The sequence below is a fragment of the Zingiber officinale genome, chromosome 5B (assembly GCF_018446385.1).
Source record: "Zingiber officinale cultivar Zhangliang chromosome 5B, Zo_v1.1, whole genome shotgun sequence".
Classification (NCBI taxonomy): domain Eukaryota; kingdom Viridiplantae; phylum Streptophyta; class Magnoliopsida; order Zingiberales; family Zingiberaceae; genus Zingiber; species Zingiber officinale.
Genome location: NC_055995.1, coordinates 7,636,217 through 7,708,305, shown reverse-complemented (window position 1 = coordinate 7,708,305; position 72,089 = coordinate 7,636,217). Strand labels below are relative to the sequence as shown.

The following is a 72,089-nucleotide window of genomic DNA, read 5'->3' as shown; positions in this document are numbered from 1 at the left end:
TGCAGTTTTTACGTAGCAGAGTTACCTCAGGACAGCAGACAGAGTTTGCTTGTGATGATAGTGGAATTCTGTATTTCCGCGGCAGATTATGTGTCCCTGAGTCACATCCTGTCCAGGAGGACTTACTACGGGAAGCACATCGATCTAGATTTGCGATTCATCCAGGAGGTACTCGCATGTACAGGGATCTGAAACGATCATACTGGTGGAATGGTATGAAGAAGGATATTGCGGTATTTGTGGCGCAATGTTTAGTTTGTCAGCAGATTAAGGCAGAGCATCAGAGACCAGCTGGGTTACTGCAGAAGATAGAAATACCAGAATGGAAATGGGAGCATATCACGATGGACTTTGTGGTAGGACTACCCCGGACCCGGAAGGGTCATGATGCGATTTGGGTAATCGTTGATCGGTTAACCAAATCTGCGCACTTCTTACCGATCCGTCGGACGGATTCGTTGGATCGATTGGCAGAGTTGTACTGTAGAGAGATCACCAGATTACATGGTATACCTCTGAGTATTATATCAGATAGAGATCCACGATTTACCTCTCGATTTTGGCGGAGTCTCCAGCAGGCCATGGGTACGGAACTCCATTTTAGTACTGCATTTCACCCTCAGACGGATGGGCAGTCGGAACGGACTATTCAGACATTGGAGGATCTATTGAGATCTTGTGCCATGGACTTCGGCGGTAGCTGGGAGGATCACTTGCACTTGGTGGAGTTTGCATACAATAACAGTTACCACTCAGCGATTCAGATGGCACCATTCGAGGCATTATATGGCAGAGCATGTAGATCTCCTACTTTATGGGACGAGGTTGGAGAATCGTCAGTCTTGGGACCCCAGCGTATTCAGCGAGATGCAGAGTTGGTTGGCACCATCAGACGCAGAATGACAGAAGCCCAGGACCGACAGAAAAGCTACGCGGATCGGAGACGGAGACCTTTGGAGTTCTCTGTGGATGATCACATGTTCCTACGAGTGTCTCCTACCAAGGCGGTGAGGAGGTTTAGATTAAAAGGGAAGTTAGCTCCTCGTTACATCGGACCTTTTCAGATACTTGAGCGGATCGGGGAGGTAGCATATCGACTGGCGCTGCCACCTTCACTTGCTGGGGTGCATGATGTATTTCACGTGTCTATGTTGAGGAAATATGTGCCACACCCTACACATATTTTGACAGATGTCTTGATCACCCTTCAGCCAGATGTAACGTATGAGGAGGTTCCAGTGCGGATATTGGATCGCAAGGAACGTCAGCTGCGAAACAAGACAATTCGATTGGTCAAGGTTGGTTGGGAGCATCATTCAGATGACGAGGCAACCTGGGAGCTGGAGGATGAGATCCGAGCGCGGTACCCACAGTTGTTTGATGAAGGTATGTAAGTTATTTCATATAATGATTGACTTCGCTTGTTGTTTGTCGTTTATTGCATTTACGTCATAAATTTGGGGACCAAATTCTTATAAGAGGGGGAGAATGTGAGATACGGCAAAAGAAAATAACCTAAAATGATTCAAGGGAATTTTATGACATTTTTCTGGATTTATTTGGAGGATTTATGACAATGTTTAAAGGGATAATGGAAATCACCATTTGAGAGGCTTATTAGGGAGTTAATTAGGTAGAGTAATTAAACCCTACCTATATAAGTGAGAAGCTACAGTGCCCTAAAAACGCCGCCTCATTCTCCTGCGTGTCCACTCTGCCCGACGACTGCCGCTTCCTCTCGAGCTTGCCCTATCCGCCGACGATCTCAACTCCGACGCACGTCGTGCCCGATCGCCGGTACCGAGTCGCAAGAGGTGGGTCTCCGACTTCCTCTGTGCACTATCGGGCGGCTCACCGGTGGATTCTACCTTCGGAACCCCGCAGAGCATCCTCGGTTGGGGAAGGAGAGCGAGATCTGTGTATGTTAGGTGAGATCTCTCGTTCCAGAGCTCCAGAGTGGCGAGGGTTATGCTCCAGATAGCTAACTCGTTTTACCGAGCTCTAGATCTGAGCTGAGTTCGTCGGAGTGCTCTTCGTCAAAGGCAAAGGTTCTCGACATCAAGGTAATTGAGGTGAGGTTTGTTTGATTAGGGTTTTGCGATTAGCTATAGAAGTTGCGATTTGTTGCCAGATGAGAGGGTGAACGGATTTGTGGGATGGTTTTGGGCAGTGGCTTGCTGTGAGGGGCTCGGCCACAACTCTCAGCAGCTGTTCTTCACCCGGGAAACATCAGGTAAGTTATACACCACTCCAGAAGTTCGATTTGTAGATCTAGTGATGAATTCAGTGAGAATTGGGTGTATGTAGCACTGTAGGAGCCGGTTCTGTGGTATATTGGCAGCCGGCAGCACTGGTGCGCTTGTGCCAGCGATTTCCATCTCCGGCAGTAGCACTTTCCGGCAGTAGCACCTTCCGGCAGTGGCTATCAGTGAGGGAGATTACTGTAAGGTAAGTGTTAGATTTTGGGTACTTAGTTTAATTGAATAGGTGTGGGTGCATTGGTGTGTAAGAGACGTAATGCATGATTTGGGAATTCTAGTTGACATAGTTTCGGTTGGAAATTGTTTGATCTGAAGACATAAACTAGGGTTTGGTGTAGGTTGTATAAATCAGGGTGGTTTCGTCTGGATAAGGACTGGAACTCGGATTTTATATTCGCATGCTTTGTACACTAGTATAGTTATTCTGTTTCCTATGTATTTAGTTAGATTTTGTACGTTGACACAGGACTTTGATCGAGGCGGGTATTGTGACGAGGTTGACGTCGGATTCGGCCTACATTTGAGGCGGGTACTTCTTAACTTGCTCCTTTAGATATCGGTTTAGGTGCATGAGTTAGTTTCATATATGCAGTATTTATCTTGACTCCACTCATTTTATTTCTTGTGCTTGATACTTTATCCACTCAATTTTCGAGATGATCACTTTCTTATCTATACAGTCTCCCGTTGTTATTCTTGATACCTAGCAGATACTAGATGCCATGCTTACCTGTTTATGCTTACCTGTTTGATTACTATTTATTTATGCTTAGTATTGAGCATGCGGATTCATGTAGCATACCTGATTTCCTGTTATATATATATGATGACTGTTGCATTATTCGCATCATGTCATTGCATGCATAAGCGACTTTGGCTCCCTTGTGGTTGAGACAGTCGTTGGCACACACGGCCACTCATGGGTAGTGGTAGCTTGGAGCGTGCCGCATGTCTGTCGTGCCCCCATTCGCTCACTCATGGGTAGTGTCTGCTGAGTCGCGGGCAGCAGGGACCCCGTCGATGTAGCTATTGACTACTATGCAACTGTCCCCTCGGCCACTCGAGAGTAGTGGTAGCTGGAGTGTGTACAGTTTGTCATTGTCCCGGCCTCTCGTCCATACTGTGGTCATGGACTTGAGGGGTGGGCGGGAGTGACCATCCGTGCATACGCTACTTTTTGATATATCTGCTTATGCTGTTTATGCTTACTTATGCAGTTCTGTTATCACATACCTGTTATATATGCTTGGACACTTATTACTATTGCAGTATACTTTATATGTGACTCTGGTAGTTATAAGCAGTACTGTAGCAGTTTACTTTATCTCAGACCTTACACTGTTAGCCTAGGATATGGTTTCAGGTATGGATATATATATACTTTGTTTACCCTGTAGTATCTGCTATTTATCTTTCCGAGACTGTATCCTTTTGTATTCCTGTTCTTTATGATACTCATGCACTGTCTATCCTATTACCCGCTGAGTTTTATACTCACCACCCGCATTGGTAATTTCACCAGGTAGCTAATAGCGATGCTAGTACGCTTGGAGGAGGATCCCGACTGCCGGTCCTATGTCACTTTCGAGGAGGGTTTTACGGTTTTGGTTTTCATTTTATTGTGAGTTAAACCTTTGAATTTAGCATTGTAATAATTGAGCTGTGGACTTGTTATTTGTATTTGGTTGTTTTGCCGATGAGTCATGCCGGGCCGGCCCGCGGTGAGTTTTTGTTATTTTATCTTTGTTATTCTTATTTTCCGCTGTGTTTGACTTTACAACCGTGTGGGCTGCATATTATCTGCGTGGTTGTGATATATTTGTATATGTATTATCTGTGGTGTTGTATACCGGTTCTATTTGTCACTGCTACAGGGGAGGTGCTGTCTGATTTTCGTCGGACAACCTTACTCTCGGGGCGTGACCGAATATATGCTAGCTTACAAGGCAGTTAATTTGGTCCTTGTGGGTTGCATGGATTTTGACTTCCAATCGGATAGGGACAATAATAAGTCAACCTCGGGGTTTTGTGTTTACTTTAGGAGGTAAAGTCATAACTATGGAAAAGTGATAAGCATAGGTGTTTTTCTAGACTCCACCATAGAAGTTTAGTATATGGCAAGCCTCTGAGGTAGCCATAAAAGCTGAATTACTCAATAACCTCAAGATAGACTTAGATATGATTTCTGGTTTGTCCAAAGATTATTACAATTTATTGTAATAATATTGGTGCAGTAGCAAACTCGAAGAAACCATAAGTCTATAAAGGCAAGTAAACACAATAGAGCGCAAGTACCACCCAATACGAGAAATCGTATAAACGAGGAGAAGTTGTTGCTGCCTAGAATGCATCAGATGATGACCTATAAATCTTTTCACTAAGGTCCTTAAGGCGAGAGCTTTTGATGGACATGTTGAAGGGTTGGGAATCATATGTATGGCAGCAGATATGGCAGCTTAGTCTTTTAGTATAAGTGGGAGATTGTTAGAGTGTATACTAAAAGCCTAGCTTTTGGTATAAACATTTATCTAGAAATAAGAATCACATTGGTCAAATGTCTACATTTATGATAAATGAAGTTGTTCAATTAATTTATATTGTAGATAACATGGTGTGTGGTGTCACACATAGAGGATCATGTTATCAGTACCTTATAAATTATAAACAGTAGCTCACGACCATAATGGAAAGGAACAAACCATTGGAAGGTCGTAGTGTAATTAGGTATTAGTTTATCTTAACTATATAATTACACTAGTACACTTAGAGTGTATTGAGTAGGACCATTAGAGGTCGTTTCTTTTATACTGACTTTATAAAGAAACAAAGACCTCAGTTATTATGGAAGTGTGTGCTCTTAATCCTAATATAATAACAAGCACATATATTTGATATTTATTTCTTTAATTTATCAATGGGTGAGATTTAGTTCGATGAATCAATAAGCCCGATAAGTTAGGAAATGATATCACTTATAGTGTGTGTTGTTGATTATAGAAGGAAACTGTGTCCTAGTGATCTAGGTTGAGAATGCCCCCAAGAGGAGCTCATAAGGATTGTCATGTTAAACCCTGCAGGTGGACTTAGTTCGACATGACGATGAAGTTGAGTGGTACTACTCTTGGAGCTAGATATTAATTAAGTGAGTTGTTAGTAACTTACTTAATTAGTGGACATTTGTTATCTTAAACACAGGGAGACTAACACACTCATAATAAGAAGGAGCCCAAAATGTAATTTGGGATTGGTGCGGTAGTTCAATAATAGTTCTTTAGTGGAATGAATTATTATTGATGAAATTAAGTTGTGTGTTCGGGGCGAACACGGGATGCTTAATTTCATCGGAAGACCAAAACCAATTCCTCCTCTCGGTCCCTATCGTAGCCTCTAGTATATAGAGATTTATACCCACCGCATACCCACCTTCTTACCCATCCAATGGGGCCGGCCAAGTTAGCTTGGAACCCAAGCTAGGGCCGGCCAAGTCCAAGTTGATGAGCCATGTAGGTGGCCGGCCAAAGCATGGGTCCCAAGCTTAGGTGGCCGGCCACTAAAATATTAAAAAGGATTTTTATTAAAATTATTTCTTATGTGGATATCATGATTTTAAAAGAGAGTTTAAAAATTAAAAATTTTCTTTTATAAGCTTTCTACAAAAAATTAAGAGAAGAGATTAATCTCTTTCCTTATTTGTAGTTTAAAAGGATGATTTTAATTTTTTGGTAAAAACTTTCCTTATTTGTAAATCATCTACATGTTTAAAAGAGAGTTTAAAATTTGAAATCTTTCCTTATTTGTTGATTAAAGGAGGATTTTAAATTTTAAGAAAACTTTCCTTTTTAACCATGTTCATGATTTAAAAGAGAGTTTAAAATTAAATATTCTCTTTTATAAGTTTCTACAAAAGATTAAGAAAAGATTTGATATCTTTCCTTATTTGTAGATTAAAAGAGATTTTAATTTTTAGAGATAACTTTCTTTTTATCCACATGTTTAAAAGAAAGATTTTAATTTATTAAATTTCCTTTTTATAAACCAATCATGAAGGGATAAAATTGTTGGAGAAATTTTTATAAATTTCCGGAAGCAAATAAGGAAGTTTTAATTGGTGTTTAAAATTTTATTTGCTTGGAGAATTTATTTGTTGTGGCCGGCCATTAAAATTTGAAAAGAGAAAATTGTTTTAATTAAATAAATTTTCCTTTTCAATGGCAAAAGAATTAAGGAAGTTTTTATTAAATTTTCCTTATTTGCCAAGACCAAGGATTATAAAAGAGGGGGTATAGGAGGCTTCAAGACTAACGACTCTATTCTATTTTTCTTTCTCTTTTCCTTGGTGTTGTGGCCGGCCAACCTCTCTTCCTCTCTTCCTCTTGGTGGTGGCCGAACCTTCTCTATTGGCTTGGAGCTCTTGTGGTGGCCGGATACTACTTGGAGAAGAAGAAGAAGAAGGAGAGAAAGCTTGTATCCCTTGGAGCTTGGTTGGTGTTTTGTTCTTCGTCCTTGGTGAAGCTTCTTTGTGTTGGCCGAACCTAGCTAGGAGGAGAAGAAGGTGCTTGGTGGTTTCTCATCTCGGAAGATCGTTGCCCACACAATGTCCGAGGTTAGAAGAGGAATACGGTAGAAGATCAAGAGGTCTTTCTAGAAGGTATAACTAGTAATTTTTCTTTCCGCATCATGCTAGTTATTTATGGAAATAATACCAAATACAAGAGGCTTACGATTCTAGTATTTCGAATATGTGTTTTGAAGTTGTGTTCTTTTGTTTTATTTTTCCTTGTGATTTGATTGTTCTTTTCGGTTAACCTAGAGTTATTTTAGGAAATTAAATATTAGATTTCTATAAAAGGTTTTGTCTAGTCGGTGGTGGTTGCTCCCATATCCAAGAAGGCCATGTGCCTCGCCACGTCAGTACTGGGAACCAATTATGGAAATTAATATTTAATGGAATTAATAACTTAAGGTGATTTGGGTCGAACGTGTTAAGTTCCGCAGGAGATCCAAGTCAAAACCTAAAAGAACAAATAGATTAAGTTTTGGATCAAACGTGTTAAGTTCCGCAGGCGATCCAAAATTTAATTTAAAAGAACACATGGTAGCTAGGAAAAGGTTCAGACCTTTGTACAAAATTTTTGTATAGTGGAACCTCTAGGCTTTCCGAGTAGCAACCAACATATAGAAGTTGTGTATAAGTTCTGGTTGAATCTGCCTTATATTGAGCATTGAGGGCATCTCCAACCTCAATGAGGGCGCCTCCAGTAACAAAAATGATCTCAAAAACATCGATCTTGATAAGCTCCTATTACTGCGATTTCTATCTACGAAAGGGTGCCTCCAAGCATTCTGAGGTGTCTCCAATGCGCCTAGTGTTAGAGTGTATACTAAAAGTCTAGCTTTTTGTAAACATCTATTTTGAAATAAAAGAATTACATTGGTCATATGTCTACACTTATTTGCTAAGTGTAGTTGTTTAATTAATTTATATTGTAGATAACATGGTGAGTGGTGTCATTCACAGAATATCATGTTATCAGTTCTTTATAAATTATAAACAGTTGCTCACGACTAAGATGGAAAGGAACAAACCGTTGGAATAGTCGTAGTGTAATTAGGTATTAGTTTATCTTGACTAATAAATTACACTAGTACACTCTACGTGTATTGAGTAAGACCATTTAAGGTAAGTTCTTTTTATAATGACTTAATAAAAGAACAAGACCTTAGTTATTATGGAAATGTGTGCTCTTAATCCTAATATAATAACAAGCACATATATTTAGTATTTATTTCTTTGACTTGTCAAAGGGTGAGATTTAGCTCAATAAATTAAAAGGTCTGATAAGTTGGGAAATGATATTACTTATAGTGTGTGTTGTTGATTATAGAAGGAAACCGTGTCCTACTAATCTAGGTTGATAATGTTCCTAAGAGGAGCTCATAAGGATTGTCATGTTAAACCCTGCAGGTGGACTTAGTCCGACATGACGATAAGGTTGAGTGTTACTACTCTTGGACTGAGATATTAATTAAAATGAGTTGTCAGTAACTCAATTAATTAGTGGACATCTGACATCTTAAACACAGGAAGACTAACACACTCATAATAAGAAGGAGTCCAAAATATAATTTGGGATTAGTGCGGTAGTTCAATAATAATTCTTTAGTGCAATAAATTATTATTGATGAAATTAAGTTAGGTGTTCGAGGCGAACATGGGAAGCTTAATTTCATCGGGAGACCAAAACCAGTTCTTCCTCTCGGTCCCTATCGTAGCCTCTTGTATATAGAGAATTATACCCACCACATACCCACTTCTTACCCACCTTATACCCATCCTAATGAAGCCGACCAAGCAAGCTTGGAACCCAAGCTTGGGCCGGCCAAAGCAATTAGGATGAGTAAGATGGTGTGGCCGACCCTAGCTTGAACCCAAGCTTGGTGTGGCCGGTCACATCATATTAAAAGGATTTTATTTTTTAAAAAATTTTCTTATGTGGATTCCATGATTTTAAAAGAGAGTTTAAAATTTAAATCTTTCCTTTTTATAGCTTTCTACAAAAGATTAAGAAAAGATATGATATCTTTCCTTATTTGTAGATTGAAAGGAAGATTTTAATTTTGAGAAAATTTTTCTTTTTTGTAACCATGTTTATGATTTAAAAGAGAGTTTTAAAATTATAAATTTTTCCTTTTTTAAGTTTATACAAAAAATTAAGAAAAGATTAGATATCTTTCCTTATTTGTAGATTGAAAGAAGATTTTAATTTTAGAGATAACTTTCATTTTTGGAAATCATCCACATGTTTTAAAAGAGAGATTTTAATTTAAAGAAATTTCCTTTTATAACCAACCATGAAGGGATAAATTATTAGAAAAAAATTTATTAAAAATTTCCGGAAACAAATTAGGAAGTTTTAATTCTTGTATTAAAACTTTCCTTGTTTGGAGCTTTAAGGTGGCCGACCATATGATTTAAGAAAAGGAGTTTGATTTTAATTAATTAAATTTTTCTTTTCATGGCAAAGAAGTTAAAGAAGGTTTTATTTAAATTTTTTTTATTTTCCAAGACCAAGGATTATAAAAGAGAGAGTAGGGGTGCCTTTATGGCGAACAACTCTATTCTATTTTCCTCCCTCTCTTCCTTGGTGGTGGCAGACCCTATTGCTTCTAGCTCTTCTCCTTTTCTCTTCCTCCTTTGTGGCCGGCAGCATCAACACAAGAGGAGTCCTTGGTGGCCGGTTCTAGCTAGGAGAAGAAGGAGAGAAAGGAGCCTTTGTTTCTAGCATCCCTTGGAGCTTGGTGGTGGTGGTCGGACCTCTACATCTCTCGGAGAATTGGTGGTGGTTGAATCTAGCTTGGAGAAGAAGGAGCTTGGTGGTTCTCGTCTCGGAAGATCGTTACCCACACAACGTCCAAGATTAGAAGAGGAATATGGTAGAAGATCAAGAGGTTATTTGCTTACAAAGAAAGGTATAACTAGTAATTATTTTCCGCATCATACTAGTTTTTCTTTGTATGAATTCCAAACACAAGAGACATATGATTCTAGAGTTTCAAATTTGTGATTCAAGTTTGTGTTTTTTTTTCGAATTTGTGATTTGATTGTTCTTTTTGGTTAAATCTAATGTTATTTTAGGAAATTAAATATTGAATTTCTATAAAAGGCTTTGTCGAGGCAGTGGTGGATGATCCCATACCCAAGAAGGCCTAGTGCCTCGCTATGTTTGACCTAGGAGTCGATTTTAGAAATAAATATTTAATCAACTTTATAACATAGGTGGATTTGGATCAACAGTGTTAAGTTCCGCTTGCGATCCAAATCTAAACCATTAAGAACAGTTAAGTTAAATTTGGAATCAATAATGTTAAGTTTCGTTTGCGATTCCTAATTTAATTTCTAAAGAACACAATAGATTGGTTAGGAAATGTTCGACACTTGTACAAAATTTTTGTACAGTAAAACTGGTACGATCTTCCTAGGACCAACCAACACCTAGGAGGCGCCTCCAACGCCTCTATGGCGCATCCGCCCCACGAAGTCTTATCTGCTACTCTTATCTCGTCTAGGGCACCTCCGACTTGTCCAGGGCGCCTACATGCCCGAATTTGAGGTGTCTCAAAGATTGTTCATCCGAGGCTGTTTTTTGGTTCTTCGTCCTGCAAAATGCGTTAGTCCAAAAATACAGTGTAATCTATAAAATGAAGTTAACACAATAATAAAATAGAATTATTAATTAGATCCTGTCTGTCCAAGATCAGAATCTAGTCAAAGTCTCAATTTATGGATCCAAAATGGACATAAATTGGGCATGCACCTAAAGTCCCAAATTGAGGCTCGTCCTCAGTGGAACACTCTCCTCTAGTGACTTACCATGCAGAATCACTTGACTCTCTTTCGGCCCACCACGTCTTCCCGCCAGTTGTCCGGTTCACAGACCTAACTAGACTTTGGCTAGCTGTCAAGTTCCGCTGACTCAGTCAGACTTCCCGCCAAATATCATGTCAATCCTTGACCTATTTAGACTTCTACGCTAGCTATCAGGTCCTCTAGACCTTGTTAGATTTGACAATTAAATAACATTTAATTGATGATGTTAATTAAGAAAATGTCAGACTCGTCAAGTCCTGCACACTTGGTAGAAAGGTTAAATCACACCATACCTAACTTTAATCTATTTATCATTTATCAAAACTTAGGTTTGATCATTAGTATTAGTTGTACCAATAATCTCTCCTTTTTTGATGTAATGACAGATTGAGTTAAAGTTACAAAAAATGTACAAAAAGAAATAGTAATATTAAAATGATTTAAGAGAACTTAAATAATTTGGATTTGGATTTGTTTTTTATTCTCTTGATCTTGTTAAGGTTAAGTTTTTTAGAATTTCTTAGTTTTTTTTTACGTAAATTCTTACCTTATCCCTTTGGCATTCATCAAAAAATTATGTAAATAAGTACACCAAAAACATGAAACAGTAAACAAGCTAAGTAAATTTAACAAGCACTAAAAGTAGTCAGATTTATTTTAGGAAGATTTTTTTTCAAATAGGTTTTTCAAGACACTTTTTAAAGTAATGCAAAGTAATTTTTTAAAGTGCTTTTACAAAGTTTTTTCAAATAAATTTGCCAAAGTAAAATAATTTTTGAAATATTTTCAAAATAATTTTTAAAGCATGGAATTTTCAAAGTAAATTTTGTAAAATAATTTTTTAAAATGACTTTTAATTAATCTTGAAAGCAACATTTGAAAAAGATAATTTTTCAAAGTTAATTATGAGAAAATTTTACAACCTATTTTCTAAAATAAAATATTAAAAAAAGTATATAGGCATTTTCAAAGAGCCTTTTACAAAGTATTTTGTAAGAATTTTAAAATAGATTTTTCAAAGTAATTTTGAGAAAATTTTCAAACACAAGTTAAGAATTTTAAGAATATTTAAAAATATCTAAGTAAATAAATTTCAAAACACTTTTTAAAGTAATGGTTTTCAAAGTAGAAAGCAATTTTTAAAACAGTTTTAAAAAAAATTCAAAGTAATTTTAAGCAGTTTTGAAAACATATTCTCCTCCTTAGTCTGATATTACCTTCAAAAAATTATAGTCATCCAAAAATTAACCTTAAATATCTAATTTTTAGTTACTAACTAGCTATTAGAAGATAACAACGTTTATTTGGTTAATCAAGTTAAGTACAAGTATCTAGCTAGTTATCTACTAAAAAGGACTATTTAACTTGATCACTGTATTTTTATATTTTCACCCAAATTTATGTTGATGTACTAATATAAGTATCTGAAGTCCAGATAAAGTTCTAAGCATTTCACACCATTCTACATTTCTGAATACACAAGCAAAGTAATCCAAATGGCTGCTAAAATTATAGGATCATACTGTTTAAGGAAAACCCCAAGCTAAGTTCATAACAGATTTTGAAATGCTAGAAAAATAAGGAATTTAAGATAAAAGTAAAAAAAAAATAGAAGTGATCTCGGAAATTTAAAATTGCCTGCAAGTACAAATGAAATAAAAGATTAATTTCAAATCTATCATGCACATTCATAATTGTCGGCTTAAATTGTTAAATTTAAATTTAGAGAGCGATTTATAAAAATATCAGCTAGATTTGACTTGTACTCAATATAGGTAAGTTCAATGTCACCTTTAGTAACATGATTCCTGATAAATGATGTTTAATGTCAATATGTTTGGTTTTTAAATGATGCACTGGATTTTTGATTAAATTAATTGAGCTAATATTATCAATAAACATTTATATATTTTTATAATTTAAATTAAAGTCTTTTAAAATATGCATCATCAATAATAATCGTACTACACATTCCTTCATTTTTACTAAACTAACGTCAGGAATCCTTTTCTTATCCCAATCACTAACATTCTTCTTGCATACAGAAGCACTTGAGAGCTACTCGGATACCATGAAGAGTCTTTATTTGATCAATATTAGAACAACCTTTTTCAACGAGTCATCTTTTCTACTTTTGGACATAACGAGATGTATGCTTCTATATAAATATTTTTGATGTAAAATTTAACCAATGAAAATCTCGGTCTAATAAAGCTGTTTTATTATTTTTTGAAATATTTATGATAATTATTTTGTTATTCACTTTTGTGAATGTACACGTTAATATATGCCTTGAATGATGGCAGATGAAATCCGCAGACGAAATCTTCTTATCCATAATTTATGTATTAGATGATAATCTATTAAATTTAATTAGTTAATTAGGATAGACTCCAATTATTAAATAGATAAAGTTAATTAAAATCAACAATTTATATAGTAGATCAATACATAAATTACAGATAAAAGGATCCGTACTCCTCTTGAATCTGTCATTTTAGTTAGGACTGTAAATGAATTAAATATTTGTGAACAAATTTGATATTCGACTTGGTAAGAGTTTGTTTATGTTCGTTCAATATACATAAGATTAATTAAACAAACAAGCTTGAACAACTCGTTAAGTTAAACAAACAAGCTTGAACACATAAGTGTTCAGCTCGTTAACATTCATGAACAACGTTCGTGAACAATGTTCACAAACCATATTTATTACTAAAACTTTTTTCAATATGCCAAATAAATAATAAAATAAAATTAAAAAAAAATTATCAATCTTAATAATCAATCAAACAATTAAAAGTTTCAAATAATCAAACAAGCTTGAATTAAGAGCTTGATAACATCTAAACGAACCAAGCTCAAGCCAAGCTCGAACCAAGCTCAAGCCAAGCTTGAATTGAGAGCTTGATAACATCTAAATGAACCAAGCTCAAGCCAAGGTTCAAACAAACTCAAGCTCATAAAAAATAAACCAAGCCAAACTTGAACACTCATTTCAAAAACTTGGTTCATTTTAAACTCGGCTTGGCTCGGCTCGGTTATCTTATCAAACAAACTTAAACACCACAAAACTTAACTCAGCTCGATTTATTTACGACCCTAACTCTAGTTGTCCAATGCGATTATTCCCACGATCACATGTAACAGATAAATAGGAAAACTGTAATTAATCGAAGAGAATTTTGTCTTTTCCCGATATTCTTAATTTATGCATTAAAGTTACTTAAGAATATGTTCTATAATTTAATGAAAAAGATGGGATCAAATAACGATAAATCCTGTTATTCTTTGTGATAATTTATTACGGTAAATCTGGCTGGCCAGATTCTGGCCCATCAGAAAATAAATTTATTAATTAAAAATTTAATTAAATAATATTATTAAAAGTTAATTAAGATTTATATTTGAAATTAAATATAGAAATAGATGAGAAAGAATATAATTAACTTATAAAATATAATATTATTTAGATATATTTAATAATAATTTTAAAATTTTAAAAAAAAATATTCAGATTGTAACAATTTAGTATTAATAATTATGCTGGGCATCCAATTAGTTGGGCTCCTCCTGAGCATCTAATGCCGCCACCCACTTTGTCGTACGATGTCTTATCCACCGGCCATCGCTGTCCCCCTCAGTAAACAGAAATTTGATTTGGACAATCATTACTGAAGATCTTATCATTAATTAATGCAACAAACATGATACTGCTGCAATCGCCAAATTCAAGGGAAGGCGAAGGCGTCGTCAAGCCACGACGAGTAGTTTGGCTCCCGCTCGACGACGTTCTTCTCCTTCGTCTCCCTCCCGCCGGCCGAGGTGGGTTGCGCCGCCGGCTTCAGCAGAGTCCGAAGAGCACTCCGGACCCAGGCGACGCGCTTCCGGTGGCGGATCCGCCGCAGCACCACCTCCCTGTCTAGCGACCTCGGCTCGCCCGCCGCCGCCTTGAGGCAGAGGTAGCTGCTCACCGCCGTGGCTGGGAGAGCGAGCGCGCTCTCGCCGCCGTCGGGGGAGGGAGGAGGCTTGTGGGCGATTAAGGAAGGCATGAATAAGATTTACAGTGGTGATTAGTGGAATTAGAGAGTGCGCGATCGGTGCACCAGATGGGTGTTTATAGAAGCCTAGGGAACAAATCGGACCCTCTGTCAGTAGAGGTCAGATCTTCTAGTATAGAAAATTCTAGATCAAAAGAGGTTCTGTTCATTTATTAGTTGGATGAATTAGACTCAACCTGTTAAATATGTGGGATCTAATTTATCTAATCAATTAATGAATATGGGATCAGGAATGATCTAGAGATCCTGGACCAGAGGATTCCTGTCCCTTCTGGACAAGGACAATAGGGACAGGGATCCTCTGGTCCAAGATCTCTGGATCATCCCTAATCCCCTATTCATTCATTGGTTCACGATGGATCATGTAAACCCGTTAACCCGTATTCAAGATCCGATATTAAATTGTGGATCTTGTCGGCTACCAAACTAATTTCCACGTTAGATAATTTGATCTGAATTGATTTAAGAATATAAACTTATCCTCATAAATCAGCTTTTTTAAAACAACTATGCTTAGATTAAAAAAAAACTCTAACAAACTATTTAAATAAATTTAAGTATTTTAAAATAGTAAAATACAAAATTTTTAAACTAACCATTACTGGCATCATATGTTTTTTTAGCAAGAATAATTGACTTTGTTGAGTAGAAGAGTAGACTGATTTGTCAAATCTTATAACGTCTCGTTAAAATCCGAATGCGTTGAATATCAAATAAATCAAATTTGAACTCAATAAATTTACATATCAAACTTTATTATAAAATCGAATAAATTGAGTTGATATAAAATCGATTAATTCATTTATTAATTGATTAATAAGAAAATAATTAATTAGATAATATTGAATCTGGTTCTATGAAAATTTTTCATTAGGTGATAAGATAAATTAGAAAGTACTCCGTGATGAGCGGTCTAGAAGTCCAATATTCCTTGATTGTAAGTTCTATTTTAAGGAAAAATCTGTACAAATACGGCGTAGCTGAAAATCGAATCGTGGATACATGAGTACAATTGGGTACCCTTCCATGCACCATAGCCTTAGGAGCAAAAAAAAATGATTAACCAGGTTGGATAACATCGAGCTTGAGGTGATTGATCTGGTCCTACAGAAGTTTCCCATCGATCACCAAGATAAATCGAGAAGCATTTACGGCGAGCGACCTAGAAATCCAACATCCCTTAGTTACAAGTCTTATTTAGAGAAAAATTCCTACAAATATGTTATAGATGAAATCGAATCGTGAGTATCCGCTGCAACATGGCCCCAGGACCACTTATTAATGACGCATCTGAGTCGATTAATATTGGGCAATTAAATTTATCACCCACCGATCCACTTATGAAAATCATGATTTAGGGCTTTCATATTTTCAGATATACCTAGTGATTTCTACCTACAATGTTAAAAATGAATCCGATCTGATGACCTAACCTAAGTCGATTAGAAAAAATTCAAATTCTGATTGAACATTTTTCGATTTGGGTTGGGTTCGAGTTGGAATATTTTTGAATTAAAAATTTTCGAGTTGGGTCGAGTTGGATTCGGATTGACCCAAATATAAGGTTTAGTCGGATTGGAACATTTTAGTGTTTTATTAATATCAATGTTAGTATGATAATGATGGAGTATTGAGATAAAAGTAAAATATTATAAAAAAAAATAAAATCATTTTGAATCAGATTTTCGGGTTATCTGAGTCGGATTTGAGTTTAGGAATTTTGGATTGAATTTGGGTTCAGGTCTGATTTAAGTTGGGTTTTAAAAAAATTAACTCGATCTAAATTTAACAAGACCCGATCTGATCCATCTGAATTGACATCTTTATATCGATTCAATTTAAATGAATTTTAAATTTTAAAATTGAGATTGAATTAAATAAATCAAAATAATTGATATTAAAAAAACAAAATTTAAATTAACTAAATCAAACTTTTAAATTCCATCAATTTCATTCATTTATTTGATTGAATAATATTTTAGTCCTCCGTAACTATACCAAAGCAACAAGGGGTGTTTAAACTTTAAATCATAAACGCTTTATGGTATGTTTGGGAGGAGGTGAGGGAAAGGGAAATAAGGAGAAGGGAAACTTTGGACCTCGTTTGGGAAGGAGTGAGGAAAGGGAAGGAAAGGTAAGGAAGGGTCAACTTTAACCTTCGTTATCCATGGAAAGAGAGATTTTCTTACACCCCGAATTGGGGCGTAAGGAAGGGGAAGAGAAAACAAAATATTTTTTATTCCAATTTTATCCCTGTTCTTAATAGTTTAAGAAATATTTCAATTTTTAATTTTACTATGTCATTGAAGTTCAATTTCCTCGCCTTTTTCACAACTCGCTTGCTACCAGATTATTAGAGAAGAGGATCCAACACGTCTTTTAACTGAATTGAAGGGAGAAACTATTTTTGGCGTCAAAATTTAAGAGGATATCTATTATTTTTTAATTTTTTCATCAAAATTTAATAAATTTTTAAAGAATAGGAATTCTCATTATCACGTTATCTTTTAAATTACTTTATTTAAGATTTCTAAAATCATTATTTTCATTTAATTACTTGATTATCGGTAATTCATTATTTTGTCATGAATAGTATAAAAAATTAAGGAAGGCATTAAAAAAATAGCTAATTTAAATGATAATATAAAAAATTAATTTTATTATTAAAAATATCTAATTTATATTTCTAAAATAAATATTAATATTATGAAAATTTTCTAATTTAAAAAGTAAAGGTATTTTTTTGTATCTTTATCTATTTAACCTTCATTCCCCTTTCTTTCCTCCCAAACAAAGTAACACATGTTACGTTAATGAACCTTCCCTCCCTCCCAAACAATGAGAAGTTAAATACTTTACTTCCCCTCACTTCCCCTTCCTTCCCTTCCCTTCCCCTTCCGTTAATGAACTTTCCTCACTCCATCTAAACAGAAGGTTAATCTTAAAATATAATAATAAATAAAAAAAATTAATACAGGGTGTTGAATTTTTCTCAAACAAATGACACTCCTAAAAAGGTCAATTTAGATGAGACTTCGTGACTACTTTCTAATTTATTTTCATGATCAATAACAAATTTTTATGAGTTTATATTAGTCATTTATAGTGATGTTGTCCGAAAGATAATTCAGACGAATTACCATAGTAATGTAGTTGGAATGTTAACTAAATCGTTATGATCTGGAGGGGGTATGTTAAGTTATCTTTTATATTGATCAAGTCATCAGAAGTTCTCTTGTCAACGTTATCTACAGCCAGCGATCGGATTACCCCAGTCCCTGGTACCCCAGTCCCTGGTACCCCGATGCTCGAGACAGATCTAACGAATATATAAGGAACAAAACAAATAGTAGAGTAATTAAATGCATATAGAATAAGAATGGAGAATATACCTTGGCCCATGGGGCCTCCTCTGGTGGTTCGGTGAGTTGGTTATGACGCTGACCGAGTTGTCCTGACCTAAAAGAGTAAATGAATGCGAGCCGGACGAGAAGCTGGATCTGACGGCACGGAGCTGAACGCGACTTGGACCCAGAAGGCTGTATGTAGGCCAGGACCTAACAACGACACACAGGTTAGGATATGACATCCGCACGCAAGCCGGGATATGATATTGGTACGCAAGCCGAGATATGATATCAGCATGGAAGCCGGAATACGACAGTGGTTCGAAGGCCGGAGATAGATTAGATCGGAGCATAATGGTAGCAGTAACCCGGAGACCCGAACAACATCAGAGGCAGAAGACTCTGCAAATGACCCGGAAATGGCCTCCCATGAGGTAATATGGGAGACGATGATGTGGCGTCTTGGAGAAGGAAGCTAGGGGGCGGCTGTTAACGCCGACAAAGATGGAACTAGAGGTCGGACTTGGCTGCTAGTAATCCTGAGGGTGGCGGCCACTAGAAACAGTTGTGGACGCCAGCTAGCCAAGGGAGAGGGAGACTGCGTGCGCGGCAACGACTTGACCCACAATGAGGTGGAGAGGCCTGCTGGCGTCAACAGCGAGAGTGGCGTGAGGAGGAAGGAAATAGGTGACGGTGGTGCTCCCCGGTAGCGTCAGTGTGAAGAATGGTTGGTGGAGGTGGTGCTGGCCGCGAGGGGAGAGGGAGAGAGGAGAGGGGTGGTCCAGCCAAGGAGGCCACAAGAATCGACAGTAGGCAGCATCGGAGGCGGCGTTCTCGATAGTGGGGTGCCTTTCCTTGCGTGAGGCGGCAACACTAGGGGTGCCGCTGAAGGCAGTGTGGAGAGGAGAAAAGGGGAGGAAGAGTCGGCAGCATCGGCGTGGAGAGGAAGAAGAGGCATCGACACCGGCGTGAGAGCATGGCGACGAAAGGAGTGACACCTCAGAGCTTTTGTCGGTGTGAGGGGAGTAGGCTGTCGGGGTGACGTCGGAGGCAACGTGGTCCGCCCGCGGACGTGCTACCATGATGGCGACATCAAAAATTCCTAAAAGAAGCCCCCTTTGAACAGCGCCTTCCCCTCTTCTTAATACCCTAAACCGTGATTTGATAAAAAATACCCCTCCTTTTCCTCTTAATTCCTCCTGGGCCCTTAAGTTATATCCATATAACAAGTCTCTCCTTCAAGTCTAGTGGAAGGAGACGCAAGTCCGATTGACTAGACCAAGTCTCACGTAAAAGCAGAATCACTATTGAATGCGGAATCAGATCGTTGAGCTCGTTGTATAACTTCAAACGAGTAGCTATGAACGACGAGCGCCTCACAAAGCAACGAGAAAAACAAGTGTCGACCAAGTGGCGAAAAACAATGCTGAGCGGGCGATAGGACGAATGTCGCACAAGTTATTGAACAAATGTTGACCGAGCGATGAGAACAATGCCCTATGGGCAACGACGATGCTGAGCGAGCGATAAGTCAAACAATTGCCAATCAAGTGGCAAACAGGGAATGGAAATCCGAGCAGGCGACCGAGCGGATGCTTAAAGGGCGATCAATCAAATAAAGGTGTGCCAAGCTGAGAGACGTAAGGAATGTTGAGCTGATCAACGTAAGAAATAATGTCAAGTGTATGCCAAGTAAGCAATTGGTCGAATGCTGAGGGAGACTGAGTGATATCGAGAAGACGGTCGAGCGATGGTGAGCAGAGCGATCGGGCCATTATGCAAATGCCAAGCAAGAAGTAAAAACATGTGCCGATCGGGAGGTGAATGAGGGGCAAAGCGACGAGTGAGACGCGAGTGGCGAGCGGCAAGTGCCAGGCAGAGCAACGAGTGAGACGCAAACGATGAGTGCAAGGCGGAGTAGTGAGTGAGGCGCGAGCAATGAATGTAGACCAGGCGATGAGTTTCAAATAGAGCAGCAGGTGAGACCAACACCTGATTAGGGAGAGAACCCGACCGACTAGTCGTTGTACCCGACCGACTAGTCGTTGTACCCGACAGAGAGGTCACTGGCCACGAGAGCCTTGCTCGTTTATAACTCGCTGACCGAGAGAATTCAATCGAATGGTCGAATGGTACCCAGCGGATGCCAAGCGAACAGAAGAATGCAAAGTGTGCGTATAAACAGAACAAAGCGAAAGACTGAGTAGTGCCAAGCGAGAGATTGAAGAAATGCCGATCGAGTAGTTAGGAGAATGACGAGCAGGTGAAAAGACGATGGGTGTGACTGAGAAAATATCGATCGAACGATAGTAAATCGGGACCAAGTGATTGAAAAATATCGACCGGATAACCGTAAAATGTGACCAGGCTACCGAAAAATGTCAACTGGACAATAGGGAGAATGCTGAGCGGGTGGAAAGATGATGGACAAGCGATTCCGACCGGTCAGCTAAGAGAATGCTGACTAGGCATCCGAAAGAATGTTGATTGGGTGTGAATCCTGTGTGCTTTGTGAGCTGAGTTGGGAGTAGATCCCGAGAGATCGAAAGACACAATGTCACTGCACCGAGTGGGGCGTGAAGCCCATGAGATTGAAGGCGAATGTGAGTGGGGGCAAAGTCAGGGAGTCGAGTGGGGGCAAAGCCCGTGACTCCGTGAGCTGGGTGGGCGCGAAGCCCGTGAGCCTAGCGGAGAGTGGGGCGGCATACAGGCATGCAAGTCAAGATATGCCATCGCTACGTAGGCCATGATATGATATCAACATGTAGACCGGAACACGACGACAGCTCGAAGGCCGCAGATAGGTCAGATCGGAGCATAATGATAGTAATGGCCTGGGGCCCTGGAGGCCCGAACAACATCAGAAGCAGAAGATTGTTCAAATGCAGGCCCGGCTCAAGGCATAGGCCATTAAGGTCTATGCCTAGGGCCCCAATTTTATTGGGGCCCATTAAATTAACATCATTAATATTAATTAATTATAAATATATTGCTGATTCATTAATGACACTTTGTCAATTAATTCATTATCGATTCCACTTCCTATTTATACCTTGTACTTATCTTTATTTACTCATTAATTGTCTACCATAATTTTATATGAGATTTATTCTGCCTTAAATATAATTCATTTTTAAATTGACATATTTCTTTTTTTTTTTTATTATTATTCCGATTCCCATTTTATTTTACAATTAGTAATACTATTCTTATAAAACCTAATGAATTATTTTCTCCTCAATATTTCTTAAAAATCCTAATAGTTCTCTCATCAGTGCATTGTGCCATTTTCTTTTTTCATCAGTGATTTTACATGTTTCTCCTTCCTCGCAGAGAACGTCCTTCTCTTCCTTTGCCGATAATATTTTTTCCTCGCTCTTTCTTTTTATTTCTCGATAATAATATGAATTAGAGATTTTTTTATCATAAAATATAAAGTAAAATGTATTTGCAAAAATAAATTTTTTAAAATTAAAATTAATAAAGTCTATTTGACATTCTAACTAAAAAAATAAATAATTTAATAATTTTATTAATAAAAAATAAAATTATTATCAAAATACCCGACAGAAAACTAAATTTTATATCAAAAATTAGTTTTTTTTAAAAAAAAATTAATTCTTTTTAATAACTAATTTTAAAAATATTTTTTTAAAATTATTATTTTCGGTCCTAAATCTAAATAAAAAATGTTAAAGAAAATTAAAAATATATTAAAAAAATTTGTTTTTATTTTTTTTTTACTTAGGGTCTCAAGGAATCTTAAGACGGCCCTGTTCAAATGGCTCGGAAAAATGGCCTCCGATAAAATAATACAGGAGGCAATGATGTGGCATCCCAGAGGAAAAAGCTAGGGGCGATGGTTAACGCCGACGAAGATGGAATTGAAGGTTGGGCTTAGCTACTGGTGGTCTGAAAGACGGTGGCAGTTGAAAATGGCTGTGGATGTCAATATGTCAAAGGAGAGGGAGACTGCATGTGCGGCAATAACTTAACCCGCAATGAGACGGAGAGGTCGCGTCGACGGCGAGAGTGGCGTGAGAGGAAGGGAAGAGGCCTGCTGCTGGTTTGTTGAAGACTCTTGTAACATAATCGGGACGGTTTTTTAATGTTCCTTTTCCATTATACTTAAAAATAAAAGAAAATAATATAATATAATGCCCCTCGCCGGCCACACACACTACTCACTATTGACTCATAGTACACGTTCAAACTCTGAACCTGCACCTGCTCATCCGGTCCCCACTCCCAGATTCTCTCTGGTAGACGCGTCGTGTATTGGCCCACCGTTGTCCTTCACGCAAGTCCAAGTCGCCTTCGTGGCCCCACCTTCTCTCTCCCTCTCTCTTGGTTTACAAACCAGCAGCTGCTCCTCTGCTTATTTTTCTCTCTCTATAATTCTCGCGCGTGATCCCAAAGGTGCAGCCTTTTTCCCCCTCTCACCTCTTTATCCGCCAACGGGATTAAGGCTAGGGTTAGGGGTACGCTCTGCTCCGGTCATGCTCCGCCTTTCCTAGCGCCTCTCCAGATCGATTCCCTCCTTCCGGCTCTCGCAATGGCCTGCCGCCTCATCAAGGTGGCACCGCCCGCCGTCGATCCCGTCGACCACGTCGACTACTCCTTCGCTGTTGAGTATCAGGGTCCCCCCGTTCCCTATGACCTCCCGCGCGCCTTCCCCATCGACGTCGACCGCATCCCCCTCGCCTTTGTTGCCCCGCCCTCTGCCGCACTTCCTGACCTCCCCGTCGTCCACCCGCTTCCCTCCCCCTCCTCCTATTCCCCTATGAAGCTGCCCCAGCGGCTGCCGCTGCCGACAGAGCCTGCCATGCCTGCCGCTCCCTCCATCTCTGTCATTGACAATCGCGCCTCTATGGAAGGGCCCGACGCCGATGCCTCTGTTGAACCTGGAAGCTCCGGCGTGCTCGGCTCGTCCAGCTTGGTTGACCCCTCGACCGAGCTTTCCGAGGTTGTCGACAGCTCTGGCGCTATTGGGTTCTCTGACGAGTTTTGCGACGGGTTTGCTTCGGCTGATGACATGGCGCCGAATCGGCTCTCGACAGAGTCGACTATCAGCATGGAGTTTGGATTCCAGTCATCCGCCTCTGGAGATGAGCATGATGAGGCGGTCGCTGTGCAAGCGAAAAAGGCGTTGCTCGCGACCTTTCAGGAATCAGGCGAGTCCAGTTGTTCCATGTCTCCGGCAATAGTGGACTCTCCTCAAGAAAGGTCGGAGGAAATGGAGGTAAAGATAAAAAAGGGAGCTTGCTATAAGTGCTTGAAAGGAAGCCGTTTCACGGAAAAAGAATCTTGCTTGGTCTGCGACGCTAAGTATTGCAGTGGATGCGTGTTGAGAGCCATGGGATCCATGCCCGAAGGGAGGAAGTGCATTTCCTGCATTGGTTCTCCGATACTGGAATCGAATAGGGAAAGATTGGGGAAGAGCTCCCGCGTGTTGAAGAAGTTGCTCAGTTCCCGGGAAGTTCAGCAGCTGATGAAGATTGAAAAGAGCTGTGAGGAAAATCAGCTCAAGCCAGAAGATATTTGTGTCAATGGAAAGAAACTCAGCATGGACGAGATGGTCCTGTTGCAGAGCTGCCCTGTCCCTCCTCCAAAGTTGAAGCCGGGGTTCTACTGGTACGACAAAGTATCTGGTTATTGGGGCAAGGTAAGCTACCTTTTAAATTTTGTTCTAGATAGGTCTGTTTCTTTATGGAAATGTTCTGTTTTCATTAATATTTTTTATTCATTTTTTGTCGAATTTCAAGCATTATATTTGTAAAACATTAAATGTTTATATTTGAAAGTTGGTGAAAAACATTTTTTTTGATATTTTTGTTTCAATTTCTGTTTCTCTGGAAAACAGAACTGAAAATAGAAAACAGAGACTTCTACGAATCAAATGGATGGATTCCATTGTTCATTAACCTTGTCACGACTCACATTATTTGATCTAGATGATTGAAGGAAGCGTGGGCTTGGATGAAAAGGGAATTATAGCCTTGAACATACAAATCTAAATATTCAAACTAGGCATTTGTTATTATGTCCTAGTATGACTCGGTTATGATTGTCATATTATGCTTAAAATTTTCTTGCAAAGTCGCTCCAACAGAACATTTTATTTTTAGCAATAAAATGCACAAATAGTTATGTATGATAGAATAATGAAAATCACCTTTATAACTTGAAGCTCAACTAGCTTGATAGATCTCATGCTAACACCAACTGAATCAAAATTCCTTTATACAGTCTTGTGCATGATCCCAAAGCTGCCTCATTGTCTCTAGATTAATTTTATGTATCACTGCCTCATCCAGGTTGAGGCATAGCAACCCATTATAAATGGTTCACATTGCAATTCAATGAACTCAACTAAAGACAAAATGCAATTCAAAATTGGTAAACTATGCTAGTTGTCTATAATATAACTCGACAACATAATATAGTCATGCCTCATGGATGTGCAGCTTGCTTATATTGATGGTCACTTTTGGAATGAACTTGGTTCTTGATTATCACATATTTCTCATCAAGCCATGTAAGTCCTAATTACTTTGGTCATTGACTATAATCGCTTTCTGTTATATTTATCAGAGTTTTCTTTAATTCTCCTTACTCCTCACATATTTATCGTCAATCAATTCAACTAGTAAAAATATCCATCATTTGCTTCTCTATGTTGAGCTTCACTATTAATTAAGAATATGTATGATGATGGAACGAGACTTCAGGCGGATTAACTGAAACATTTCCAATAAAGCTAGGTTACACTAAGGATCAAACGATCAGCTCTAAGTCCCTATCTTTTTACATTAATCATGGACGAACTGGACACATTCAAGACACAGTACCGTGGTGCATGTTGTTTGCAGATGATATTGTTTTGGTAGATGAAACACGTGAAAGAGTAAATGCTAAACTAGAATCTTGACGGGAAATACTAGAAGTGAAAGATTTTAGGCTTAGTAAAGTAAAGACAGAATATATAGAATTTAAGTTTAGCAATATTTGACGTAATGAGACAATTATTAAAATAGGAGATGACGAGTTGTCTAGAACTGAGAGCTTTAAGTATTTATGATCATTTTTGCAAAATAATAGAGGGATTGAGAGAGATGTCTTATATAGAATATAAGTAGAATGGTTGAAATGAAGATTAGTGTATGGTGTTTTATGTGATAGTAAAGTATCTCTAAAACTTAAAGGAAAGTTCTATAAAACGGCGGTTAGACTTGTTATGTTATATGATGTTGAATGTTGCACTATGACTTGAGCATATAAACAGAAAATGAAAGTTGCAGAGATGATGATGTTAAGGTGGATGCATGGATATACAAGGATGGACTGAATGAGAAATGAGAGCATTAGAGAAATAGTCGGAGTTGCATCTGTTCAGGGAAAACTACGAGAGACATGTCTAAGATGATACAAATATGTACTTAGACGGCAAATAAATGCTTTAGTTAGGCTATGTGAAACTATGAAAAATACGCACATCAAATGAAAAAGAGGAAGATAAAAAAAAGACTTGATTAGGAATAATAAAACAAGATAAAATTTATTTAAATATATATGATGATATAGTAGGGGATAGAGCGCAATGACGTAGAAAGATCCATATAGTCGACCCCACGTAGTGGAATATGTTTGGTTTAGGGGTGCAAATAAATCAGCTGCTCGCGAGCGGCTCGGTCAAAACTTGACTCGAGCTCGAAGTTGACTTAGCTCGAGCCTGCTTGATTAGAAATTAAGCCGAGCTCGAGCCTAATTATTACTGGCTCGCGGCTCGTCGAGCCAAACGAGCAAGTAATAATATATATTTTTATAATACATAATATATAATATATTAATTAATTTATTAAAAAATAATAATATAAAAAAATCAAGCTCGAGCTCAACTCTACATGCTCGAGTCAGCTCGAGCTCGAGTCGAGCCATTATAAATCGAGTCGAGCTGAGCTCGAGCCTAGGCTGGCTTGAGCTTGGCTCGGCTCGGCTCATTTACCGCTGTAGTTTGGTTGTTGTTGTATTTGCTTATCTATGTTGGACCTAATTTATCAATGGAATGCCGAGGTTAATGCCCGTTGTTTTTTCCAAAAAAGTTACTTTATACTAAAGGCTTCAAGTACGTCGGCTTAATTGCTAACAAAGGGGGCCATTGTTGAATTAACCTGTGATCCCTGTCAAAACCAGCGTGATGCTCTGTCATCTAGGCTAGAAGGCAAAATTAATTTGATGAAAGCAGAATGTGTTTTGTTGCCCATGATTGTCCTTTTTCATCTTTGTTGCATCAACTATTTGGTTGCAGTATTGATATAGCTATTTTCAGGAAGGGCACAAACCAGACAACATCATTTCTCCACATTTAAATGTAGGCAGTGCTCTAATGCGAAATGCTAGCAATGGAAATACTGGAGTTCTTATAAATGGTCGGGAGATTACGAAAGTTGAGCTGAAGATGCTTAAGGTAAAGTATAAGACCATTTATGTTTTTCTAAATTTCCACAGATTTAGAAATAACAGTAATTTGCTTGCTCTGTAGTGGGCCGGTGTCCATTGTGCTGGGAGTCCTCATTTTTGGCTCAATGCTGATGGGACATACCTGGAGGAAGGGCAGAAGACTGTGAAAGGGATGCTTTGGAAAAAGGTAATCAATACTCATGCTTATTATGTAATACTCATGCTTATTATGTATTTTCTTGTATATCTTCCAGAAATTGATGTTCCGATTACTTTCTGGTTTGTAGACTCGTATGAAGCTTCTATGCCCTGTTCTTTCATTGCCATTTCCTAGTAAGGTTGCAAATGGTTCTGGGGAAGAGACTAATAACTTGTTGAATCAATCTATTCCTGACCACTTTGATACGAGAGCACTCCAGAAATTTCTGTTGGTTGGGCACCATGGATCGGGATCTAGTACCATTTTCAAACAGGTACTTTAAATGAGTACCATATGATTATAGCATGTATTAATTCTCACAGTAAAGCTCGTCATTTTTTTAGACAAATCCAGGAGTGGATACATTTATTTTTTCTGTGTTTAGGGGTGACAACTGCTGGAAATATGTCATAAATAAAATAAATAGCTTCAAAGTACACTACAATGCTGAGAACTTTCTTGTGTTTTTGTGACTACCTACATTTAGAGAATTTAGACAATTTCATGAAAATTCTCATGATTTTGTGATCTGCATTTTGAACTTTCTAAACTCTAAAGAAAATAATCTACATGGAGGATCTGCTGTGAGGTGGAACATAATGGTCATAAAAGTAAATCATCTTTTCTGAAGCATTGACCTAGGCTCTTAGTAATAAGTAAAAAGGGCTTTAGGCGTTTAGGAAACACTAATCAAAGTTTAAAAGTAACTTGATTGATTCTATCTATTAGCCTCTTGTGTATGATGGTACAATGGATGGATAAGGTTCTTGTTGACATTAGCATCGGTTTGATGTAGCTGTCTGTGATTAAGAGGGCGTGATAACCTCCCTTCTTGGAGAGATTAATGAGTGTAGCGTTGATATGACAGTACCCTCTTATGTCACTTGATTCTAGGTGGTCCATCGCCACAGGGTTACCCAAGTAGTTACTTTTGTGTGTCCTTCGTACTCTTTGAAGCGGTTGGCATGTTGGGAATTCTCAGGTGTTATGACAGTGCACTTGAAGTGGGTGACTTAGATGTTGCTCTTGAAGAGTCCATCAAGGCAGGCCTTTACTGACTCTTGTAGTGCCAACAAGTCATACTTGTGGGTGTGCGTAGCCTTATTGAGCTTCTACGCCATCTCCCATACCCATTGTTGGAATGGCAACACCTCCATTCCCTGCAAAGAGCCAATGCGATTTGTTGATTGATGGTAGAGTCACCTTGAATCTTGTCATCATGTGAATTCCAAGCATGTGACAATTTGGTAGAGTTATTTGAGAACTTATTCTTAGCTGCAATAACCAGTGACCTTGCTTTGATGTAGTTGATATGGACTTTAAGTCGCATGGGTAAAAGATGGCTCAGATGAGATAGGATGTAGAACTCTGGATCATATGAGGATAAGATAAAATTTTAAGCGGTGATTTGCATTTATTCTCTTATATTCCAAAATGCTTTGCATGCCACACAATCTTGTCCTGAAATGTCAATATCATTATCCTGATTTGACCATTTATAATTGATTGCCAGTAAAAAATATTCTATCTAGATATTGAAGTCTTAGCTGCCTTATGTAGAACCATAGAAAACTAGATCATGTCCCCTCGGGGCGGTGCGGTGCGGTGGTTAAGACATAGGGTGTTGCCACATGAGGTCTTGGGGCCGAAACTCGGCGTGTCCGAGCATGCCCTCCCCCATGCCTTGGCTACTTGCACTAATGGCTAGTAGTCATCCGTAATTTATTTCCTTTGTGTTGGCCTAGGGATGGATTGGCGGGGGTACTGGAGGCGAGCTAATCGCCTTTTGCCACATAGAAAACTAGATCACACCTAAATTCTGGCTATTAGTTTATGATGCCCTTCATGAGTTAAATCTTTTGGTTGGCCCATGGTATTTGATTGCTTGCCATCTGAAAATGATTATTACAAAACTAGTGGAATTTTGAAGTTGTAAAAGGAAATAATCCACACCATATTCCATTTATTAACCAGGCCAATTTGTATAATATAAGTGGAGGCAATTTACACTGGTTTCTAGTCATTAATTTTGGTTTTCCAATATTGTGATTTTCTTATTAAAATATGATGTAGTTCTTGGAAGATGCCAAATTGATTTTCTTAGTTATGTTTGCTATATTCTACATTTATGGATAACTTCTCATTTTCTTCCCTATTTTATCAGGCTAAGTTCCTTTACAAAAGTGTGCCTTTCTCTGAGGAAGAGCGACAAGATATCAAGCTTCTGATTCAAACCAACATATATAATTATCTGGGTCTACTGCTTGAGGGACGTGAACATTTTGAAGAAGAGATTTTGGCTGAGAGAATAGAACAATCGGATTGCTCAGGTACAGAAACAAGAATGATGTGCAGTAGGCTTTGTTTTTCATTCTAGTGTCTTATTCAACAAGTTCTTTTTCAACCCATGCTAATAATTTGAGACTTTATTTTGACAACCTATAAATATGGTAAAGGCACAAGAAATTCTCAATGCCTAGAAGGTATTTTTGTTCTACTCTGGTGTTAGTCGTCATGCATTTTAGAATATTGTAGTTAACTAAGTAATGAATTTAGCATCTTTGTCTAGGAAAAAGGCAAGGATCCTTTTACAAGTACTGATGTATAAAAAAAACACAAGTGTCATTTAACATCTTTCTTTTTATGAGATTATGTGATTATATGTTGTATGGTTTAAAGCCTTGGGACAGCGCCAATACTGATACTTAGTGGACTGATACACAGTGTGCTAGAATGTAAGAATACTTGCACATATCTATTTAGAGGGTTTTCATCCTTTCATCTACAATTTTATGTCTTATGATAGAAATGGATAATTATAAATCTAGACTGTGATCCTGCATGGTTTCTTGTTGAATTTTTGGGGCCGATGCAAATTTTTTGATAGATTTTAAGAATATTAATGGCCAATTGATCTTCCGGTAAGCCTTGTTTTTCCTGCAAAATAATGTTCTATTTCATTGTAGATATAAACTGAATAAAAATAAACTGAGTAATCATTTTATTTCTTTGATAGCGCCTTCATTACCTTATTGGTTGTGACTTGTGGCTAATGGAATGCTGTTGTTTTATGATTCTTCTGAACTGGAACAAAATGTTTTGATAGGATAAATGACAATGATTAGATTGTTTTTTTCTTTATATTTATCAACTTCTATATAAACATTTGTTGCCTTCATAATTGACAATTCTGCAATTTCTGCATAGATCAACAACATATAGGTTGTGTAGTTTATTAAAACTGGATGGTTTTAACAGAACAAAGTGAAAAGGCATTATTGTGTGAATGAATAGGAAGTATAGGGTGTAGGAAATGACTATTTTTCCATCTGAGGAAACAATCACAAATTGGCTTCCCTCTTTATTTCCATTCCCTCCTTTTCGCTCTTCACCTTCCATCTCTTAGGAAACACTGTTATGGTCTTATACACTGCCATGGAAGGATAATAAGTCCAAGAATGAAAAGAACAATGGCACATATCACTATAAAGACTTGACTGAGCTTGACAGAGGTTATTCAGCACAGAGCTCCTTTTGACTGCATCTTACATCTTTGCCCTCATCTAGTTCTAGTATTATTGAAGTAAAAGAACAATAAAGGAGTTGATAACCTTAAATAACACGAAAGTTGAGGAAGACGTGAGCATTTATGGATCACGTGTGAAGGATCTTGCAGTCAATTTTTTTGTCTGCCAATAAGTTATTATTTGGTAGACCCACATGCATGTGAGCACATGAATCTGTGTAATGCCTGATATTCATGCTTCACATTCCAATATGCAACATCAACATTTCAGCTTGCTTTAAATTTTACATATACCTACATATCTGAATTCATGGATCTTCCCAAGGTTTAAAATTTCAACCCGTGCCGAGGTTTTGGTCCCAAACCGGAATGATACCGTTTCGGTATCGTATCATGCCTGCCGATACGATTTCGGTATTTTTTATTTATATATAGTAATTATTAGATAAATATATTTATTGTTTATAATTTAAAAAATAAGTTGTATATTGATTTTATATAAATTCTCTATTATTAAACAACTTAATATTGTTAGAAAAAATAATTAAATATAGTTTGTTTAAGAAAATTGATATATCAATAAATCAAATTAAATAATCATAATTATATAAATTAATACAAAATACTATTTTATATATAATAATTATATAAATTGAATATTTATTTAATAATTTAAATAATATATTTCAAATAGTAAGAAAAAAAATTAGAATATCAATTAAACATTAAAATAGTAAAAAATACAAATTATTTTTTAAAAAATATCAGAATATAAATTTAATTTATTAGAATTTTATATATTTTTATTTTTTTTAGAAATTTTAAATAAAATTTAAAACATTATAAACAATTTCAGAATATTATTTAATAAAATTTATTATTTTTTTAAAAAATTATAATATAATTTTTATATTTTATTGGGATAATTTATTAGGGTTAATGAAAGCCTCTTTAAAATATCACACTTCCTTAGGAATTGTTTAATTTATTTAAATTGGAATATGAATTTTGCACAGTGAAATTCAGCACGATAGCCTCGGACGCCCGTGCCCGCCTCCAAAGCGACGCCACGAACGCCTCTAACGGCGCCAGAGGAGTCCAGCCTCCGGCGGCACTGGAAGTGTCCGACGACACTTCCGGCGGCTGCCAGAAGCGACGCGGCATGCATGCGATGCCTCCGGAGGTGGCGCTGGAGGCGTCACGCGATGCTTCCGGCTCGGCTAGAAATTTCGAGACACGCGCACGAGATGTGCCGGTTTCGCCTCCGTGGCGGAACGGTAAAAACCATTTGTGTCAGGCGGCATGGAACGATATTTCATTCACGGATCTTTCTATTATTGTTATTGGACATATTAAATGTACATGTGTAGGCCCATTTTTAGAGTGTCTACCTAGTTTCTGCCTCATAGAGATGACAAGAACATTGAAATTCATCCATCGCTTTTACAATTTTGATAAAAACAAAGTTGATATGCCAATTTTGATGTTCTTTGATATTAATCCAAGAAATATGCACTGTTTTTCTGTTGTACTGTAAGTCAGATTTTTAACATTGTGAACTGATTCGTAGTCCTTTTATATTAGCATTTGATTGTGAGAGAAAACGAGTTTTAAGTCTTTATTTGTTTGGAAATATGATATTTACAGCTATTGAAGGTGTCATTCAATTTGTTGAAAACAGGAGATATTGCATTAGGCAAAAAGAGAAATATGACAGAGTATTCCATCAACGCACGGCTGAAAGCATTTTCAGACTGGCTTCTTAAAGTTATGGCATCTGGCAATCTTGATGCTATTTTCCCAGCTTCTACACGGGAGTATGCCCCACTTGTAGAAGAGTTGTGGAATGATTCTGCAATTCAAGCTACGTATAGACGGATAAATGAGCTTCAATCACTGCCTAGTAATGCCAGTTACTTCCTGGAGCGGGTAATTTTATCTTTATTTTCCTTTCTGTTTTTCTGCAATTTGATTTCTGTGACCTTGGCTAAATTAATATCCCAACATTTAAACGTGATTTCAGCTATGAAATGACCTTTCCAATGTAGTACTATGGAAAATGATGTTATTCTCCATACAGACATAGTGTATCGGGGAGATTGTTGTGTCTTTTGCTATCTTTTAGAGCTTCTTTGGATTGAGGGAAAGGAAAGGATAGCAAAAAAGGGAGAGTTTCCAATTCTTGGATTGGGATAAGTAATTTGAATGAGCTGGAGAGAAACGGAAGGAGAAGAGTTTCTGTATTCACCCTACATTATATACATCCATCCAATCAAGTCGGGGGAATTTGGATATGAAACATTAATATTTTATTTCCTTTTCATTACCTTACTAATTTGTATCCAAACAAAAGGAACATGTTTCTGCTCCTTTCTCTTGCTGTGCCTTCCTCTCCACTTTTCTTTCTTACTAACTTTTTTTTTTCCATACTAACTTGAATCCAGACAATCCCTCAGACTCTGCTTTGGAAATGTCTAACTGAATTTCTTGAGCCTTGGTGGCTGTCTCGTAAACTTGCAACTGCTTTGTCAATGCCAATTGATTGCTGACCTTGGTGTGATCCAATATTGCGTGAACCTTCTGTTAGATTCAAAAGATGATTGTGAAAACTTTACAATTATAATCAAGGCACCATCAAGTTAAGTTTATCCCAGCTACTAAATGCAACAGTATATTACTAGATATTCAAATCTATTAAATAATTTTTATATAAGTTAAAGTTTTCCCTAGTCTCTCGATCTCACACCTTCCATTCTGAACTACTCCAGATAATCACTTTTGAACAGGACTTTACAATTTTCTTTATATATATATATATATATATATTCTATCCTTTCTAGTAGCCTCACAATCCATCTTAGTAGTGTTCTCATCTTTTCTGGCATCAATTTTTTACACGTGTTGTTTCCTAACAACCAAATGCTCTAATACTGTCATAATCTTATTTAACTTTAATTATTGCACAAGGGGCATTGCAATGATCAGACAAGACTCAGTATAGGCATGGCATATTCATTATTAATTTATGATTTGAAGTTTTATGCTGGGGTTGGGGAATTCATATTATATATTAGTTTATTGAGAAGATATGGGACCATGTTTGCACCATCAATGTAGTTCAAAGAGAATAGTTCATTCATATGTTGATAACCGACTATGCTATTAGTCTTACTGAGAGAACAAAGAAAAATACAAGAAATTTTATTAAGAGCATAGAATTAACTCTACAAAATGGAGAAATTATTTCTTTAGAGCAGCAACTAACTAGCCTAGGATGTGAATTCAACAAAAGTTTAATAGTAAGATATGAGTATTCTATTATCATTCCAACTGTCTTGAGTAAAGCAGAATCCCACATTGTGATTATCAAATTATAACGATCTGAATGCTAATATGAACACTAAAGATGTACATTTGTCCATGTCTTCTAAATAACAATAAAACCAAGAGAAACGAAGACACCTTATTGTGGTATGTTGGAAGTGATATTGGGAATAACAATTTTACCTTCATTGTCAAAATACTCAACTTATGTCTAATGGTGGTGCTGAAAAATCTACAGGTTGTTGATATGTCGAGAATTGAGTATGAACCTTCTGATATTGATATCCTCTATGCCGATGGAATAAGTTCTTCCAATGGATTGATGCATACAAACTTCCAGTTTCCACCATCAGCTTATTCTGGAAGAAGTATTGATGATGACGACCTGCAGGAAACCTTGTTAAGGTCAGTACCATTTACAGTGGCTGATACAAGTAATAACCAGGTAGCTGATACAAATATAACCATGTAAGACTCCAGATATAGGGCAAAAATCAAAAGGGCGTCCCTTATTCAAAAAATATCAAAACAATGCATCCTGAAAATACCATTATTTTGCTACAACGTAGAGCAAAATTGATTTAATTTGGTCAAAATTACAATACATGAAGCATTTGTTATATCAAAATATTTTTCTAACTTGGCTAAAATCACTCAAACTTATCAAAATCGCTTCATCTTGGTCAAAATCAGTTTAACACAATTGCAACAATTATGGCCCTTAGATGCTACAATTGGTACAATATGTCCATAACTGCTACAAGGACATAGCTGCTAGAAGTTGTAATAGCGATGAACATAATTGTTACAATAGTATTAGAGTGATTTTGATTAAATTGGAGCCATTTTGCTAAGTTTGGGCAATTTTGATCAAATTGTTAAACAATTTTTTGATATAATAGTATATAGTAATTTGATCCAATAAAAAAAAAATGAGCCGATTTTCTTTTAACACTTTGTAGCAACTATGATCATCGATATTATAACATTGTTGGAATAATAGTTTTTGCGGGATGAAAAATATGATGGGAGTATTGATGTGATAATTTTTGAAAAAAGGGTACCATTTTAATTTTTACACAAAAATAATTGCCATAGCACACGGTAAGATTTCCAGACCACCAAGTTTCTTTCATAGTGGCAGTATTCAAAAATGCTGAATGTTTTTTTATATATGATTAGTCCTTGCCATTTGTCAGGACTGTTTAGAACAATAATTGTCAGAATAAAAAAATGCAATGTTCATGACAATTCTCTTGTCATTCTTGACATGGTTTTGTTGTAATGCACGTCACATTTGCTGTAGGTATCAGCTCATCAGAATTAACACCAAAGGCCTGGGAGATAACTGCAAGTGGTTTGACATGTTTGAAGATGTTCGGATTGTCATTTTTCCTGTTGCTATAACAGACTATGATGAATACTACGAAGACACAAATGGCATGGTTAAGAATCGAATGATGGAGAGCAAAAGGCTCTTTGAGTGTATTGCCAGTCATCCATCCTTTGAAGATACATATTTTCTTCTGATCCTAAGTAAATTCGATTTACTCGAGCAGAAGATAGACATTGCACCTCTAACATTGTGTGAATGGTTTGATGACTATAATCCTATTAATAGCCGGTATCCATCCAAGAAGACTAGTCAAGGTGTTCAAATTGGCGCTACCAAAGCTCAGCAAGCTTTTCACTATGTTGCTACAAAATTCAAGAGGCTATTTTATTCCAATACTAGGCGTAAACTCTACGTCACACTGACTAACAGTTTGGATTCAAATTCTGTTGACGCGGCACTTCAGTATGCAAAAGAGATCGTCAAGTGGGAAGATGAAAGTATGGTGTATTGCATATTGGAATCCATTTATAGCACAGAGTTAAGCTCCCATTCTCACTGACACCAGCAGGAAATATAGCTGTAAATATATAGTCTTACATTTTTTTCATTGAAATTGATCTAAAATGCCTCCAGTTGTGTAATATTATCATTCGTAACAGTTCTACTCAATGAAATAGCTTTCTGGTGTCTGTCCATTTGCAAGGATGAATAGGCTATCAAGCTTTCTGCAAAGGAGTTTTTTGAATGCCAGTGCCAGGGAGTTATTTCTTCTGTTGAGAATTCATCAAATTTGTTTCATCATCTCTATATGTAAATTGGCACAAGACTATGGCACAGACTACATAAGTTTAGTATATTAAATTAAGATGATTGTATAATAAGCTCTTATGATGGATCAAGGATGCCAATAGGTTCTCTGCAGAGTTTATAAGACTTTGGAATCATGGCTCAATGACTACAACTAACTGATATCAAAATATAAAGTTTCACAACAGAGTAACAGCACACACAACCATACTCAAGACTCAAAAATAATCTCCAGACAAATTTTGTCAAAGACCAAATTTTACATGTACAAATGCCACTCTTCAATTCTTCACCACATTCCTTGTCGATTAGTTTAATTATCACACAAACTTTTCTTTCCAACTAAAACTTCATAAACTGGGACACTGAAAAGCTGCATTTGCCCATTTTATCTGCCTAATGTTATCTCAAGGTTAGGAGGTGCCCTCCCTCCATCAGCTGCAGCAGGAAAAGGATTGATGTTTGGTTGATCTTCCATCTGCAAGGAATTGCTAAGATCAGTGAGTTTAATTTCTTCCTTAAAAATTCTTTCATTTTATTTATTTTGAGTAGAATGAAAAATTGAAAATTTTGACAGCAACAGGTACCTGGCTGTCACTGTGCAGCAAATGATCCCCTCTGAAGTAAGGATATGATAATGCATTATTTAGTCTGATTGATGGGTTCCAAGCAGTCCTCTCCAAAGATGGACGCAACTCACTGCTGACAATAAATAACAAGACAAAGTTTACTCATTATGATAATGCTATCTATCTAAGGCACTCATTGAGTCATAATCAACCTTGAAGAGTTGGACAGTGGTGGTGGTGTTGTTGGTAAGGCATAGCAATGGCTGCTGATCTGATCATATTGACCCTGCAATAGTACTCCTCCCTCCACTTCTTCTGCTTCCACCTCTCTTCCACTCCACTGAGAAGCAGCATTGTTCATCCCCATTTCAGCACCTCGACCATTCCCTGAACCAAACATTTTTCTTAAGATATCAGGCATATAGAGGAGTGAGGAAACAGCAGTGGTTAGATCCATCCAAATATATACCTCCTTGTCCTTCTCTGTCAGTGCTCTTCACTGTTCTATACATCTGCAGTGTCAATCAGCAGCATGAAACTTGATCAACTATTTTGTAGTTAGTTAATACTCCAATATATACCTGAACCATTTTGTACCTGGAGATGGCTCTTGACGTGTGCTAGGGTTAGATCCTTAACGTTCATGAGTTCAAGAACCGATTTTGGTGTAGCTCCTGCAGCATTGGATTAATTTACGGGGGCAATTGAATCATCAGTTATTTGTAAGTGTGTGTGTGCTTACTCTCATGGCCGCCGAGGAGCTCGACTGCATGGACAAAGTGCGCGTGCAGGGTGGTGGTCCACCTCATTCTCGGAGCCCTGATACTCCTCTTCCTCCGGTGGCCGGCCGACTTCGACGCGCTCCGCTTGAACCCGCACGCTGCCTGCCGGTGGCAAAGACGGAGACGGTCACGGTCACGGTCGCCGTGGGGATCTAGCCCGAGGTGGAGACTCGGCTCACGGACGCCATGCCAAACCCGATTAAACGACAACTGCTGCTGCTGCTGCTGCTGCAGTATCAGTTCATGGCTCAACTCACTCTCGCTGCTGCCGCTGGAGTTGGACGCTACTTCTCCGGTTGCCGCCGCTGTCGTCGCGACGGCGGCGGAAGGGGGACAGATGTGAAGCGAAAGATCAGGGTAGACGGTCGCCATACGGCCTATCTCCCCCACCTCCACCTCCAGCTCAAGATGAAGATGAAAATGGAGATCAAGGTCAAAGTAGTGAGCTGATAAGTACCTTTCTGCAAGAATATAATGAGATAGAGTGTACAGAAGTGCAGGGAGGAGAGGGATAAATAGAGGTGTTGCAGTGATTAGGTCATGAGTGGGTTATGATTTCTATATGTGCTTAAATATATATATATATCTATATAGAAGCTAGAACAATACTATAATTAAGGAGGTCAATAAATGCTGCAAGATCGATGGGAGCAGGCAGAGATGGAGGAATTGCAGTGCCTCTGCTCAGGCATATTGACTGGACGATAGCTTATATATTTTAAGGAAACAGAGGAATAACACCTAGAGAGAGAGAGAGAGAGAGAGAGAGAGGAGGGATACTGTAACATCTCTTTACTCTTCCATGAGGGAAAATTAAAGGGGGAGGAAAACGTTAAGGGCACTGTCCCTGGCCCTGCTCATAAATGCAGTATGGAGCATGGACAAGGACAGCAAGATAGAGAGAGAAGATGTGAGAGAAAGGAATAGGAGAACTGTTCATTGGACTGAAACCTAATTTTGCCACTCAGGCACTAACTCAAGTCAAGGCCTGTGAGGTGCAATGCATATGAGTTGGGGCTAGAGGGGAAGCTGCCATGCAAGTGAACAGTTGAAAAGGAGGAGGAGAAGAAGAAGAAGTTAAACATGTGTTTGCATGACTCAGGCATTAACTCAAGTCAAGGCTTGTGAGGTGCATGAGTTGGAGCTAGAGAGGAAGCTGCCATGCAAGTGAACAGTTTGAAAAGGAGGAGGAGGAGAAGAAGTAAAAACATGTGTTTGCATGTTAAATTTATCAGTCAAACACTTTGATATCCTTGAGGAAAGGTTACCTATCTTCAAAATTGTATATTTTAGCAGATGAATCAAAAGAAAAGTGAGATTATCTATCTTCAAAATTAATAGGGTATAATTACAAATAAATGGCTCCCTCATAATGTGACTACTTACAGGGACATGGCTCCTACTGGTCATGTCTCATTTCTCCTTTGGACTTGTAGGCTTTGAAAGCTAAGTTGGTGCATATAAATTCAAGAAGATCTTTTCAATTTTAAAGGGGCATAACTTTTGACTTGAAAATCAGAACGAGACTTTATTTTTTTTCGCTTGTAATTCTGATTTATATTGTTATCGGGTGGAACACGTAATTGTTAAATTTCAAATTCGAAAAATAACATTTAAGACTTTTTATGAAGCTCCAAATATTTATTTTACTATTTTTTTTATATTTAAAATATTTTTGACAGTTTTGCCTATTATAGTTAGAGTTTGTAAACATATGCTTACTTTTTGGAATTATCCTCAATATTTTTTTTTGAGGATGATGGTTTCTCTTTATTTTTTTCGATTTATGTTCTTGTTTTCTTTACAAATCCTACTTCCCGTCAAATAAGATAATCGTTATTCCGTCTAGTACAAGTCTAGATGAACAGAACATGCAACAACATAATGGCAGATTGAAGTAGTAAGTTGGTGCAGCATTTTTAGTCTCATAAGTTGTACTTTTTTTCAATTTTGATTCTGTTATATTAAATTCACATTCTTAGTATATTAATTTATATTTTTTTTTCCAATTTTGATTATGTTATCTACCAATTTACATTTTTAGTACATTAACTTATATTTTTTTTCTAATTTTTGATCCTGTTATCTACAAATTCACATTTTTAGTCTTGTAACTTATATCTTTTTTACAATTTCAATCTTTTTTTTTTGCCTAGAATTTGAATTGACCACCAATAATTACCTAACTGGCGAAGGTGATATTGACATGAAAAATAAATTTGGACATTTTTGCTTATAGTGGAGAAGAATGAGGGATTACCATTCAAGATCCATGTGTGTATATATCTGCGCTGCTAGCTAGGCAATTACCGGTAATCAATTCGAATTTCAAGAAAAATAAAAAAGAATGAAATTGAAAAAAGAAATGCAAGTTATAGGACTAAAAATATAAATTTATAGATAATATGACTAAAATTGAAAAAATACAAGTTAATGTACAATATCAATTTGCAGATAACAAGATCAATTTTTTTTTAAAAAATACAAGTTAATGTATTAAAAATGTGAATTTATATATAACAAGATCAAAATTGAAAAAAAGTACAACTTCCAAACTAAAAATATAATTTTCCCCACAGTTATATATTGAACCTTAGACAACAATGATCAAATGATGCATCAAAATAGTTTTGCCAGAAGAATTTTCTTTGAGATAGAAATTGATTTTTATTCCTTCTAATTTTTAAACTTATTTTAGAATTATAAGAAAACTAAAAATATTTTTCAAATATATAAAAATTGATTCCTAAATTTGTTTGGAATTGATTCTTCAAATTGACTATAAAATTCTAGTTAATCACGAAACCTAAATGGAAATTGAAAAGAAAAAAACTAAGATATTTGGAAATTGTTCGTTAATATTTAATAATATTAAACTCTTGTATTCATTTTAAAATTTCTTTAGAGATTCGAAAATTATTTCTTAATTTTTTTGATTTTTTTTTGCCAAATTCACTGTCTTAAAATGAATTATAAAAATTAGTTAATTAGAAGGTTTAGAATCATTTCATTAATTATTTATAAATTCATTAAAAATTCAAGAAATTGGCGTTATATTGAGACGTGCTTTTCCCACCTCCCCTAATAATTTTCCCTCCCCGGTCTTTAAAATTTAATATACCCTTTTGTCAAATTTATTTATTTTTATCTGTTAGCGTTAAATAAATAAAAAAAAACCAAAGATTATTTTTTTGAATATTTTTTTATTATATATTTGTATTTTTTTAATAGTAGATTATATATATATGTGAAATTAATAAAAATAATATAAAATTTAAAATTAAATCAAAATAAAAACAAAATTGATTAAATATAAAATAAAATTTATATATAAAAAAAATTGATGAAAAAATCATAAATAAAATTGTTTAAAAAAAATTAAATTTAAAAAGAAAAAGAGGTATAAAGGTCATTTGAAAGGAGGGGTAGTAGGGGGAGAAGCAATTTGAGATGGATCCTTTGTTCCTAATTTTTTCTGTCTCCGTGTCTCACTCGTTGCCTCCAGCCCACCGTCGGCGACCTCTGACCGTCATCCCAATCATAACTATATCCTAGGAAGAAGGTGAATCCAGGGGGTTACCATTGGCACGATTGGCGTCGGAATCCGACTGAATCTGAACATGGACGCAGATCGATGGCGAAGGAAAATCTGCTCAGATCCGGCCGAATTTCGATGCTGATCATGCTGATGTCGACCCCCTACGTTCACCTTCCCCCTAGCATATAGTTTTGATCAGGACGACGACAGGAGGCCGCTGGCGATGGGTTGGGGTGACGAGTAGGACATGAGGATAGGTGATATTCAGGATAGAGGATTTACTCTCTTGTAATCTTTTATTTTTTTAATAGTAGATTTTAGGAATTATTATTTGTAAAAATTTTAAAAGTATAAAAATATAGATAAAAAATAAAAATTATAACAGATAAAAAAAAGTGATGAAAAATAAAAAGAAAAAATTAAAACTAAAGAAAAACAGTAAATAAAATTTTAAAAAATAGAAGTTGAGGAAATAATTTGTTATTTTAAAGAAGTGAGGTAAAAAGGTAATTTAAAAGGGAAGAGAGAGAGAGGAGGGTGTTGCACGGTGGGAAAAGTAATTTATGATTACGACATCCGTAGTCGTAAATTTCTTAAAAAATTTATACTTTGTCATATCATTATCACATCAAAAATTAAAAATCTTATTTCTTTTAAAAACCACTTTCTATTATCATAAAACCTCTTTCTTTTAAAAACTCCACTTCTTTTAAAATTTTCTCTCTATCATCTCTTCACTATTTTTTTTATAAACTTTATCCCAAAATTTTAATATAGATTTATAAAAAAAATTATAAACACAACCTATATAGTGAGGAAAAAATTTATATTAAAAGATTTATAACATAAATTACATTCTATAAACTTTCCACTACGCCCTTATATTTTAATAACATTCTATATAGTTGCTCAATAAAATTACTCACTCTGTTCTCTTTACTATAATATTGTCTAATACTATATATTTTAATTATATTTAAATATTTTATTATCATCGTTCTTCTCTCACGTGACCATTCGTTTGCCATTTCCTCCCTCTTCTTTCTTTCGAACCTGTGTGAGACTTGTACATCACCAGCAGTCAATCGATTGTAGATGAATCGAATGTGGGTTAATAGTATGATATATGATTAGAGACAGTTTATTTATATTCGTTTAATATATAAAAACTAATTAAATAAATAAATTTAAATAATTTATTAAACTAAATAAATTTAAACGTATATGTATTAAATTCGTTAATATTCGTGAATAATATTTATGAATATTATTTATTAATTATGTTTATTAATGAATTTTTTATCAATATATTAAATAAATAAAGAATTTTTCAAAATTAACAAATAATTTTAAATTATCAAATCCAATAATTAATTAAAAAATAAAAATTTTAAATAATAAAAAAAAGTTAATTGAAAATTTGATAATATCTAAATAAATCAAATTTAAGCTCATAAAATTATAAACTAAGTCTAAGTTTGAATAATTATTTTAATGATTTGATATATCTTATTCCAAAATTTAGCTCGACTGGTTTACAATCCAAAACTCAAATAAAAGATCGTAACATAATTTAATCTCTATATATTCACAACCAGGATTAGTTCATGCTTGATCCTGTTGAAAATTGAGAAGATGGTTAACTAGGAACGTGGCTCTATGGTTGACTGGATGAAGACTCTACGTTATCCTACAAAACCAAGAGCGTTAGTGCTTAACAGAGGAAGGGGTTCCCGACATTGACCCTCTGACGTTCAAGTCAGTCCTCAGTTTAGTAGAGAAGAATAGTAGATGATCCTGTCCGCGCACTGAGTCGATGGAAACTGGGGACGTGGCGCTCTCTGCTGCTCCCCGGTGATCTTCGCAGCGATGTAGCCTCCGATGAACCTGCAACAAAGTCGGGCCGGGAAGGGATTCCCGGCGACGACCCTCCGACGCTCAAGTCAGGCGAAGGCGAGAAGCAACAAAATAGAGACTGTGACTACAGTAGACGAGAAGAAAAATCATCTCTCCGTCGAAGTTCGGGGGTCTTTATATAGGACCCCGGAGAGGCGCGTGCATGCTTCCCAAGGCGTGCACGTTCCTCAAAGCATACCTTGGAATGACTGTGTCAGAAAAACATGTTTAACGTCATACCTCAATTGTCCGAGCATATCTCTGTCATGGCAGCGGAAACTTCCTCCGTCGATCCTTGGTACGACCCGCCCGTCGACCATGCTGCTTGTCGGCGGCAAACGTCTCGAGAATGATATCACTAGCTGCCCCTTTTGTCCTCTTCTAAGCCCTTTGTCTTTAACTGGGCAGGTTGAGCTGATCGATCGGCCTCCCGGGCGGCCGGGTATACACGCACCTCGGACCAGGTGAGATGACCGATCGGTCACATACTCGGATGGGGCACCGACTAGTTGTTCTGCCGTTCGGCCTAGCAGCTCAGCTACTCGGCATAACGGTTCCTCTATAAAGGAGCTTGTGAGCGTCGGAAGCTCAACCCGAGGTCGAGCTGTCTTCATGCCGGCCCGGGGTCTACCCAGGTCGGTCGGTCGGGAGATTCCTCCCTACTCGGCCGGACCTTTGACTCTCCCGTGCCATTGACCCCCTCCTCTGTGGGCCCCCGATCCTTACCACCGGATCAGTAGAAGTGAAGAGTAGCAGAGAGCGTGTAGAATAACGAAGCATCGCATACCTCTGCCTGTAGATAAAGATCCCTTTTTATAGTATGACTGTAGCGTCTGTACATGCATCCCAAAGTATATGCATGTTTTCCAAAACTTCCTAAGAAAAGACAAGTCGAAAAATGTCTTTGATACATTTTCCTTAAGTGAGCATGTAAATCCCTGTGATGTAACAGGCTAGAAGCTTGTAATATACGATTTGCTCACTAGACATTCTATGTTGTTAGTGGCACAAACTTCTAAAAAAGTATGGCACTATGGGCCCATGTTGAGCCAACCGGCCACCAGTCGGCCGATGGATCGCCAGCTCGACCTCACGAAATGTAATCAATTGTTCGTTTTTCGCCCGACCCTTAATTTAATCGAGAAGCCATATCGGTCCTTAGATTCGATCAGATAGGCGGTAGGCCGGGTAAAACCTTATCTCCTTGTTGGGAAGGATGACGGGTCGACCACCCTTTCTACTCAGTCGAAACAGTCGATCATGTTACTCAATATCTGAGTACTCGATATCTGAGTTGAGATAAGAGGTCTGTCCGGACCGGAGGCCCGAGCGGGCTCTCACGCCGGACCAGCCATGTGGCTAGCTTGGACACCCTTATATTGTTGATATCTTTGACTCCTTAATTTTAACTGTCACCTAAACCGGTCTTTTCCATTTTAACCCACTACTGGGATCCATCTTTATCGCTATATCGATGCTCACTCTTATTCTCAGTATATATCTATATCAGATTAAGCTAGCTAGCTAGTCCTTCTGTTCATGACTTCAGTTTAATTAGCTTGAGCTAGAGCTGCAAGTCGTCGAAGCATATACATCAGACGCATTAAACTTTTGTCTTGGGAATGCATGATTGTCTTCATCCCAATGAAATTCTTCCAGTGGAAGAGGAAGATGGAAACAAGGGGAGAGAGAGAGAAAGAACAGAGAGAGAGAAGAAGGAACATTTCGAGCAGAGCAGCAGCGATTAAACTACGAGGCGGCAATTGAATTGTTAAACAGCAATTGTTAATGGATTCCGAAGCCGCGGTCAGCGCCATACGCGGCGATCTCCTCGGGAATCTCAGCCTTTATTGCCTGCCTTTTGCTATCTTTATTCCACCCCACCGTCCTTTTCTTTGGATTAATCAATCAATGCATTTCATTCTATTCATACTTAATTTTGCCTCTCCTCGATCGATAAGCCATAGTTTTTAATTAACTAACTACTACTACTGCTCGTGCGTGGAGAGACGTGAGCATTTAATTGGTCAAAATCTCCACCAGACAGCTCGATCCAGGTACATGATCATCATCTACTTGTCCACTTTGATATATATATCATCTCTCTCTCTCGATCGATCGATCGACTTTAATTAACTTTGGAAAATTTGCAATGCCTGGCATGGAAGCTTTTGACCGGGCCGGCCAGCAGGCCACTTTTTTCCTTGCATGTTCAGTTCCATCTAGCTAGCTCTATGCATGCATCTTTTTGATCCTTCCTCTCCCAGTCTCTCTGACCATGAAGAAGCAACAGCAGCTAGTGTTTCTGCCTCTGCCACCTCTTTTCTCTACCAACAGGACTTTATTTGGTCAATTCCACCATCTCTTGTCCTCTCTCATCACCTTTTGCCCCTCAATTAATTATCAACTCATCATTTCTGCAAATTATATATATAAAATATATACACACACATAATGAAAAATAGATAGATCAGTTCTTCCATATATATTGTTTGAATGAATTGTCTGTTCTGCAAACTCAATCCTCGGAGCTGATCTAGATCATGAATTGTTGTATGTATCTGCATATATAATTATATTAATCACATAAGAATCTTTCCTCTTGGCTTTGACTGTAAAGGTTGCGTCAAACATGCATTACATATATTATCAGCTGTATCAGATCATTCGTGCTTTTCTTTTAAAAAAAAAATCTACCAAACAATTAATTAATCAATGCAAACTAATTTATATACGCAATTGACTTGTAGTAGCACTTCATGCACATATAAATAGAGAGAAAATCCATAGTTATTTGTTCCTGTCATGAGCCCCACACACTGCATGATCTGCTAATAATTAATTAATTGAAGAAGACCAAACCCATCGCTGTTCTTCCTCGAGAACAAATTAATTAAACTTGCAAAGCATTTACTAATGTTTTTTCTACACCATTCTTATGTGTATAGATCTCTATATATTTGCAGGATCATTGAGTCTCGTGCCCCCACGGACTAACGTGCATATATATAAATTAAATGCATGCAAAACACCACATCGAGCACTCAATAATTGAGCTAAAAGCTTGCCTCCTTTTTGCACCATCACATCCCTTTTCTTTTCTCTTTTCACCTGCCTCAACTTAGCCCTGAAAAGCTTCGCAAATTTCTAGGGTTCCAAACTTTGAAGTCACGCATGCTCCCTGCAAACGTACCTCTCTTCGTAAGGGCATGCTTGTCCACTACATGCACTTCAACGACCAGTTTCATGTGCATGCATGCTACGTTATATTTATATATATTATATTATTTATATATGAAAAAAGATCAAATTATTCATGGGAGACATGTAAATTCATGTCCTCGATATCTGTAGTGTGCTGTCTGTCGCCTTCAAGAATGTGGTGGTGTATATAATAAGAATTAATAATTTGCTGGGGAATATTCAAAGGGCCGGGAATTAAAGCTCCAATGCCTGCAGAGCACAATGTTCTTGACTACGCAAGGGATAATGCAACTGTGCATGGAAACCCATGCAGCATTATTCATGGATATTATTGTATAAATTTATGCCTCTAGTATTTTTTTCCCCATTGAATAATAATTGTAAAATTAATATTATTCTAATTAATCTCTGACAGTCTATATAGATATATTTTGCATTATTATTTTCTATTGAGATAAATAGAAGACAAGAGTGTTAATATAGATCAGCTGCAACAATTTTTCATACACAATTTTCAGTTGGTTCTGTTCTTTATAGTTTAGTTTAACTTTATAATTTTTAAAATCGATTTGAATGGGAAACTGAAATGAGATGATGTTGAAAAGAAGTTTAGATGGAACCAAACGGGGCTGACCAAATAGTTTCAGTTTGATTATAGTTTAGTTTGTAAGAGAAATATAAATTGTGTATTTTTGAGTATTAAAACGTAAATAAAGATTACTACTAATGTGTTGATATTCTTTTAAATATAATTTAATTCCAATAGCATGGTAGTTGAATTAATTAATCAGTTGGCTTAAGTAACTAGAAGTTTAGGGTACGTATGATTCTTAATATTACCATATTAATGCGTTGAAAACCCCCATGTATTACATTTGATTTTATAAACAATTAATAATTCATCCATTAGAGAATATTATTGACTAATTATGGTAATTCATAAAATGAGAAATTGTTGTTCAGCAATAAAATATATGATTAATAGTAGAGAACATAATAAAAGATCTACCAACAAAGATATGCCATGGAGATGGGCCGACTGGGCCCATATCAGGCTGGGCCAGTCAGCCCGTTTTGCCACCTCTAATAACAATAATAAATAGAACGATTATACATATTATAGAAAAATAATATTTAATGTCTTTCATTATCTTAATAATAGTACATTTGTCAGTGTTATTGCAATTTTTTTAATTAAAAATGCTATTAATTAAATTGTTCGAGAGAGAGAGAGAGGGAGAGGGCTAGCCATAGGCACAGTTTGATGTGCCAACAAGTTGACGTCAGATGTCGGACACATAGCCGACAAGTCCGCGCCACAGTCGGCGTCAGCTCCGGTTGGATTGACATCTGATGGAGGAGCATGCAGCCGGATCACGCATGGAATCGGTGCCATGCCAACAAGAATCCACGAGGGTGGAGCATGAAGAGAAGAGACGCTGCTGGAATCTAATTCTAGGGTTTGCTGCATGCATCGCGACGATACCTTCCGACTCTGGCACTTTTGTTCTCTTGTAATTGGAGTTTAAGAAGCACAATCAAACAAAAACTAAAAAAATTTTAAAAAAATTCTATACATATATAAAATAGGGATAAGTATATGTTGCCTGATCTTCCGTGCCCGATGAATATATACAGGACACCCAGAAATAATTCAGACAGCCTATTTCTAAGTGTGTCACGCAGATTATGTATCGATCTTTTGTGTTTTCCTCCCTTTAGGATAGAGTCTATATCCTCTCGATGATAATCCTTGATTTCTTTTATAATTTGCACATCAAATTATGGTCAAAATCAAACTAAAATTAACTACATCTAGTTCACCTTCCCACTTAAGTTATAATTTTGATTGAATCAGACGACCGGAAGAGACTAGGGATCGATAGACCGTATGGTACCAAACAAGGGACGACTTGCTCACCACTGACGACCTCCTAACTTGACTCACAATTATAATCTAAATGAAAAGATGAATCTAAAATAGATCATAGTTAATTTTAATCGAATTTTAATCATGATCTGACATACAAATTATGGATAGGAAAAAAAAATTAGAAATTACAAATCAGAGATCTAACCTTTTTAGGATAAGCCATGGCTATATTGGTGAGACCTTCACACGGATCCGATTGGTCTTGGCAAAAGTATATATTGAAGGAAAAGTCAAAAGACACCCTAATTGAATAATAATAATAATAATAATAATAATAATAATAATAATAATAATAATAATAATAATAAGGTGGTGGTATGATATTCTATTACTAAAAACATTCTTATACAGAGTAATTATGATATATTAAAATAAAATATATTTTTAATTTAACTCAATTTAAAATAGTATTTTTATAGTAAAATATTTTTTTCAACTTAATTAATATTACATAAGCTTATTAAAATCATTTTAAAAAGTTATTTTTTTTAAAAAAGTCATTATATTTAATGGTTGCTACTTGTTACAGTTACACGACTGCTACAACTATGTTAAAATGTTTTTGATTAAATTTAAGTATTTTTAATTAAGTTATTTAAAAAATATATAAAAATATTCTAGGTAGCAACAGTTCTGCTGTATGCAAAGGATAAAGCATATATAGTACCAACTGGGAGGATCTGCATCCTGACTCACAAAACAAGTTCTGCAGACTGAGTTCAAAATGTGTCTTCGTTTTGTTCAAACATGTTGAATTTCCATGTTGCTACACGAAAAATGGGGTCCATTTTGTTTGAACTTCACCGAATTATGTTACTTTTCATACTATTTTCTTTTAAATTTTAAAGGTGATTAATATGGATGATTTATTTACTTCATTCTAACTACACTGTTTCATTTTCTTTGTATTTCATCTCCTTCAAATGAGCACCAATAAGTTCCTCAAAACTATCCCCTTTATCAATCACAAGTATACTATTCATTCTAATTTCCTTCATTTCATTGCCAAGAGCAGTTATTTTATTTCCTGTGAATTTCATTCCATGAACCAACGTTCTATCACTGTACTAAACTTGCAACTTACCTGAAGGATCAGCATTTTGCACGATCCAAGGATGCATCAGGATTTCTTGAATAGAGAGCCTCTTTGATGAGTCTTTTATGAGGAGCTATTGGTTCAAAAATGCAGAGAAGTATCAGGTGCCAAAATATCACCACATGAAATCCGTTTGCTTTACTACTTACCTTGCTGATGAAATCCTTGGCCTCAGTAGATACTTCAGGCTTTGATGGAAACTTCAGGTCAACGTTCATTATCCTGCTTGAAAATTCACACAGAATAACATTTGCACAAGAGACCAGGAACATGAGGAGTTCTCTTTGTTTTAGTATTATTGAGAAAATTAAAACAAAACCTCCGGAATGTGACTTGCTCATCTTCATCTGTAAATGGTGGAATACCATAAAGGAACTCATAACAAAGAATACCCACGGTCCAATTATCGACAGCATGATCATGTTCTTTGTTCTCTACCACTTCTGGGGCAAGGTAGTCAGTGGTGCCACACAGGGTTTGCCTTTTAGAAATTGATTTCACAGCTGATCCAAAATCTGCTATTTTAAGGCGACCCTGCAAGAATATTAAATATCAGATGTAAGATGGCTTTTAACTTGATTTTCAAAAGAGGAATACAAGTTTGCAGCCGCTCAAACATCCCAATAGGCATATCATGACAACAGCAAAAGTATGCAGCCAATTGTATGACTCCATCTCCAATGGTCCAAAAATATGAATCATCAAAATATTTCGAATCATTCATGACCATTACCACTAATATAAGACATTTATGATTATCTCATGTAAGGGTGCCATTAAAGGATAATTTAAGTTTTGCTAACTAAGATGAAGAAATTCAGGTTTACGGAAAACAATAATAAAACGGATTTCTGCTTTGCATTTTTCAGAGAGTTTACTGTAACCATTAATGGCAGCAAGGACTAATCCAGGAATTAGAGTTGGGCTGGGCTATAACCCAAGACAACTCTTCTTTGAATTTCTCTCTAGTCTCAAACATCGAAACAAGATCAATACCATAATTCCTAAAGGCCAAACATTCTTGACAAGTACATTCAGTTAAATAAATAAGAAAGGAGTCAAGTACGTAAAACTTTTTATTCCTCCATAGTAAAACAACACGATCAAAGAACAGTATAGACTCAATAGAAGGATGTCTCACACGACATGACAAGTTTGCTTTTGCATCAAATTTCAACAAAGCATTCAGTTAGGTTATATGTAAAACTTCAACAACTATCAATTTCCACCAATATCAACTTCTTTGACTCTCCTATTCTTCAAAAGATTAGAGTTCTTAATATCTTGCCCTTTTCCTTGAAGAATAACAGTTCATAAGTTATTCTAAGTTATGAGAAGGAGGAATACATGCATCAACTTCCCTATCAATCAATCATTCATCCCGAAATCCAGAAACGAGATTATGCAAGAAGAGATGGTGTTTAATCTGTGCACCTATCGGATGTTCAAAGTGTTCTAGAAAACAACGAACTTGAAAGGATTAGAGTTGATGGCTTTACATAATTCTGACCAAGGAACACTGCCGGCAGTTACAGGGCACTCAGAATAGACCGGTGTCCAGAGCGACTAGATAGGTCACGTTCGGCGTTCCTAGGGCAACGACGGCGTAATGTAAGTCGATTCAAAGAATCAATGTCAAATTTAGGCGTGGTGGGAAGGGGGAAGGGATGAGGAAGGAAGGGGCTTACAATCCCAGTAAGGCGACTTTTGTAGGTAGCGTTACCGTCGGTGAAGGTGAGCACGGAGCCGCCGTTGGTGGCGGCTAGGGAGCAGCCTCAAAGGGCGCGGTCGTGGTCAGCGAGGGTGGAGTAATGCTCGATGGTGACCTTCTCGCCCCACCAGATGCCCTGCATGGTGTGCGCCTCTGCCCACTCACACATGGGGTCGGAGAATGGATGGTGGAACTTGAAGCCGAGCCCAGCCGCTTCTGTGGATGGGGCCAAGAAGGAGGAAGAGGGCGGCTTAGTTGGGCTAGGCTATAGCCTAGGATAGCCCTTGCCTCGATCCGTCTCTGAATGGCATATGCTTATCTTCAAGTTCAAGGAACGTTGAACAAGATTGTGAAATATCTCCTTGTTTGAGATAGCTATGCAGTATACTGTTTAGAGTCTGGATCTTGAAGTCTCAAAGGGAAGATTGAATCACATGAAAAATTAGAAATTTCAAATTAAGCACAAGCCATTTGTTGACAATGCAATTTCAATTCAGCATTAACCATCAAAGAAATCCTTGAAAAAATTGTTAGTTTATCAGATTTAAGTTGGATTCATGTATAGAATACAAATTGATGATGCAGAATAGCAACGGATTACTGATGCGCTAGAAATGAAAACAGGAGTAATGCCATTCAAAACTTGGGTATTCCATTGTTATCTTCCAGACTTTAAAAATACTGATTGAATCAGTACTGAAAAGATTAACAAGTTGTAGCGACTTAAATTTCATGCAGGGATAATGGAAATCATTGTTGCTCATGCTGAAAATCTTATTTTGGTGCCAATATTTCTCTCTCACCATCAAAAAAGTGTCAAACCTGGGAGGACGATTTTATCAAGATTCCTTTGTCATGGAAAAGATGTGTCATGCTTGGTTGAGGAAGAAATATTGTGCATGCTTGCAAACAGAAACATAGCTCAAAAACAAGTTCCTAACAAGATTTCCATGGTAGCTGAACCAAGAATCTAAGAATGCAGCATGGCCATTCTAGGTGATTGGGGCTATATTTGTTGCACTCCTTTGTTACGAAGGAAAAGATTGTATAGACTATAACGATTAAATTGAACAACCGGGAAGAATAGTATAACAGAGTATACTGACTCAAGTAACTGAATAAAAAGAAAATGTTCTCACCTCAATATCCAGTAGCAGATTCTCGGGCTTGATGTCCCTGTGAATCACATGCTTCCCGTGGCAATACGTCAGAGCTTCGGCTAAGCTCGCTATATACTACCAATTTGAAAACGACGATGAAACAACATAACAGGTCTTCAAATAACTCTGTTCGTTTCTCAGAACCACAACGTTACCCACCGTGGCCGCTCTCTTCTCAGAGAAACGGTGCAGGCTACTGAGGAGCTCGTAGAGCTCGCCGCGAGCTGCATACTCCAAGACCAGGAAGACACGGGTCTCGTCATGGAACCAGGCATAGAGACGCAGGACGTTAGAATGGTTCAAGCTGTGTTGGATCTCAATTTCGCGCCTGATTTTGGCGTGCGATTGGTACTTCTCCAGCTTCGCCTTGAAGATCACCTTGAGGGCGACCACGTACCCACTCTGGCCACAGATTCCCACGCCAAGAACACCATCAAGGAGGAAATGAGAAAAACGGAGGAGGGCGACAAGGATCGAACCAAACCTGCTTCTCCCTTGCGAGATAGACCTTGCCGTATCTGCCTTCTCCGAGGAACTTCCCGATCTCGAAGTCGGCGATGCTCCATTCCTCCTTTGCCATGGCTTCGAAGGATCGAGGGATTCGAAACTGAAGTGAAGTCGGGGAGAGGGCTGACTTGGGTAGCGAATTCGAATTGAAATCCCTACGGCCCACTGGCCTAGACGGCCCAGACTGAGTGAGATTATCAATATCAAATATTTTATTAATTTAGTTGTTATTTGGTGTTATATCTTATTAATTTATTTTGTTTTAAAAAATATTTTATTAATTTAGCCTGTAGCGTTTTCACAATGAGGGTCTATTTTCCATCTAAAATATAAATTTGCAAGTAACATTTTCATCTAAAATATAAATTTTAGTCCAACGAAATAATTTTAAAATTAGCTTGCTTAGAATAAATTTACAGAATTTTAAATAACATTTTCACTTCAAATCTCATATTTTGAATTTCATTTTCACCTCATTTTAGGCATAGTTGTGCCAAATGACCAATCAGTGAATTTTAAAATTGATTTGTAAATAATATTTTCACTTTGAATAATGCAAGTAAATCCATTTCCATCCAAAATGTGCATTTTAATAATTCATTTTTATCCAACAAAATGATTTAAAAAACATGTAAGCTGATTTCAAGTCAGTTTGTGGCCAATCCCATTGTTCTCTCTCAGGATGTTCTTTTGACCTTGCCCTCACATTGAAGGAACAAGAAAATCATGACTAGCCAAAACGAATAACTATGTGAAAATCACTCACGCAAATAGAACAAGCCAAAAATTCATATACAAGAATCAAGGATTGTTGAATGCCTGCAGAACAATAGGTACACTGCAGCTACATATCTGAAAATCACAATCTTTTGAATATCCATGGCATTGCAAAAGGCACAAGCTTTTGAAATCTCAGTAAGTCAGTTAAATTCTGAGGGTAGACAACAGCAATGGTAGAACTCATAAAGAATCGTGTATATTGAACCGTCGTGAAAAGAAACAATCAGATAAAGCAACTTAATAGGAGTCAATGCTTTATGACAATATCTTGCTGGAGTTATCCCATTATACTAGTCAAGTTCCATCCACAATCAGCAAAGCTTCAAGCTCATCTTTCCGACGCAACACTTCCTGTAACCAATCCACACAAATTAGAGTAAGAAAATGGAAAAAGCAACCTTCAAAGTAAAAAATGATAGCAAAAAATTCAGGATAATACATTTCACGACATCAGCCCAAAATCACCAATAATTCACAACTAATTCACAATTAATGCTTTATTACATTACATTAATGAATCATTATACACACAATACATTAATCTAAAGTTCCTTCAATGCAAGGAAATTAATATAAAGTCTATTACTTTTGAGATACTAAAAACAAATGAAAATTTCCATGGGTAGCAGTTCAGAATATTTTGGCATGCCTATCAATTCAGAATATAAGATCAACACAGTAGTAAATAAATAGCAGAGTTTCCTGAGAAACATTAACTATGTAAATAACTCGATCAAATTAGAATGGGGAGCCATTTGAAAACCACTGGGAAGTGGAAACCTTCAGAAAGCAGGTAAACGCCACTGTAGGTTCAAAGTTGCAGTATGTTCCTCAAAAGGAACCTGCGAATTTTTAAGGTGCCTGTAGGCTCCAGCAGTACAGGTATTTTTATGCTTGACTGAAATGACAAATAATATAAATTAACAACCATTGGGAAAAAATAATCTCTCGCCTGTCCAATTATTCATTTAGACATATTGCTATTGTCGGAAAAGAATTGTGCATATTGTTCTAGTTTTCTTCTCTCTATCTTTAATAATAAAGACAACTATAAAGTTGAGCTCAATCAAGACAAACAGAATGGAGCAATCTTGCATACGTCGTTAAGCGAGAAGTAAATGAAAAATTGAGAAAATGTAGTAACATATAGTGAAATTTCAGTGAAACAAAGTGGCTTTGATCCTGATTGCTTACTTCTAAATCTCTTGCTGCTTGCTCTCTCGTTGTTTTCTTATGCTGGCGTGCACGCTTCAAGAAACCAATGCACAGTACGCCCTGAATGTTTGTAGCCAAATATTAACTATTAAATAGAGCAAAAATTAACTATTTCAACTGATTCAAGCGTTCAAATTATTGTATTCACTACTGGATTCGCTGTTCAATTTGCAACATATCCAGGCATACGTCTGGTGAAGACTTACCGAGATAACGTAGGTCAATCCGCAAGCAAGAAGTAGGTAGCTGGAAATCTCGTGAAGAAGAAGCAGATCCTTCCGCTCTTCCGTAGCATCTGAGTAAGCTCTTGTCATGACAGCGACACTAGAAAAGAACACAAACCTCCCAATTCAATTCCGATAATTCCCGATTCATCAAAGAAGCCATGTTAAAACCGTTCGAGCTAAGGTAATATGAAAGCAGCAGCAAGAAAACATACAATATTTGTAACATGCCGCGACAAGCCCAGTATTCCAGAATCTTATTGTCGTCGTCAATGGAGAAATTTCAAAAACACACGAAGTCAATAATTAAATAGGATTAGGCAGTAAATCGAATCTAGAGGAAGGCGACTCACACTCCAGAACTTGATAACGAAGGTCCACTCCGTCTCCGCGACGGCCACGAAGAGAGCGAGGGCGATGGCGTAGCATCGGAAAATTCCGCCAAAAATCTGCGCAAAGAAGCTCAGCTCAATCTGAAATGGGGAAATCGATAAAAGAAATCAGTAGGGATTCAGGGGAGGCGGTGCGTACATCGGATCCGTTCTTAAAGGATCGGACGGCGGAGAGGGCATTGACGGCGACGCATAGCAGGGCGGCGACGGCGGTTATGAAGCTGAAGCAACGGCACACGATGAGCAAGGGGTCTGTGCTTGCCCGTACCCGGACGGTAGGGAGGGTCGGCGTTCGCGAGGCTTCGCCACCAGCCTCCGCATCTCTGGCCATTAGGACGTTTGCGATCTCTTCTTCCTCTTCTTTTAGGATTCGTCTAGGGCTTGAGATGTTGATCGATCAAGCGATCCGTAGTTGATCACTGGATCGGGTGCTTTGTTGTCGTCGGCGGTTTTGGAATAAGTAAGCGAGGGCCGCTGAGAGTGGAGCGGTCGTGGCTAAATACCATTGCTTTGCTTCCTATTCTTCCCGACCTAACCGTCAAATTACTTCTCTCTTTTTATTTTATATATATATATGAATTTTGTTAATTTTCGTTCCAAACCTTTTATATATATATATATATATATATATATATATTTTTTTTTTTTCCCACAGAAGCACTTATTGTTTGAAAAATTAACATTCTGTTGGAAAAATTTAAAAAAATATATGAATTTTTTAATGCAGGTATCCACGGCCCAATTAATGTTGGAGATGGGCGACCTTCCATTGGTTCGTCTATTGGTTAAATCAGTTAAGGTAAAAAGGTGAATACATTCATCTTCAGTATTTTGTCAATTCGTTCTAAGATTATCATGGAGGATATAAATCACGGATGGCTACTAGTCTTTGGAATAGTGACTAGCACATAAGGGAGATATTTATCTCAGCTTTACCGAGATTCAAACCCCAGACCTCATTATGATAACACCTCATACGCTAGCCACTATACTCATCCGAGGGGACATCTATTGGTTAAATCAATAAGTACAAGTTGATTGACGTTCAAAAGTCCAATTATCCCAATAGTTTGAACACGACGGCATATTCATTATCAGTCTTGAGATTTAAATCCTCAGTGCGTCGGATATCCGTTGGGTGCCTTATCACTGGGTCATGCTCGGGGTATAAATCAAGAAGCGTAAATAGGTCATTGCTAACGGTCTAACATCACAAGTAATTTAAACTTCTTAGATGTAATATATCCTAAGTGAGATTAGAACCATCATTGCCCAGTAAGCTCATCTCGCTGCTTACCATTAGACCAAAGCCCCAGGATAGGAAATATGTTTTTTTTTTTAATTTAAGTATTCAACTCTTAGGAAATATGTTTGTTTGTTAATCTAAATATCTAGCTTTTCGAATTGACTAGTCCTGAAAGTGACCACCTCAGTCCTACGAAAGTTTCACATTGACTTCCAGAGCAAATCTAGAAGCTCAAGCGGTTCCTCGCCCAACAGTAAATGTCTCAAATTTTTAGAGAAAATTTTTTACAGTGCATCGTAGTTGGAAATTGAATTATAGATACTTGGGAACGACTGAAGCATCTGTACCGCTGCACCATAACTTGGGAGCTTTAATTTCTTGATCTTAAATTTCTTTGGTTTAATATATAGCCATTACAATATGAGCATGCAACTAATGTTGGATCGGGTGGACCGACTAGAGGGGATGAGTAGTCATGCAAATTAAATTTACAACTTTCTCTTGCTACTTATTTAGCAAGGACACACACATTAGATAAAAGAATTAACATAAAAGGTAGGTGCTACAAGAGTACTTTGTTACAACCTGGGTGGTTGGTAATCTAAGACTATAGAAAGCTCACTAAAAAAAAACTTCTTTGATTAAGATCAAAGACTGAGTAACCCTTTATAGTGGCTGAGTACAAGAACAGTAAATGCAGAATTAGAAACTAAGAACAAGTGTGTGCTTGAACTTCTAACTCTATGGCGTTATTTATAGTTCAATGGTCAAAAGTGATCATTGTTAATGTGGCATCGGAGGCACCTCCAATGACATCCAGGGGGCCTCCAACGTGCTGAAGTTTCATCCGCTTTTGCTGATCTGGACTGTTGGAGGCGCTTTCGATCAAGGCTCCTCCAATCGATTGCATCTTATCCTTGATGCAACATCTCTCCAACTGATTGAAGGTGCCTCCAATGGGATTGGAGGCGCCTCATATCGCGCAAAGGTTATCCGTGGTAGGGCATCCGAGGTGCCTCAATTCATCTGAGATGCCTTGAGTCTTCAAAACTCCAAGGCGCTTCCAATTAGTGGAGGCACCTTGGATGGTCAACTTCCAAGTTGACCATCCACTTCTTCACATGCTTGGGTGATTCTCCAACCGTCAAGAGTTAAGTTCACCCGAACTCAACTCCGACTTTCTCCTCGAGCAGACTTTCTCATGATGTTTCTTCCCTCAGATACAGTGCACACATCCTTCTCGCTCTATCGGTATACTCTTCCATAGCTCTTTGTTCCTCGGATACATTGAGCTCGTCGACTCCCTTTACGTGTCATCCTTCTTGTTCGTTATGTCTTCCGTTCAACTTTTTTATGTTCTTAAGTCCTTACATACTTAGACACAAGACATCAAATCCGTAGAGCCTAACTTAACTTGATTGATTAACACTAAAACTAACCCGAGGTACTTACAATATTTCTCTTTTTGATGTGCATCAATCCGAGTTAAGTCAGGGAAATCAGACAAGAAATTAAAAAATATTTTTGGTAATGCAAATAAGTTTCTAGCTGAATTCACATTTTTTCTCCTCCTTTGATCACATCAAAAATATGGATAATTTGAAACTCAGCTACTGTTGGTTGCTACTCGGAAAACCTAATGGTTCCACTGTACAAAAATTTTGTACAAAGGTCTGAACCTTTTCCTAGCTACCATGTGTTCTTTTAAATTAAACTTGGATCGCCTGCGGAACTTAACACGTTTGATCCAAAGTTTAATCTATTTGTTCTTTTAGATTTAGACTCGGATCTCCTGCGGAACTTAACACGTTCGATCCAAATCACCTAGGTTATTAATTTTATTAAATATTAATTTGCAAAATTGACTTCCAGTACTGACGTGGCGAGGCACATGACCTTCTTGGATATGGGAACAACCACCACCGACTAAACAAAGCCTTTTAAGGAAAGTTAATATTTAATTTCCTTAAATAACTTTAGGTCAACCGAAAAGAACAATCAAATCACAAGGAAAAGAAAAAAAAAACAAAAAAACACAACATCGAAAACAATTTCGAAATACTAGAATCGCATGCCTCTTGTATTTGGTATTTTTACAAAAAAAACAAAACTAGTATGATGCGGAAACAATTACTAGTTTTACCTTTCTTTGAAGACAATGACCTCTTGATCTTCTACCGTATTACTCTTCTAATCTCGGACATTGTGTGGGCAATGATCTTCTGAGACGAGAACCACCTAGCACCTTCTTCTTCTTCCTTCAAGTTTGGGCCAAGCAAAAACTTCCAAAGGATGAAGAACTTTTTCCACCAACCAAGTTCCAAGGGATGCAAGCTTTCTCTCCTTCTTCTCCAAGCTAGAATCCGGCCACCAATTAAAACTCCAAGAGCATGAAGAGGTTCGGCCTCAAGATGGAGAAGAAAGAAAGAGAAGGGGCCGACCACACCCAAGGAGAAAAAGAGAGGAGAAAATAATAGAGTCGTTCGTAATGAAGGCACCTCTACCCCCTCTTTTATAATCCTTGGTCTTGGCAAATAAGGAAATTTAAATAAAAACTTCCTTAATTCTTTTTCCATGAAAAGGAAAAATTTTAATTAATTAAAATCAAAATTCTTTTCTCAATTTCAATGGCCGGCCACATTAATATCTCCAAGCAAATAAAATTTTAAACACAAATTAAAACTTCCTTATTTGCTTCCGGAAATTTATAAAAAAATTTCCAATAATTTTTATCCCTTCATGATTGGTTAATAAGAAGGAAATTTTATAAATTAAAAACTTTCTTTTAAACATGTGGATAATTTCAAAAAAGAAAAGTTATCTCTAAAAAGTAAAATCTCCTTTCAATCTACAAATAAGGAAAGATATTAAATCTTTTCTTAATCTTTTGTAGAAACTAATAAAAGAGAATTTTTAATTTTTAAACTTTCTTTTAAATCATGAACATGATTAAAAGGAAAGTTTTTACGAAAATTAAAATCAACCTTTTAATCTACAAATAAGGAAAGAGATTTAGCTTTTCTCTTAATCTTTTGTAGAATCTTATAAAAGGAAAGATTTAAAATTTTTAAACTCTCTTTTAAATCATGTTATCCACATAAGAAAAATTTTTAAAATTAAAATTCCTTTTTATTTTAATAGGGCCGACCACCTAAGCTTGAGTTCAAGCTAGGGCCGGCCACATGAATTCACCCATGAACCTAGCCATGGCTAGCCCTAGCTTGGTCTCCAAGCTAGCTTGGCCGGCCCCTACAGGATGGGTAAGAAGGTGGGTATAGGTGGGTATAGTACTCTATAATTAAGAGGCTACGATAGGGACCGAGAGGAGGAATTGGTTTTGGTCTCCCGATGAAATTAAGCATCCCGTGTTCGCCCCGAACACACAACTTAGCTTCATTAATAATAATTCATTCCACTAAAGAATTATTATTGAATTACCGCACCAATCCCAAATTACATTTTTGGGCTCCTTCTTATTATGAGTGTGTTAGTCTCCCTGTGTTTAAGATGTCGAATGTCCACTAATTAAGTGAGTTACTGACAACTCATTTAATTAATATCTTAGTTCAAGAGTAGTACCACTCAACCTCATCGTCATGTCGGACTAAGTCCACCTGCATGGTTTAACATAACAATCCTTATGAGCTCCTCTTGGGGACATTCTCAACCTAGATTACTAGGACACAGTTTCTTTCTATAATCAACAACACACACTATAAGTGATATCATTTCCCAACTTATCGGGCTTATTGATTTATCGAACTAAATCTCACCCATTGATAAATTAAAAAATAAATATCAAATATATGTGCTTGTTATTATATTGGGATTAAGAGTACACACTTCCATAATAACTGAGGTCTTTGTTCCTTTATAAAGTCAGTATAAAAGAAACGACCTCTAATGGTTCTACTCAATACACTCTAAGTGTACTAGTGTAATTATATAGTTAAGATAAACTACTACCTAATTACACTATGACCTTCCAATGGTTTGTTCCTTTCCATCTTGGTCGTGAGCTACTGTTTATAATTTATAAGGAACTGATAACATGATCTTCTGTGTGTGACACCACACACCATGTTATCGACAATATAAATTAAATGAGCAACTATATTTATCGTAAATGTAGACATTTGACCAATGTGATTCTTATTTCTAGATAAATGTTTATACCAAAAGTTAGGCTTTTAGTATACATCCTAACAATCTCCCACTTATACTAAAAGACTAAGCTGCTATATCTGCTGCCATACATCTGATTCCCAAACCTTCAACATGCCCATCAAAAGCTCTTGCCTTAAGGGCTTTAGTGAAAGAATCTTCTAGGTTATCACTTGATGCAATCTAGGCAGCAACAATTTCTTCTCGTTTATACGATTTCTCGTATTGGGTGGTACTTGCGCTCTATTGCGTTTACTTGCCTTATAGACTTATGGTTTCTTCGAGTTTGCTACTGCACCACTATTATTACAATGAATTGTAATAATCTTTGGACAAACCATAAATCATATCTAAGTCCATCTTGTGGTTATTGAGTCATTTAACTTTTATGGCTACCTTAGAGGCTTGCCATATACTCAGCTTCTATGGTGAAGTCCAGAAAAACACCTATGCTTATCACTCTTCCATAGTTATGACTTTTCCTCCTAAAGTAAACACAAAACCCCGAGATTGACTTATTATTGTCCCTATCTGATTGGAAGTCAAAATTCGTGCAACCCACAGGGACCAAATTAACTGCCTTGTAAGCTAGCATATAATCTCTAGTGCCTCTAAGGTACTTTAATATATATTTTACTGCAGTCCAATGTCCTTGTCTAGGGTTATTTTGATATCTGTTAACTATGCCCTTGGCAAAACAGGTTTCTGATCTCGTGTATAGCATACATTAGGCTGTCTAACTTTCGAAGCATAAAGAACTGCCTATATGTCCTCAATCTCTTTTGATGTCATCGGAGACATCTCTTTAGATAAAGACACTCCATGCTTAAAAGGTAGAAAACCTTTCTTGGAGTTTTGCATGCTAAAATGAGCTTGTTATATAAAGCTTGAGATAAGCACAATATTCTTTTCTTGCGAACCTTGTTCCCAAGAATATGTGCTTATTTTCCTAAGTCCTTTATAACGAATTGCTTGAACAACCATACCCTTACTTCCGATAACACCTTGATATTGTTTCCAACTATCAAAAATGTAATCTACGTATAGTACAAGAAATACCACCACGTTTCCATCACACCTTTTGTATACACAAGACTTATCCGGTTACTAAATAAATTCATAGGTATGGATAACTTTGATAAACCGGATGTTCCAAGACCTTTGAAGCTTTGTCTCAGTCCATAGACTGATTGAGCTTGCACACAAGATGCTCTTAGCCCTTTGCAATGAACCCTTCTGGTTGCTTTATATGGATGCTTTCTTCAAGACTTCCATTAAGGAATGCTGTCTTGACATCCACTTGCCAAATAGATAAAAGAATCCAGATAGACTTAAGCATGGCTACCAATGAAAAAGTTTCCTTTTTCATCAAGCCTTGCTTTGAAAGTTTCTACCTTCCTGTCTATCCCTCTTTTCCTATTATAGACCTTTTTATACCCAAAGGCTTTTACACCATTTGGTGGTTCTACAAGCTTCCAGATTTTATTAGAATACATATATTCTAATTCTGTTATTCATTACTCTTTGCCAAGATGCTGCATCTTTATCTTGGAGTGCTTCGTCATATGTCCGGAGATCAGGTTCATGTCCTCCAGGGATCGAGTCCAAAAACTCTCCCAAAACATGAATCTTTTTAGGTTGCCTAACAACACTCCCACTATGACGAGGCACTTTCTGCAATTGTGTATCATTTGTGATACGTGTTGCAGTTTCTTGTGATATTTCATCTTGTACAGTTGGTACTAGGTTAGACATGTCCTTTATTATTTTCTTAAGAACAAATTTACTTATGGGCACGTGATTTATTACATAGTCCTTTTCTAAAAATCGGTCATTGATGCTAACAATGACCTTCTGATTTTTAAAACTATAATTCTACTTTCATTTCTCTAGGACAACCCACAAACAAGTGAATTCCTGTCCAACTTATCATTATCTCTCTTCAGCATATGTGCTGGACTACCCGAATTCGAATATGCTTCAAAATAGGCTTACGCTTATTCAGCAATTCTATATGAGTAGAGAGTTCTGACTTTGGAAGGTACTATATTCACTTCCGTTTCCAGAGTATATCCTTAAAATGAATTTGGTAATTTTCCAAATAACTCATCATTAATATACTTATTTCTATAAGAGTCCTATACCTTCCTTTTTCTACACCATTTTGTTGGGGTGTACCAGGTGTGGTTAGTTGGGATTGAATCCCTACTTCTGATAAGTGACTCCTAAATTCTTCCAAAGAGGTACTTTCCACTAAGATCTCACCGTAGTGTCTTGATACTTTTACTTTGACTTTTCTCCGCAACAGCCTTGTACTTTTGAACTAATCAAAAACACTTAGTCTTGCGGCACATCAAGTAAATGTATTTGTATCTTGAATAGTTGTCTATAAAATAGACGAAATATTCGATACTACCTATTGTCTGAATAGTCATAGGATCACATAAATTAGAATGAACCAATTCCAACATATCTTTGGCTCCATACCCCTTAGACTTAAAAGCTTCTTGGTTATTTTTCCTTCTAAGCAAGACTCGCAGGTTGGAAAGATTTCCACTACTAATGAACCCAAAAGTTCATCAGCTACCAATGAATCTTACTCAAGTTAATATAACCTAGCCTTAGATACCAAAAATATAATTGGTTCATTTCCGAAGGCTGCTTTCTCTTAAAGTTAGAAGATGTGTTATAATTTCCATTTATTGCATCGTGGGAGTTATTGGATTATAAATTGTCAACCAACATACCAGAATAGATAACTTCTCTATTTTTCTTGATAACAGCTTTGTTATCAAAATAGACACAATATCTATTCTATAATAGTTTAGAAACTGAAATCAGGTTCTTTCTAAACTTAGTATGTAAAGACAATTTCTAATAATCCATATTTTATTCCTATTAAAGGATAAACATCTCCCACTGCAACATCTGCCACTTTTACAGCAGTGCCCATGTGGACGGTGTTTTTATTTTCATTTAGTTGTCAGGTTTCCTGGAACCCTGCAATGAATTGCGAACATGATTAATGGCATCTGTATCTACACTCCAGGTTCTGGTAGATAACACCACTAAACATGTTTCAACTAATGAATTAAATACACTTATATTGTTCTTTAGTTCTAAAAAAACAGACTACCTTAATGTCCAAGTCCTATTTCCAATTATTACAATCGGGACTACTAAGTCTTTTCTATAGTATAACTACTAGAGAATTGACAAACATTTTAAATCCTAAGAATCATAAAAATATTTGGTCAAGATCAATTCCTTAAAATCCCCATGAATTTTGTATGCCACGATAGTGTGGACGTATACAAAATCAAAGAAAATATTTTTTCCATTAATTTTATTATCTCGTCAACTTTACTTTATGACGAATAAAATTAATAGTTGATCTTTTTTTGATCAAATATTTCGTCAAAACTTTTGAATTTAAAATAACATTGATTCCTCAAACAATATTATTTAAATTCACCAACACCTCAAACACCGTGAATTTTGCATGCCACGAGAGTGTGGACGTATACAAAATTTAAACATTTGTAAGAGGAGGGGTTTACCCATTAATTATCTTGTCAATAAATCTTTATGACAATTAAAATTACCTCAAACACCGTGAATTTTGTATGTCACGATAGTGTGGACGTATACAAAATCAAACATTTGTAAAAGGGGTTTTTAATTTTATTATCTTGTCAACTTATTTATTTGACAAATCAATAGTTGGTTTTCTTCGGTCACACAAATAATAGCTGTGACTCTGATGGGGAGGATACTATTAGACGTGCCTAAGTGTATACCATTACTTGACACTAATTCCGTTAATAAGATTGTGTCCCTTCCGATGGGGAAGATCACACGCTCTTAATTAACTTCCTATAGTCATCCAAAATGGAAGTTTAAGCTAGTGATCCGCAAACAAGCTCATCTGATATGGAGGAAGGCACTCAGAGCCAACGCACAAGCTTGTTGCATCACTTATAAACCAGTAATGGAGACCGTGGAATTTATTTAAAATAAATCTCTCTCCCACTTAGTTATTTAAAATAAGGAATTTTGACTATGCTAGCCTACTTAGCATGCATACTAACAAGCACACACAACACAGCATAAAAAGCAATAAATAGAAAAACTAATTTTCAACTATTATGGCTTTTATCTATTGCTGTCCTCCGTGTGTCGCCAACCCTAGCTGCTGCCATCTTTGGCCACCGCCACCGGGTCTAGTTGTCGCATCCATCTTGCTCCTTGTTCCACTGCGCCTCTGATCCTCAAAAGATTCCGCGCCTTACAAGATTCGATCCGCGACATAAATAGAATTTTATATTTTTCGATCCTATATTCCTCGAAGGAATGTACATGTAAACTAGATCGAACATAAAATAAAATTTACATCCATCGATCCTATATTCCATAAAAGGTCTGAACCTTTAATTTCTTGATCTTAAATTTCTTTGGTTTAATATATAGCCATTACAATATGAGCATGCAACTAATGTTGGATCGGGTGGACCGGCTAGAGGGGATGAGTAGTCATGCAAATTAAATTTACAACTTTCTCTTGCTACTTATTTAGCAAGGACACACACATTAGATAAAAGAATTAACATAAAAGGTAGGTGCTACAAGAGTACTTTGTTACAACCTGGGTGGTTGGTAATCTAAGACTATAGAAAGCTCACTAAAAAAGAACTTCTTTGATTAAGATCAAAGACTGAGTAACCCTTTATAGTGGCTGAGTACAAGAACAGTAAATGCAGAATTAGAAACTAAGAATAAGTGTGTGCTTGAACTTCTAACTCTATGGCGTTATTTATAGCTCAATGGTCAAAAGTGATCATTGTTAATGTGGCATCGGAGGCACCTCCAATGACATCCAGGGGGCCTCCAACGTGCTGAAGTTTCATCCTCTTTTGCTGATCTGGACTGTTGGAGGCGCTTTCGATCAAGGCTCCTCCAATCGATTGCATCTTATCCTTGATGCAACATCTCTCCAACTGATTGAAGGTGCCTCCAATGGGATTGGAGGCGCCTCATATCGCGCAAAGGTTATCCGTGGTAGGGCATCCGAGGTGCCTCAATTCATCTGAGATGCCTTGAGTCTTCAAAACTCCAAGGCGCTTCCAATTAGTGGAGGCACCTTGGATGGTCAACTTCCAAGTTGACCATCCACTTCTTCACATGCTTGGGTGATTCTCCAACCGTCAAGAGTTAAGTTCACCCGAACTCAACTCCGACTTTCTCCTCGAGCAGACTTTCTCATGATGTTTCGTCCCTCAGATACAGTGCACACATCCTTCTCGCTCTATCGGTATACTCTTCCATAGCTCTTTGTTCCTCGGATACATTGAGCTCGTCGACTCCCTTTACGTGTCATCCTTCTTGTTCGTTATGTCTTCCGTTCAACTTTTTATGTTCTTAAGTCCTTACATACTTAGACACAAGACATCAAATCCGTAGAGCCTAACTTAACTTGATTGATTAACATTAAAACTAACCCGAGGTACTTACAATATTTCTCTTTTTGATGTGCATCAATCCGAGTTAAGTCAGGGAAATCAGACAAGAAATTAAAAAATATTTTTGGTAATGCAAATAAGTTTCTAGCTGAATTCACATTTTTTCTCCTCCTTTGATCACATCAAAAATATGGATAATTTGAAACTCAGCTATTGTTGGTTGCTACTCGGAAAACCTAATGGTTCCACTGTACAAAAATTTTGTACAAATGTCTGAACATTTTCCTAGCTACCATGTGTTTTTTTAAATTAAACTTGGATTGCCTCCGGAACTTAACACGTTTGATCCAAAGTTTAATCTATTTGTTCTTTTAGGTTTAGACTCGGATCTCCTGCAGAACTTAACACGTTCGATCCAAATCACCTAGGTTATTAATTTCATTAAATATTAATTTCCAAAATTTGCTTCCAGTACTGACGTGGCGAGGCACATGGCCTTCTTGGATATGAGAACAACCACCACCGACTAGACAAAGCCTTTTAAGGAAAGTAAATATTTAATTTCCTTAAATAACTTTAGGTCAACCGAAAAGAACAATCAAATCACAAGGAAAAGAAAAAAAAACAAAAAAACACAACATCGAAAACAAATTCGAAATACTAGAATCGCATGCCTCTTGCATTTGGTATTTTTACAAAAAAAAACAAAACTAGTATGATGCGGAAACAATTACTAGTTTTACCTTTCTTTGAAGACAATAACCTCTTGATCTTCTACCGTATTACTCTTCTAATCTCGGACATTGTGTGGGCAATGATCTTCCGAGACGAGAACCACCTAGCACCTTCTTCTTCTTCCTTCAAGTTTGGGCCAAGCAAAAACTTCCAAAGGATGAAGAACTTTTTCCACCAACCAAGCTCCAAGGGAGGCAAGTTTTCTCTCCTTCTTCTCCAAGCTAGAATCCGGCCACCAATTAAAACTCCAAGAGCATGAAGAGGTTCGGCCTCAAGATGGAGAAGAAAGAAAGAGAAGGGGCCGGCCACACCCAAGGAGAAAAAGAGAGGAGAAAATAATAGAGTCGTTCGTAATGAAGGCACCTCTACCCCCTCTTTTATAATCCTTGGTCTTGGCAAATAAGGAAATTTAAATAAAAACTTCCTTAATTCTTTTTCCATGAAAAGGAAAAATTTTAATTAATTAAAATCAAAATTCTTTTCTCAATTTCAATGGCCGGCCACATTAATATCTCCAAGCAAATAAAATTTTAAACACAAATTAAAACTTCCTTATTTGCTTTCGGAAATTTATAAAAATTTCTCCAATAATTTTTATCCCTTCATGCTTGGTTAATAAGAAGGAAATTTTATAAATTAAAAACTTTCTTTTAAACATGTGGATAATTTCTAAAAAGGAAAGTTATCTCTAAAAATTAAAATCTCCTTTCAATCTATAAATAAGGAAAGATATTAAATCTTTTCTTAATCTTTTGTAGAAACTAATAAAAGAGAATTTTTAATTTTTAAACTTTCTTTTAAATCATGAACATGATTAAAAGGAAAGTTTTTACCAAAATTAAAATCAACCTTTTAATCTACAAATAAGGAAAGAGATTTAGCTCTTCTCTTAATCTTTTGTAGAATCTTATAAAAGGAAATATTTAAATTTTTTAAACTCTCTTTTAAATCATGTTATCCACATAAGAAAAATTTTTAAAATTAAAATTCCTTTTTATTTTAATAGGGCCGACCACCTAAGCTTGAGTTCAAGCTAGGGCCGACCACATGAATTCACCCATGAACCTAGCCATGGCTGGCCCTAGCTTGGTCTCCAAGCTAGCTTGGTCGGCCCCTACAGGATGGGTAAGAAGGTGGGTATAGTACTCTATAATTAAGAGGCTACGATAGGGACCGAGAGGAGGAATTGGTTTTGGTCTCCCGATGAAATTAAGCATCCCGTGTTCGCCCCGAACACACAACTTAACTTCATCAATAATAATTCATTCCACTAAAGAATTATTATTGAATTACCGCACCAATCCCAAATTACATTTTTGGGCTTCTTCTTATTATGAGTGTGTTAGTCTCCCTGTGTTTAAGATGTCGAATGTCCACTAATTAAGTGAGTTACTGACAACTCATTTAATTAATATCTTAGTCCAAGAGTAGTACCACTCAACCTCATTGTCATGTCGGACTAAGTCCACCTGCATGGTTTAACATGACAATCCTTATGAGCTCCTCTTGGGGACATTCTCAACCTAGATTACTAGGACACAGTTTTCTTCTATAATCAATAACACACACTATAAGTGATATCATTTCACAACTTATCGGGCTTATTGATTTATCGAACTAAATCTCACCCATTGATAAATTAAAGAAATAAATATCAAATATATGTGCTTGTTATTATATTGGGATTAAGAGCACACACTTCCATAATAACTGAGATCTTTGTTCTTTTATAAAGTCAGTATAAAAGAAACGACCTCTAATGGTCCTACTCAATACACTCTAAGTGTACTAGTGTAATTATATAGTTAAGATAAACTACTACCTAATTACACTACGACCTTCCAATGGTTTGTTCCTTTCCATCTTGGTCGTGAACTACTGTTTATAATTTATAAGGAACCGATAACATGATCTTCTGTGTGTGACACCACACACCATGTTATCTACAATATAAATTAATTGAGCAACTATATTTATCGTAAATGTAGACATTTGACCAATGTGATTCTTATTTCTAGATAAATGTTTATACCAAAAGCTAAGCTTTTAGTATACATCCTAACAGCTACAACATATTATGAAAGATTTTCTCCCTAATTAGAAGCGGACCTGAAAATGCTAGCTGTTAGGAAGTACCTTTATGTGTATTTTCCTAATTTTACCCAGGTGGCTGGTGGGAAACTTCCGTGAGACGGTGAGGCTGAACCGGTCACCCCTAGGATTAGTCGAACCAAAGACTTCGATACCTGGTGCCAACTAAAAAAATAGATAATTATTCCAAAAAAGTTAGAGAGAGAGAAAAAAATCTAGGGGTTGTATAAAGATGGTCCAAGGTTCTATATTTTTACTGTAATTATTTTGTAAATAAAATAATGTTTAAGAATTAAACACTAGATTTGTCAAAAAAAAAATAATTTAAAAATTAATTTAAATTATTAGAAAATTCTGAATATTTTTATCAATGTTAAACATAAATAATCTGATAAAAAATCATGAGAAAATTAGATTTTTCTTATAGCCAAAATAAATATTCTTGACTAAAAATATTTTTTTAATTGAATGTTTAAAAATAGATTTTAACATAAAAAAAATTGCTTTTTTTCTAAGCATTCAAAGTATAACGTTTATCTTCAAAAAAATTAAAATATTCTGAAGGCACGGCCAATGTGAACTTGAGCCTGGTAGCAATGTGAATCACTTGGCTACCAGGATTCATAAACTCTAATACTTAAGAATGGATGTTTAGAGTTCGAATCCTGGGGGAGGCAAAAATCCACTGTCAGGGATGGAAAGTCCTAGTGAGTAACGACACGGCCAAAGGTCGTCGGTCGACGACATTAGAGGTCGTCAAATGGGCCGACGACATAAGGGGCCGCCAGTGGGCCGCTGCAAGGGCCGCCCAAGAGGCCAAAGGGTCGGGTCATTACAGATTCATAGTTGCATGCTCCTCCTTCTTGGTTGTTTTCCTCTGAATTGACTCTCCCTTCATCGATGCTCTTCTCTTGGTAGTCAACTATTAGTGCTAGTCCAATGTATTCTTCGTTCTCGAGCTCTTCAGACAATGAGTCGCTCCAAGATGCTTTGAGGTTTCTTTGCTTGGACTTTCTTAATCCTTTGTCCTTATCTTTTTATTTATTCTTCAATCTAAGACAGTTGTCCTTGATGCGTCCTTATTCATCGTAGTTATAGCACCTCACCTTCCTTTATTTGCCAAAGAAGCTTCTTAGACTACATCTTATTAAACTTATTAGTTTTAAAAAACTTATTGAACGTTCTTACTATGTATGATTCTTCATCTTTGTTAGATGATAATTTTGAATTTGATTCATTCTTCTTAGCTTTTAAAATGACATTGTTATTTGACTTTTTTTGTATCTTTAAATCTTGCACATTGAGATTCATGTAATTCTAAAGTTGAAAACAACTCTTCTTAAATACTTACCTTAAAGTCCTTCGAGATGTAGTAGAAATTTTCTATTGATATCTAGTCAGGGGTTCTTGGAAATGTATTGAGTGCATATTGTTAGAGTGTATACTAAAAGCCTAACTTTTTGTAAATATTTATATTTGAAATAAAAGAATCACATTGGTCAATATCTACATTTATATGCTAAGTGTAGTTGTTCAATTGATTTATATTGTAGATAACATGGTATGTGGTGTCACACACAGAAGATCATGTTATCAATTCCTTATAAATTATAAATAGTAGCTCACGATTGAGATGGAAAGGAACAAACCATTGGAATAGTCGTAGTGCAATTAAGTATTAGTTTATCTTGACTGATAAATTACACTAGTACACTATGAATGTATTGAGTAGGATCATTTGAGGTAGTTTCTTTTTATACTGACTAAATAAAAAAATAATACCTATGCTATTATGGAAGTGTGTGCTCTTAATCCTAATATAATAACAAGCTCATATACTTAATATTTATTTCTTTGATTTATCAAAAGGTGCGATTTAGTTCGATAAATCAATAAGCCCGATAAGTTGGAAAATGATATTATTTATAGTGTGTGTTGTTGATTATAGAAGGAAACTGTATCCTAGTAATCTAGGTTGAGAATGTCCCCAAGAGGAGCTCATAAGGATTGTCATGTTAAACCCTGCAGGTGGACTTAGTCCGACATGACAATAAGGTTGAGTGGTACTACTCTTGGATTAAAAAATTAATTAAGGTGAGTTGTCAGTAACTCATTTAATTAGTGGACATTCAATATCTTAAACACAGAGAGACTAACACACTCATAATAAGAAGGAGCCCATAATGTAATTTGAAATTGGTGCGGTAGTGCAATAATAACTCTCTAGTGGAATGAGTTATTATTGATGAACTTGAGTTGTGTGTTTGGGGTGAACACAGGATACTCAAGCTCGTCGGAAGGCCAAAACCAATTTCTACTCTAGGTCCTTGTCGTAGCCTCAATGAAGCCTCAAATCCACTCATGAAAAAATCATCTTGGTATCCAAGAGGGGGCCGACCCATGGCTTGGTGACCAAGCCATAGGGGTTGGCCACTTCCTTCTCAAAGGGGCCGGCCCCTTGCTTGGTGCCCAAGCAAGAAGGGGGCCGGCCATATAATTCAAAGTTTAGGGGGGCATTTTGAATTTTTTAAAATCTTCTCTTTGTAAATATCTACAAGTTTTAAAAGAGAGATTTTAAAATATAAAACTTTCCTTATTTGAATTAGGCCACATGGTTTAAAAGAAAGTTTAAAAGTTTTAAAACTTTTTTTTTTTAACCATCCTCATGGTTTTAGAAAAAAAGGAAGGAAGTTTTAAATTTGAAACTTTCTATTTTTTTAAACCATGTTAAAAAAGGAAATTTTAGAAGAGAAATTTTAAATTTTAAAACTTGGTTTTAATTTTTAAAACTTTCCTTTTTTAACATCCACTTTAGGGAATTAAAAGAGAGGTTGTTAAATTTTATAAGAGCTTTTTTTCATTGCTTATAAATTTTTTACAAAAATTATTTTCTTCCTTTTTAAGGGGCCGGCCAATCAATGATTGAATCAATCAAGAGGAAGGAAAAGGAAAAATAAAAGGGAAAAAGGGAAAACAAGAGGAAGATTTTAATTTTTGTAAAAATCTTTTCCTTATTTGCCTTGGACAAGTAATATAAAAGAAGGGGAGGAGAGGCCTCATGAAGAATGCTATTCTTTTCTATTTTCTCTCTAGTCTTCTCCTAAGGGCCGGCCCTTGCTTCTCTTTATGCTAGGGTCGGCCACCTCTTGTGGTTGTTTTGTATGGCCGGATACAAAAAGAAGGAGAAGAAGAGGAAAAGTAGGGATTGCATCTATTCTTATTCTATTGCTTGTGCTCCCTCTTGTGGTCGGTCCTCTTCCCTTTTCTTTTCCCCTTGCTCTCTTTGTTCCTTGGTGGTGGTGGTGGCCGAAACTTAGAGAAGGAGGAGGAGCTTTTGCGTGGTGTTCATCTTGGAGGATCATCGCCCACACGACGTCCAAGAGGAGGCAAGGAATACGGCAGAAGATCTCGAGGTTATTAGCATACAAAGAAGAGGTATAACTAGTAATTATTTTCTGCATCATACTAGTTCTTCTTTGTTAGAATTCCAAACACAAGAGGCATATGATTCTAGAATTTCATATTTGTTTCGAAGTTGTGTTTTTTTTATTTTTCGAATTTATGATTTGGTTGTTCTTTTCGGTTAAACCTAATGTTATTTTAGGAAAATATTGAATTTCTATTAAAGGCTTTGTCGAGGCAGTGGTGGATGATCTCATACCCAAGAAAGCCTAGTGTCTCACCATGTTTGACCTGGG

The 72,089-nt window shown here is 36.7% G+C and overlaps 4 protein-coding genes across 5 annotated transcripts; 1 reads left to right on the top strand and 3 right to left on the bottom strand.

Annotated features, from left to right (window-relative positions):
* Positions 1-22,435: 22,435 nt before the first annotated feature.
* LOC121984059 (extra-large guanine nucleotide-binding protein 1-like) lies at positions 22,436-35,569 on the top strand. Its single transcript, XM_042536823.1, has 8 exons — positions 22,436-23,702; positions 26,367-26,504; positions 26,580-26,684; positions 26,785-26,970; positions 28,861-29,026; positions 31,904-32,151; positions 33,785-33,951; positions 34,853-35,569. The coding sequence occupies exons 1-8, from the start codon at positions 22,593-22,595 to the stop codon at positions 35,439-35,441; spliced, it is 2,709 nt and encodes a 902-aa protein (XP_042392757.1). The 5' UTR covers positions 22,436-22,592; the 3' UTR covers positions 35,442-35,569.
* A 328-nt stretch (positions 35,570-35,897) lies between these two features.
* On the bottom strand, positions 35,898-37,731 carry LOC121984060 (probable transcription factor KAN4). 2 transcript variants are annotated; one of them, XM_042536824.1, is made up of 6 exons: positions 37,001-37,731; positions 36,856-36,932; positions 36,728-36,770; positions 36,471-36,645; positions 36,277-36,391; positions 35,898-36,167 (listed from the first exon to the last, which is right to left on the bottom strand). In XM_042536824.1, exons 1-6 carry the CDS (start codon positions 37,410-37,412, stop codon positions 36,078-36,080), a joined length of 912 nt encoding a protein of 303 aa, XP_042392758.1. In that variant the 5' UTR covers positions 37,413-37,731; the 3' UTR covers positions 35,898-36,077. The 2 variants fall into 2 exon arrangements, with proteins under 2 accessions (XP_042392758.1, XP_042392759.1); XM_042536825.1 differs by having other exon boundaries at positions 36,277-36,388; positions 37,001-37,728.
* Positions 37,732-46,795: 9,064 nt separating this feature from the next.
* Positions 46,796-52,211, bottom strand: LOC121984057 (serine/threonine-protein kinase Aurora-3-like). Its single transcript, XM_042536821.1, has 6 exons — positions 52,063-52,211; positions 51,738-51,980; positions 51,558-51,653; positions 49,027-49,241; positions 48,857-48,929; positions 46,796-48,780 (listed from the first exon to the last, which is right to left on the bottom strand). The coding sequence occupies exons 1-6, from the start codon at positions 52,156-52,158 to the stop codon at positions 48,679-48,681; spliced, it is 825 nt and encodes a 274-aa protein (XP_042392755.1). The 5' UTR covers positions 52,159-52,211; the 3' UTR covers positions 46,796-48,678.
* A 645-nt stretch (positions 52,212-52,856) lies between these two features.
* Positions 52,857-55,230, bottom strand: LOC121984058. Its single transcript, XM_042536822.1, has 6 exons — positions 54,836-55,230; positions 54,658-54,753; positions 54,520-54,560; positions 54,287-54,404; positions 54,060-54,140; positions 52,857-53,216 (listed from the first exon to the last, which is right to left on the bottom strand). Exons 1-6 carry the CDS (start codon positions 55,025-55,027, stop codon positions 53,160-53,162), a joined length of 585 nt encoding a protein of 194 aa, XP_042392756.1. The 5' UTR covers positions 55,028-55,230; the 3' UTR covers positions 52,857-53,159.
* Between the last annotated feature and the right edge of the window lie 16,859 nt (positions 55,231-72,089).

What these genes read in the sequence shown, in the direction of transcription:
- LOC121984059 (XM_042536823.1), top strand. Translation starts at nt 22,593, where the DNA reads ATGGCCTGCCGCCTCATCAAGGTGGCACCGCCCGCCGTCGATCCCGTC. An exon ending in AGAACAATCGGATTGCTCAG is followed by an intron (nt 29,027 to 31,903) that starts GTACAGAAACAA and finishes TGTTGAAAACAG; the next exon opens with GAGATATTGCATTAGGCAAA. An exon ending in CTGCAGGAAACCTTGTTAAG is followed by an intron (nt 33,952 to 34,852) that starts GTCAGTACCATT and finishes CATTTGCTGTAG; the next exon opens with GTATCAGCTCATCAGAATTA.
- LOC121984060 (XM_042536824.1), bottom strand. Translation starts at nt 37,412, where the DNA reads ATGGCGACCGTCTACCCTGATCTTTCGCTTCACATCTGTCCCCCTTCC. An exon ending in TGACAGAGAAGGACAAGGAG is followed by an intron (nt 36,646 to 36,727) that starts GTATATATTTGG and finishes TGTTTGGTTCAG; the next exon opens with GGAATGGTCGAGGTGCTGAA. An exon ending in TGCTGCACAGTGACAGCCAG is followed by an intron (nt 36,168 to 36,276) that starts GTACCTGTTGCT and finishes AATTCCTTGCAG; the next exon opens with ATGGAAGATCAACCAAACAT.
- LOC121984057 (XM_042536821.1), bottom strand. Translation starts at nt 52,158, where the DNA reads ATGGCAAAGGAGGAATGGAGCATCGCCGACTTCGAGATCGGGAAGTTC. An exon ending in ATCTCGCAAGGGAGAAGCAG is followed by an intron (nt 51,981 to 52,062) that starts GTTTGGTTCGAT and finishes ATCTGTGGCCAG; the next exon opens with AGTGGGTACGTGGTCGCCCT. An exon ending in CTGAGAAGAGAGCGGCCACG is followed by an intron (nt 51,654 to 51,737) that starts GTGGGTAACGTT and finishes TCAAATTGGTAG; the next exon opens with TATATAGCGAGCTTAGCCGA.
- LOC121984058 (XM_042536822.1), bottom strand. Translation starts at nt 55,027, where the DNA reads ATGGCCAGAGATGCGGAGGCTGGTGGCGAAGCCTCGCGAACGCCGACC. An exon ending in CCTTTAAGAACGGATCCGAT is followed by an intron (nt 54,754 to 54,835) that starts GTACGCACCGCC and finishes TTCTTTGCGCAG; the next exon opens with ATTTTTGGCGGAATTTTCCG. An exon ending in TCGTTATCAAGTTCTGGAGT is followed by an intron (nt 54,561 to 54,657) that starts GTGAGTCGCCTT and finishes GACGACAATAAG; the next exon opens with ATTCTGGAATACTGGGCTTG.